Below are 72,089 nucleotides of genomic sequence, written 5' to 3'. Positions count from 1 at the left end.
ATCTTTATGGTGACATTGATGTACTTTCAGATCACTTTTATATAGGATTAGGATGTAACACTGTAGATTCCTAAATATATGCAAGGAATTAATTTATATCAAATAATTTAGTGAGAAGCACCAATCCCCCTAGGGGTGTGTAATGGTCAAGATTTTCGGATATGATACAAAATTCACAGCTGCAATATGCAATATATTGGATTCACAAATTATTTTAAACATTTTCTAAAATAAGATGATACACAATAATTCATTTTAAAACTTGTTTGAATCCATGAAAATACAGAGCAGAAAACAAACATTTTAGAAACTAATTCTTCACACAGTCCCCCATTGCTAACACTGCAAGTCAATTTGTTTATTAGATACTTCCAATACAGCAGTTGTAATTTTGTCAGATTTTGCTTTCCCACCACTTGCCTAAATACATGGCTTTAATTCTATTAATGCAAATATCAATCAATTATAATACAAATGAAACTAGGCATTTCCATTTTTATTAAGTATACATAGTTCAACCCATGGGAACTTGGCTTTTTGTCACCACCAGCTAACATAGTTTGTGGTTTGACACCATCATAGTTATTTTAGGTTTACTGTCCATTGTTCATAGTTATGCTGTGATGTCAGCTTACATGCACAATAAAATTAGTTGTGCCTCTTGATGTTGCATCAGTCTCTGAACATAGATTGTTTTCTTTTCAATCATACTATGCCCATATTTGACTATTACTGCCTGACATCTTTAATAATAGATTAATTGGACTTCAATCCCTATTATTGAAAAGATCAGTTCATATCATCATAACACTCTACTGTTAGATAGTTGTATACCGGTACAAATTGATGTAGTGATTCACCCCTACTCGCTAAATAAAATTACTCCCATTATTTTTATATTGCCGAGATACAGATCAAATTGACCACTCATGAATTCTTGTCTTGTGATTTGATGTCTACTAGTATCAAGTAGCAGGGCTTGAAGCTAACTTTTTATTTCACCAGTCCAGATGGACTGATGGGATATAATTTCAACCAGTCAGCAGAAAAATTTACCAGTCTAACAGTTTTCCAGAAATAATTAAACATATTTCGTTAATGTTATTAAAATGAAATTTAACTCAATATGCCTCAGACAAGTGTGATTTATATTTACGAATCAGATTCATCTGATATCTACAGATCGAAGCATGCCAAATGTGTGTATAAAATTCATAAGTATATTTTCCAAAATGATGCTTTAAATAGAAAATTAACCAGTTCCATCGGACTGACTAAAACAAATGTCAGTCAGTCCACCAGACTTTTAACCAGTCACAGACTGACGGGCATATGTTAATTTCGAGCCCTGAGTAGTCGCAAAAATAAGGAATCTACAGCAAAGCACCTCAAACATTTGAATATTACCTTGATAATGCAAGTTTTGATGGTCATATAGTTTGCTGGGGTCATCCCAATAGAATTGCAGAGCTACAATGGAAATAAAACTTATAAACTCCAATGTTATGATATTTTGTATCAGTAGACTAATATCTTACAGACCAGTAAATGTTATGTTTTAAATCAGTTGACTAATATCTTACAGACCAGTAAATGTTATGTTTTAAATCAGTAGAAGTCTATGCGACAGACATCGGACCGTCGGACCTGACCGATGTGCAGTGCTTCAGGTCCGATACATCATTTTTACACCAGACCGGAATGTCCGATGTCTCAGTGTCCGGTTTTGAGCTTTACTATTTTGAAGCGGAGTCATTTAAATGTTTGTTATAAGTAAATAATATCACACAAATCCAAATACGTAAATGAATGTGATTAAAACAGCATGGACCATCTAAAGTATTATACGGGAGGGATCCCTGGTATAGTATTACTAGTATAATAAATAAGATTTCCTAGGTTTTGCATTTTCACGTGTTTCACTTTTTTACATTAGGTTTTTCGGTATGACAAAATCTGGTTCGGTTCGGTGTGTTCATTGATTACACAGGACCGAATGTCCTGTGTGGTCCAAAAACTTTTGCATAGACTGCAGTAGACTAACATCTTATAGACCAGTAAATGTTATGATGTTTTGAATCAGTAGATTAATATCTTACAGACCAGTAAATGTTATGTTTTAAATCAGTAGGCTAATATCTTACAGACCAGTAAATGTTATGTTTTAAATCAGTAGGCCAATATCTTACAGACCAGTAAATGTTATTTATGATGTTTCACATCAGTTGACTAATATCTAACACAAACAGTAAATGTTATGATGTTTTAAATCAGTAGATTAATATCTTACAGACCAGTAAATGTTATGTTTTAAATCGGTTGACTAATATCTTACAGACAAGTAAATGTTATGATGTTTCACATCAGCTGATTAATATCTAACACAACAGTAAATGTTATGATGCTTTGTATCAGCTGCTTACCTTCTTCTCTCGCTCTGACAACATTCCATAACTTGGGAGTATGGACAAATCCTTCATTTCATTCTCATCCCCTTCATCTTTTAACCCTGACAAAAAAATTACACATTTAAGATATTAACTTGCAAGACAGCAGAAATTGCAGCATGTCAATGTCATTTCAAAATAAATGTTCTTACCTTCGTCGTCGATGAGTATATCTAATTTTTCTCTGCAATAAGAAAAGGATGGTAATTAACATTCATTTTGACTACCTACTCTTCCACTGTGGGCAAACTAGCAGATATATTGTCATTAAATATGGAAATTCAAAAATTAGAAAACAACCACTCAGAGTTTACACAGAATCTTGGAACTCTTAAAATAAAGTAACCGAACATAATACACCCCTGAGGAGAAAATAAGGTCCTCACTTGAAAATTGTGGGAGGAGTAAGCCAGATAAATGATATACCCTCCAAATAACATTAATTTTCTAAGGGGCAAAACTTCTGCAAGAAAGGCCAAAATGGATCAAACTAGAACTGTCCTAATGGGACTAATACCCCCCACGGGGCATATAAAATGATGGGAAATATTTAACGCAAGCACATTGGATATTTTCACATTATCTACAGGGCAATCAATGTGAATGCAGAAGTGTATATTCTACAGTACAGCAGTACATGAAATATTAAAAATATGCTTAATATAAACAATGAATACTATTTGGCACATTTTAGGATGTTTGATTGCAAATCCCTGGTCAACTTTTCTAGTCTTTAGTTTATATTCACTTTGTTAAAGATCATTATGTTATGCCAACTTTATTTTGTCATTTGAAATAAACTCTGGACAAATTGTGTCTATTACTACAAGTACAACCAAACCAGAAAATGTCCGTAACTTCCATAACTGTTAAAATATTTCAATGAAAATAGAAGATGCACAACTACATTATATATATAAGATGAGAATAAAGTTTGAATCAAATCTGTTCAACGGTATTAGAATTAAACTCTGGACAAAGTGCGCAACCCCTAAAATGAAAAGAAAATGTGCGTAACTTCTAAAACTGTTAAAATATTTCAATGAAAATAGGAGATGCACAACTACATAATATATAGAAGATGTGCATAAAGTTTGAATGAAATATGTCCAGCGGTATTAGAAATAAACTTCGGACAAATTGCGTCTACGGACAAACGGACGGACGGATGGACAGATGGACAAAGTGATTCTAGTATACCCCCCCAAACTTCATTTGCGGGGGTATAAATAGCAACATGGTCTAGAGTGGCCCACAAAGAAGCTACATAGCAAGTTTCGACTTAATATGTGACAGAGAAATGAAAATAGAAACAGAAAACCTCCAACAGACAGACGTACAAACATTGCTGTACCATAATACATCCCTGTCCATCTAAAGACATACAATGGACAGGGTTTGTCATACAAACCATTTATCAGTTTGTCCTACTGTTCAGAAAAATGTTGAATTTAACTACAGAGATCATGATTGATAAAACTGGACTGATGCAAGATTTCAAATGGTCATACTTACTCGATACCGCCGGCGGCCTTTTTGGAGACCATTGACACCCGCTTTACTGGGGAGGAGCTGCCCTAGGGGAAGAGCAATCACATTTTTCACACATAGAACAAATAGTCATATCATTTCATGTTATTACATTAAAGCCAAACAGTTATATCATTTCACGTTATTATAATAAAGCCAAATAGTCATATCATTTCATGTTATATCAACATTAAAGCCACTTCACATGTGGAACATTTAGTGATATCGTTTCATGCTTAATAGTAGCATCTCAGAATAATGCCAAATAGGAAAGAGAATTACAAGCATACTGTATACAGGGGAAACTTCAATCCATTTTATCATAAAAGGCAAACTTGAAATCGATTGAATTTAATATTTACTTATTACTTTGAACTAACAAAATACATCTTTTGGCAAATTTAAAGTGGTACAAAACTGGGGGTGGGGTGGGAGTTGTTGTTATGCCTTAAAACAAAACAATACCAAGGAGAGAAAATTTTCCTCTTTAAAATATTGGCAACACTATATCATTAAGGAATAAAAATGATTAAAGAAAATAGAACTCACCAATTTCTTTTTATTTTCCTTCTTTTTCTCTCGTTTATAGAGTTCATCTTCAAAATCATCCACTTCTGAAATTGACAATAATAAAATAACATATATCATTGCCTACATACATTGTACATGGTTAAATTGTCACTTCTGGAAAGAGACCAACAATCCCTTTTGCACACCAAGCAGTCCATGCACTTTTCACTCTGACAGCTGAGCATTATCATTTTCATGAAGATTTATATACATCTACACAGAATCAATACTACCTCAAAATTTTGCATATCAATGAAGCCTTATGGTTCATTTCTTTCATTTTCCCCAATATATTCTTAAGTAAAACTTTTCACTCCTATTTGTAGCCTTAGCTTGGAGCTATGTATGCTTTAAACAAACTTGATTCTATGGTGAATGAGGATATTTGCATATCAATCGAACAGATTTTGTGTTTCTGATGAGAAAACAAATAAGAGACAATATCAGTTTAACATTAAGAAAAAAAAATCAACCCAATTTAATACCAGAGATTGTTTTTATGAAAAACAAATGTCTCCTAAGCTCCCCAAATTGGAAGTGCTAAACCTCCTCCCCTTACTTTTCAGCATGGTATAGAGAAGAAAGCATGAGCAGGAACACAGACATTATGAACTCTGATAAGCCATATAAGAGGAGAAGTGTTCACAAAGTATTTTACACCCTCCACCCCTCAGATTCACTATAACTTTAAGGATAACAATCGATCCTCCTGTCCCTACAATATACACTTATGCAAATGGCATTGAAGTATTGTACAAAGTTTAAAATTTATCAGATAAGCCATATAGGAGGAGGAGCATTCACAAGCTATTTTACATCCTCCACACCTTTTAGATCCATTATGACTTTTAAAAAAATAATTGGATCCACCCATCACAACAATATGCACATCTACAAATGTTAATGAAGCATTATACAAAGTTTCAAGTCCATCTGATAAGCCATATAGAAGAAGCATTCACAAAATTTTGTGACAGACAGACGGACGGACCCACTGACAGAAAGTACAAAAACAATATGTCTCCCCCTGAAAGAGGGGAAACTTAATCAATGTAACTTTACACATCTGTAAATAACTCTTTTTATGTAGGTACCATCCATTTTGGTGATTCCATTCTCCCTGTACTTCCAGAGTTCTGTGATTCTGGCCTTAATTTCTTTCTCTTCTGGTAAAAAAAAAAAGGATCAAATCATCATTCCATACCACATAAAAAGTTCTGAAAGTCATACAATAGTATGAAATCTAAATTTGTAGGTTTATTTTCATTTACTTTAGCCAAGCAATTATCATATGCACAGCAGGTAAAAACAGGAAGTTTAAATAGCTTCTACAGCTGAACAGTGTAACCTTCAGCCTGCCAAAGGTACATAATTCTCACCTTGACATTTCTCTAGAAACTGATCATGTTCCGATGAGGACTGGAACTGAGCAAAGACCTTCATTTTCTCCTGGAATTCCCTGAGAATAAATACATAAATACTGTATAAAGTGACACTAGCAGTTCAAAAAGCTGTTCTTAAACATTTTACATGAAATAAATAGTCAAGCTTCAATTACTACAACTTCTACACAACTTGTCATTGAAAAAACTGATTTGTCATTCAATATTATATTGGTGGCAATTCCAAAAATAATAGAAACAGCCAATAAGAGTACATGTAATTGTAGTTTAGAATTCATCCCTTACTTTTCTTCTTTAGATGTGCGTTTTTTGGGGGTTTGTGATTTGGGTTTGATGAGTGATGTAGCAGCTTGAATTAAGTTGTATTCTCTAGCGATTCTTTTTCGCCGTTCACGCTCTTTTAATCTGGTTCGATATCTGTCGACTTGTACGAGCTTTACAGCTGAAAAGAACAAAAGAAAAAAATATAAAATGTGAAATGCTTAATCCAGACTCTAATTAGCAGTAATGATGATAAAATATGTTTTATCACCTTTACAAACTCAGATAGATATTAACAATAGCATTACCATTATCAAATCCTGAAGACATTAGTACATGTAATATTTTCCATCAAAAACATGGTCCAAGTTATCTGTTGGTACTATCAAAATTTCTCAGATTATTGGTCAAGAAAAAATGCAGGAATTTAATGTGTTTCATTAAAATTACCTGCCCTCAATGCATCAATAAAGTCCCTTATCATGTCATGTTCCATCAATCCAGTCCCTTATCATGTCACATTCCTATTGAAATTTCCTATTCCTGGTTCATATACTGGATGTTATTTTAAATATTAGCAAGGTTTAAATTTAGCACTCACCAAATGTGAGCTAGAATTTAATTGATAATTCCCTTCACATGTGCCAAATGAATTCTGCCTAGAATACATGTATTTTTGCTTACAATTTGATTAATAACACTTTTTTAAAAATCTACATCAATTTTGAATAGAAATTGATTTTTCATATCATTGTATAGCACCAAAACAACTTCAAGAAGAAATGAATTGGTGTGCACCTGCAAATGGTGATTGACAAAAGAATTCTACATTGATAAGACCCACTATTTGATAGTAAAATATGCTCTGAAAATGTTTGCATTTGATGGTATAATACCGCAATGCTGGTCATTAGGTATCACAGTGCTTACTTGTATACCTGCAGCACATGTGTGACTATTTTAGACAAAAAAATAATGTACTGTTAAGTGTATATATATATATATAGCAATTTGTTAAATAACAGCAAAATTACAATGATCAGGTAAAGTATCCCCCCTTTTCAGAACATTTCCTATAAATTTCATAACATTTCCTGTGAATTGTCACATATATGAAAATCAATGTGAACGATTTAAACAGCAAAATGTTTGGTTTGTAGGTATCCATATTAATGATCTTAAAATTTTCCTAAGTTGAGATATGTTGACATTTTTGCTGGACAATGTGTTAGGGATTTATCAGCCTTAATTTGGGAAATACCATGTTTCTTGAATTGGGAAAATTTCATAAACAATTTGATGACACTGAGAAGAAAATTATTAATAAAGTTATGCATAATGTTTTGAATTCAAATTAATTTTTATAGTATTGCCATAAAGCCATAGTATCATAAGCCTGAAATTGAAAAAAAAAAACCCAAAAAACAACCCAACTGGTTTCACATATTATAACTATTTTTGTGAGTTTTCACAAACACATTGGGGGGAAAATAAGCCTATTTTATATTGGGAATGGGGCCTTATATCGACCCCGAGAAGGTACTGATAATCTCTGTACATGTATGTCCAGCTACTAGAGAACTTTTGTTTACTGGCAAATCTGACAGCATCAGCTGAAAAGTTTGACATGAACTGTGGGCTACCAAGTTTATTCAATAACAGAATAATCAGAAAACTTTGATAGTTGTCAACAGAACTCAAGATGATATCTTTACCTATATCTAGTTCGTCGTCATCATAATTATTGGCCAGACTACTTATCACAGTTTCTGCTTCATTATCATGCTCCTGATAAAAATAAAAAAAAATCTGTAAAGAAGTAGTAAAACCATATTACAAACAATACAAATTCAATCAGAGCCAGGTATTAGCACTTGTCATTTCTTTGGTTTTATAACATGAAAACATACAGTGTACATGATCAACACACAACACACTTTCTCAACATCATACGCAAAATATTCAACCCTATGTTCTACAATTAATCAAATTGAAATGATGACATGTCCTTATTAGCAATAGGCTGACAATTCTGAAACAGCATGAAACATAATTCAGTGTTGTTCCACATGTCAACAAACAGGTACACTAAGCCACACCAACAATCTTTAACAAACTTAACCTCTATTTATAGACTGGCTGATAATAACATACAGCACATGTATGACTGTGCATATCAATGAACCTTCTCAACTAGACTCAGCATAAACGTTGAACAGCTATGCCTTTAATTTGGTCTGATTCTACAACAATTTTTATGCGTGATTATTTTTCTCACTTGTAAACTACATGTATACACCATATAGGGTGAAATCATCTTTAGACAAGGAGAAGTTGTACACTATTCCTGTTAAATTCAGGACATGGTCCTGGTCCTATGGAATTATAAGAAAAGCTGACTTTGTATGCACATGTCTTCTTTAACCCTTTATCTTAGTAAGACAATTTGTTAAAATTTCTATACCTTAATTTCTAACCTAAACAAAGTGTTCCATTTGTGCGACTCTGTAACAGACTTACTCCATCTTGTTTGTGCAGTTTACAAGGAGAATTTTTTTAAGAAACTCAATGAATATCCCGCCAAGGACACTGCTGTAGAAACTTACCCTTTCAAAGTCATCTCTGAATGGCATGTAGCCGAGGTCATGTTGTTCTTGGACGCTGAGTTCAATGGGGCTGATAGGTGTGGTGATACTGGGTGATAGGGGACCTGAAATACCCAAAGCCTAGCTTTTATTTTCTATTGTGAACAGTTGATCATTTTTCAAGAGATCTAAAATTATCTACTCTACAGGAGGGAAGATACAAATTTACTGGTCAACTCTACTGAACACTACATTTATATTCATCAAACATGACCACAGAATACAATATAAAGGAAATTTTGTGACCTTTACGAATTTATGCTTTAATTAACATCTTCATCTGCCCTGTCTGAAAATTATATTTAGGCATAACATCTCACCTGAACTTACTAATAACAATTTAAAAACAAGTTCTGCAACTCTTGTTAGCTTGGATTTTGATGCAAAGCGAACATTTTTGAGAGAAAACTAATGTGTTCAAGTGGGCAACCACAATACCCTTTCACATACAACCAATGCCAATCATGAAGATTGAAATTGGTTTGCAGCTGTGAGAAGTGTGTATTTTATCCACTACACTGACATCTGTATCACTGAACAGATTCGTTTATAATTTTAGTACTAAAACAGGTAAATCATGAGTGTACAGTGTACAAATTAACAGTAGATCAATTTTGATGGGTGGATATTCAAAACAGTTTAGTTTAGTTTGCAATGTGTTCCTACTAATTAATAAAAACATTGCAGTGTACAAGTACATGTTAACCAGTCAAATTGTACCTGCTGTTTCCCACAGTAGTTCCTTCCAACATTCTGGTTAGCTTGTACTCCAATACTAGGATAAAAGTTGACTTTTGCATATAGGGCACAACTTGAGTTGGGTACAAGTCAGTCAGAGCACAAGCTGACAGTAGTTCTTACAAAGTACAGTGCTCCCTCGATATATTGCCAACTTTTTGTTCAAGACAAATTTGGATAACACAGGGGTGGCAATATACCGAATTCACAATTACGAACAATTCATGGAGAAATCAAAAGAAATTCAATACCATAAAGTTATTTGGACTCCATTCTGTATAAACATTTAAATCATCTTGAGTTTAATTCCGCAATTATTAGTAATGAACCTGGTCACCTGAAAACCTTGTCCAAACTGTTACACATCACTGCACCGCTATCGAAGTACAGGTGTGATTACCAAGGAATGTTAGGTAATTGGCATTATTATCGAGGGTAAACCCTATAAAATTTGACCATTTGTTTGTGAAAATCAGTGGCATATGGCATTATGCGGGAATGACATTATAATGGGGGTGTTAACATGAGAGGAAATCTGTCCTTTAGGATTTTCAGGCAATAAGCGGGGGTGGCATTATAATGGGGACAATATATCGAGGGAGCACTGTATAGAGGAATTGTCGATTTACACCTATTACCGAGCACAATGGATCACATGGTATAGAATTACTAAGGACATCTAAACTATGTCCTTGGTAAAATTTAGTGTAGTATCAACTATTAGCAGTATCAATTTCAAAAAACATTAAAATAGCCAAGAACTCAGTTTGCCTACTGATATTATTTTGACTGTTGATAATCAAAGTTTCTCAGTGTACTATGTTCTGCATATAAATTTATAAAAGTTCCCATGTTTTGAAAGAATTGTTCCTCTTATTCTAAACTACAACTTAAGAGTAATTTTCAACTGTAATACAAATGTCTCTTCTTACCTCCTTCAGGACAGGAATGATCTTTGACAGGACTCTTGGTAAGAACAATGGTTTCTGTAAAAATTTAAGGAAATTTAATAAAATGTACATACACTATTGATTTTCTTTCAAGATATTGCAAATTATCTAGTAGCCAAAATATTGTGACTAAAAATGGAATGGTTTAAGATTTAAGAGTAACACACTTCTTGAACATGAAATTTAAATCCTTATGATACAGTACCTTTTCCAATACTTCCATTGACATAGAAAGTAACATAATGATCTTGGCACTCTGAAATAGACAACACAACTATCAGATCATGCTACACATAATTCCCTGTTTCCATATAATACATAGCATTCGATTGTATAATTACAATAAAATTGAATTTAGCAGCATTACCTTCTGCAGATCGAGACTCCACATGATTTGCTACATCATCCCTACAACATAAAAAAAACATTCAAGTTTCTAATCATCAATCGTAAGTACCAGATACTGCAAGGCTGTGTTGTTTTATTTGTGCATCTTTTTGTTTTGTTTTTTAAATTGACTAATTTAACACCAATGCACTTTGGCTATGTCTGATAGATTGTTAAAGGAATAAATCTCTGGACTAATTGTAGTAAAATATGGGGGTATATAAAAATTTGAATAATCGGCAAAGACTTTTACCCTGTAAACATACAAAAATATCTTGACTGATTAACTCTCCAAACAAAGCAAACCTCTTTGTGGCATAAGCATGAGTTCCTAGATGAGAAATTATATATAGAGGATCATTACTGACAAAACATTGGTGAATTATAATATTGAAATTTAAAATTTACCAATTCCCAAAGCCATACTGTTCCACAGCATCTAGGAGCATAGTTTCCTCTGCTAGACTCCATGTCCTTGTGATATCAAATGCACCTACAGAGCTATCATTCTGCAATATATTAATTACATTATAATCTACAGGGTTGAAACTTAACTAAAATTTCCAGAAAATATTATTTTTGAGTGCCCACAACAAAACATGCTAGCCCACATCTGATGAAATATAATGCAAGAAATCCATGAGACATGTGAATGGATCATTTATTTTGTGTGTGTTTGTTTCATTATATTGTTTAAATGCATGTTTGTTTCGTTATATATCATTTAAATGCATAGGTATAGTTAAAGAGGTTGAAAATAGATTCCATACTTACTTTTATTTTTTATAACATGTTTAGATATGGTTAGTTGTATTCCATGCACCCGTGCGGTATATTTTTTCTACAGAAAATTTATCTCTTAAGTTTTAACCATACGTTTCAGACTCAATATGGTTCACGCAACGCCCCCCCCCCCCCCCCCCCCCCCCCCTAGCTTTTATACACCTTATTTACTTATGCATTGTAAAAAATACATTGATCATCTAAAAATGTAATAAACCACATTTTCAGCGATTACAAGTTTAAATTCACACAACATTAAAGTATAAAAAGAAAAGAAATGTGTTGATCAAGCTCATTTTAGTGTTTTATACCACAGCAAATTCTACTGGAAAACATTGACCATGATTGGTGCCCGAATACAACTAGCCTTATATATATACTCTGCCACAAAAACAATCATAAAATCAATTCTATTCCAACTCCAATATTTTATTCAATTGATGCTGCTTTCTATGTAAGTATTAACAGTAGCTTTCTATTTTTTCAAATCCCTATGTCATAATCATAAGGAAGAATGCAATCATGCTCATTTTTCTGCAAGGTTAAAAACTTTGAGCTGTTTTGACAGTGATCTTGCCAGTAGACTTAGGTAAAAATTGTACATGGTTTACTTTCGTTTTAGAAGAGTTGAATTCTCCAAAACACTTTAAATTAAGCTTGTAAATACTCTCCAAAAAGTGTATGGTCACTAAAGATACACTGATTACCGAGCCTGATACAATTATGACCGATTCCTGTTCACAAAAAACACTTGCCATATGGGCAAGCTATACAGCGAATATAGGCGCATACACAAAATTTTACTCGCATTTGGTGAGTGGGCAAGTGCTAAGTTTAAACCTGATCTACATAATACTGAACATACTTCAGTCTCAGACTACAGTTGTTGCAACTTACTAACATGTATTGAAATAAATGCAGTATGTTTGGAGCACTATTAACACATGATTAAAATAATCTTTTGTTTTGTTTTATATAAATATATTGATATAAACTACAAAATTTGAAACTGGTTGAAAGTCATCAATTAGCATTATCTTTATATGTGCTATATATATACCATCTGAATTGACTAAAACTAACTGTAGAAGCTACATTGACAGGCTTCTGGCGCTCGCAGCTTATTTGCCGAGGTTGCACTTACCAGGATTTTATAGCTATGGTCCCTTTTGTGTGAACCAAGTTCAGCACCGTGAGAAAAACACTGTAAAGAAAGATTAATACCATAATTAAAGGTTTAAGGCATAAAACATGTAGCATTACTTATGCAGTTTTGAAAATTCCGCGAATTCTAAATAAAGCTGTGACGTCACCATACCTGTAAACAAAGGTCAATGTCGACGCATTCAGCACACTGCGCTCTATACCCCGAAATATCACTCTGGCAATAACTACATCGATATTTAGCCATCTCGATGTGGTCTTCGATATTTAAATATATTCCATAAGTAAATATTTCGGGGAAAAGCAACAAAAACAAACATAAATTCGGCCTGCTTTACTGCCTACTCCCCATCTTTCTCAGACAGCGCTGTGACGTCAAATTTCCCATAATGCCACACCAACTTCCTTACGTTACGATCTCTGCTTATGCTGAGACTCTCCTGCTTATTCACGGTACTTCTTCTTCAAAGATGAAACAATCAACGATACAAGTACATATTAATGAACATTATTGAAGTATTGGCCCACTTTCATCAAATTTATTTTAATGTTTTTGGGCACGGATCCAACATTTTCATCGTGACATAAACTAAATGTCAACCAGTTCGGCCCTTGAACAATTCGGCTGTCGGTGAATATTCGGCCAATTGATAACTCGGTACAAATAGAAAAGGTGAGCAGCATTGAGGCCGAGAGACCCTCCCCAGTTTTCTCTACATTACTGCTCAACACTGAATTAGTGCAATTAAGTGTTAAAACATCAGAATGGAATTATGATATTTGTGTATCAAAACACCTCACAAATACATATAAAAACTAGAGATTGTTTTTTATGAAAAACACATGTCTCCCCAGATCCCCAAATTGGAAGTACTCCAAATGAAACCTCCTCCCTTTAATGCACTGCTTGATATGGAAGAGAAACATGAGCAATTCGAACATAATCATCATGAACTCCGATCTAAGCCATACAGGGGAAGTGTTCACAAACTATTTTACATCCTCCACCCCTCAGATCCACTATTAATTTAAGGGCAACAATTGGACCCTCCTGTCCCTATAATATGCAAATGGCATTGGAGTAATGTACAAAATGTCAAGTCTATCGGATAAGCCATATAGGAGGAGAAGCGTTCACAAGCTATTCTAAATCCTATACCGTCCCCTTTTTGATCCACTATAACTTCAAGTTTAGGAAAATAATGGGATCCTCCTGTCCTGACAATATGCACATCTAACAATGGCAATGAAGCATTGTGCAAAGTCTCAAATCTATCTGATAAGCCATGTAGGAGAAGTGTTGACAAGCTATTTTACATCCTCCACCCTTCTTAGATCCACTATAACTTTTAGGAAAATAATTGGGTCCTCCTGTCCTGACAATATATGCACATCTACAAATGGCAATGAAACATTGTACAAAGTTTCAAAAGGATCAAATATGCCATGTTATACTAAGGAGCTAGGAGAAGTGTTGACAAGCTATTTTACATCCTCCACCCACCCCTTAGATCCACCATAACTTTTAGGAAAATAATTGGATCCTCCCGTACCGCCAATGTGCACATCTACAAATGGCAATAAAGTATTGTACGAAGTTTCAAGTCTATCTGACAAGTCATATACGAGGAGAAGCATTCACAAGATTTTGTGACAGCGACGGACAGAAAGTACAAAATAATATGTCTCCCCCTGAAAGAGGGGAGACATAATTCCTTTTTGTACACAGATGTACACCTAGCTTTGGAATTTTAAATAATCTAGCTTTAAAAAGTGGAAAAACTATTAATTCCATTCAATATAGTTTAATTTGATTAATAACCCAAGAATATATATATATATATATATATATATATATATATATATATATCTCCACCTTTTTTACCAGTTCGAAAATTCACCGGGGCAACGGTATTGTATATGGCCATTCCTCATTTCTTTCTCTGTAAATAACTATAAGTTTCTTTGAGAAATCTGCCGTTCGGATAGAAAAGCCATCAACACCACGTTTCCTATTAGAAAATTTGCACAAAATATACAGTTCTTGTCGAAGTGAAAAGTAGGTGTTGTTGAGCGAAGATCGTGACTTGATTCAAGATCGCGACTTGTAGATTTCTAAGACACCAAATCTTTTTTTTTTTTTTTTTTTTTTTGGTGTTGGGATTTGTGTAGTCATGGCAAAATTTTTGATACACTCTTTTGCCAGGCATTGTTACTGTAAGTCGGTAATTTGTTATATAGTGACAAGTGTTATACACACACCATTTCGTATGCGAATTCAAAACACCCTATTCATTGGACCTATACGTCACAAGGAATACACATGTAGTATATGAAAGTACTGGCATTTACCATTCAAAGGTAATATGGCCAAAGTTAAACATTTTTGCGGACTGACAAACAAACGAACAGAGGAAACACGATTACGGGATCACACTCATGATCGTAAAATCTCGAACTGTTAAATTATTTTTTGTGAATTTATATGAATAAAGTAGTTTGATCATTATTGTAATCGTGTTCCTTTTATTTGTCATGTGTTAAGATAATTGTCGGTTTTCGGCGATTTTTTTTTTTATATTATAAACATGTACGTTTTTGCCCCTAAAATACACGTTTCCCCTTTGTTTTGTGCTCTCAAGTTTTAATATAGCTAGAGCATCCCTTAATTCACCGGTTGAAAGCAAAAACAGTTCTGTTGCAATACGTTTGAGGTTACACTGTATTTTTGGCTAGAATGACTGGACTATATGTGGCCCCACTCTACCCTTGGGGGCCATGATCTGAACAAATTTGAATCTATTCTATACCAAGAAGCTTTCACTTAAATATCCACTCTTATAGCCAGGTGGTTCTTGAGAACAAGATTTTCTCTATATATTCATTTATAAAACTTTGATCCCCTATTTTGGCCCCATCCTACCCCGGGGGTCACGAATTAACAAACTTAAATTTCTACTATGTCAGCAAGCTTTCATGCAAATTTCAGCATTTCTGGCCCAGTGGTTCTTGAAAAAAAGATATTTAAATTACCCAATCCTATTTTTGTGATTATCTCCCCTTTCAACACCGCCGTGGTGGTCCGGAGCGTTCGCCCCGCATGCGGAAGGCCGGGGTTCCAATCCCGGCCGCAACAGACCTAAGTCGTTAAAACAGACAGGTAGTGACATTCCATCGCCAAACGCTGAAGGTGAATGTCACGGGTCCTAGGAGATGACCCTAAAAACGGATGTCCCGTGTCACAGTAGGTGTGGCACGCTAAAGAACCCTCACTGCTCAATGGCCGTAAGCGCCGAGCATAGGCCTAAATTTGAAGCCCTTCGACGGCCTTGGTGACGTCTCCATATGAGTGAAAAATGTTTGAGTGAGACGTTAAACAAGATAAAATCAATCAATCTCCCAATTTAAGGGGGCATGGCCCTTCATTTGAACAAACTTGAATCCCCTTTACCCAAGGATGCTTTGTATCAAGTTTGGTTGAAATTGGCCCAGTGGTTCTGGAGAAGATGAAAATGTGAAAAGTTTACGACGACGAGAAAGGAAAGTTTTGATCAGAATAGCTCATTTGAGCCTTAGTCTCAGCGGAGCAAAAAAAATTCTTATTTTACAATATATCCAGAATTTAATTTTATATGTTCATGAGACATCTGTTATAATACGTTGTTTGTAAACATTAATATCAACTCATTTCTTCGCCTTTACGCACGGCATTTAAAAAGTGAGAATCCTGTGAATTTTTGCAAGTTCAACTGATATTCATCATCTCAAATCACGGTCCGGGTGGGAGGGGATCGTACATATTGGCCGTGGTTTGCGACGATGATTTGACTGCCGATAATTATTTCAGATTTGCTTCTATATTTATTTCCCCACAGTGGCCTAGATGGACGTTTACACACACGAAACACAACAGCTCGTGTTTCAGGAAATCTTTCGCGCATTTATTAACGCTGGATTCATCGGATGATTTGGGAGGAATGGTTGATGTTTTAATTAAAGACCCAAGACCCCCCCCCCCCCAAAATACCATACGGTTTCTATATGTGGGCAGAGCTCATCTATGGTCATTGTTATTTACCTGGCCAAGAGATCAGGATGTTGTGTATACTTTTGATATACACAGGGTCTCAGGGCCGTCTGCAGAGTTTCTGTTGTACAATGGTTGTATCCCTAACGGTAGCTGACACAGTCTACACCCCCCTTCTTTCTCTCAGTCATTGGCTCAATGAATAATTTCTTTTATAAATATAGAGCTATCATAAATCAATAACATAAATTATTTCAATAAGTTACAAATTCTAGAAATTAAAGTGCAAATTTGATTTCTGATATTGTAATTTATAATATATAAGAGAAAAATACAATTATGTCAGAATTGCATTCTTCAGGGGTCTTTTTTAAAAATTTGAATTACGAGAATATAGCAGTTGCGAACAGGTCAATGCTATCAAAACTCGGGTATACTGGACTTCCTCAAGATCTAAAGAATGATGGTAATTATTGCAGGCTGTCCAGCACCCTTGGACAAAAAATAAGGGCAAATTTTAGGGGTAAAATTTTAAAAAAAATTAGGAATTTTTAACCAAATTGCGGAAGTTTTAATTATTTAAAAGGACTTACCTTGTCAAATTTGACAATAAAGAAACTCACATGACACACAAATGAGATGCAAGTACAGGAATTTTTTAAAATTTTGCCTTTCACTGCATCAGCATTATCTGAATAAGAACTGCAATCTACGTTAATAACACACATTTTGTATGAATGCATTTTGATTTTTCAAGACTGATAAAAAAGTAGGAATTGACATGAAAAATAAGGGCTTTTTTAGGATTTCCCCTTGAATTTTACATTTTTTTTAAGGAATTTTAGTAAAACTGAAAAAAATTGGGAATTTTTGGGCCGCTGGACAGCCTGTTATTGTTATCAAAATACCTCTCTGAGATCCCTACAGACCTGTCTCTGCAGATGTCACTCCAATCGAGATCTATTGTCAAAAGTTTGATTGAAAGGCTGCCTACCATTGATCACAATACAGGTAAAATTTAGGGGTGTTAACTTAACTTTAAAGAAGTGGCATTTTTAATCGAACAGTGATGTGATGATACAATATCGTAATCCGAGTTATAATTTTATTTCTTGAATACAGTAGCTACCATTTTGTTTCTGATTACTTTTCTTATCAACAGATTTTATTACGCAAATTACCAGATTTAGAAAATCGATTTTACCAGGTACTTTTTAAAATCCTGTATATTCCAATATAAATCACCGATTTCACATTGTGGCACCTTCCTACCTCCAGGGTCATTATTTCATTTTGAGGTACCTCCCTACCCCTGGGGCCATGATTTCATTTTGTGGCACCTCCTCCCACCATGATTTCATTTTGTGGCACCTCCTCCCACCATGATTTCATTTTGTGGCACCTCCTCCCACCATGATTTCATTTTGTGGCACCTCTCTACCCCCGGGTTCCTGATTTCATTTTGTGGCACCTCCATACCCCCAGGGCCATGATTTCACAATTGTGAAACTGCATTCTTTAAGGAAGCTTTAACATTTTTGTCTGTTTTTGTCACGTAATTTGTTTGAGAAGAGATTTTTAAATATTCCATCTCATTAAAAGGGTGTGATTCTTCATTTGAACACCTTGAACCCCCTTTACCCAATGATGCTATATGACAAGTTTGGTTGAAATTGGCTCAGTGATTCTGGAAAAGTAACAAAAAGAAAAATGTGTAAAGTGGCAGGCAGAGGGATGGATAGACACGGACAACAGGTTATCAGAAAAGCTCAATTGAGCATATAGCTTAGGTGAGCATCTTTTACACCTAGTATTTTCCAAGACAACAGCAGTAGAAGTATTGATTTTGCTTGGAAGCCCTCTTCATTAAACTGTTGCAATATGTAATTACACACTTCATGTTGTTCAGTTAGCCAGCATCCAGCTGTGTTAGGCAATCCTTTAAACAAGTTCTCTGTATGTCTCTCTGAAAGAGTTATGATCTTTATTGTGAACCTAAGGAAGAAATATTTATCATAATTATTTTTGAAAAAGAACTAGTGCATTTAGCAAAGAACAACACCATAAAATCAGAGATAAATTTTGTTAAACTATATATATATATACATCCGACTGAATCTGAGAGATGCTCAACATTCTCGTCACGATACAGAGAGCTGAACCTGAGAGATGCTCAACATTCAAGTCACCATACATCCGACTGAATCTGAGAGATGCTCAACATTCAAGTCACCATACATCCGACTGAATCTGAGAGATGCTCAACATTCAAGTCACCATACAGAGAGCTGAACCGGTTGATGCACTGTCAACTCATTCTAAACCTCTTTACAGATTTATTTTCGTACATGGAACTGTTTCACAAATACCATATTTACAAACATGATACCACACAATGCAACATAAATAGTTTTAAATATGAATGAAATGAAAATAAGTACATGTATCACATTCACATTCAAAGGAATTTTTTTTAAAAAGTGCTTGAAATAATTTATTGATTTCTACAATCACAATTCTAACAAAGATAAATAAAGTTCATCAACGGATGAAACCGTCAATGTTTACAATCAAATAACTATAATTAATGTTTACGTTGACGTTTACTGGGTGGCGGTTCGCAAAAGTCTCTTTCCAAATGTGCATCCTTAATTTTCTTCTCAAATATTTTGGACAGCATTGCCCCAGCCTTGTATTCAGTGGTGGTTTTTTTGTTGTACTCGGAGCAGTTAGAGAATATTTGTCTAACGTCACTGATAAGTTCTGACACCTCAACATATTCATAACTATTCAGCTTGTTACGAATGGTGGAGAAATCCATGGGAATGGCAATGATGTCATAGTAATCTGGTACCTGTATAAACAGAATAAAAAGTGTCATTCCTGAAGCCAATGTTGGGAGTTTATGCACCTGCAGATGAAGCTACCTCTTTACAGTTTAACCTAACAAGTGTACTCATTTCACCATGAATTCTAACATTTTCATTCCCAATGATGTTAATGTTCTTTACACTGTTTAATCAGACATCCTTTCTAACCTGACAGAGGTTCCTTGGGGATCCGGATTAGAATAGGTATTCAGTACCCCTTGCTTGTCGCACAAGGCGATTAAATGAGGCGGTCCTTCAGATGAGACCGCAAAAACAGAGCTCCTGTATCACAGCAGTGTGGCACGATAAAGATCCCTCCCTGCTCAAAGGCCATAAGCCCCGAGCATAGGCCTAAACTTTGCAGCCCTTCACCGGCATTGGTGACGTCTCCATATGAGTGAATGATTCTCAAAGGGACGTTAAACAATAATTATATCAATCAATAATCTGACACAATATTTATCTCCTGGAGTAAGCCAGACTAAACAAGCTTCACTGTATGTGCATTACATTATACAAGTTTCACTGTATGTGCATTACACACTATACTAAATTGAATTGTGAGTCACCAAAGTATTCAGGAATTTTGTGTGTATTTGATCAGAAACCATTAGTGCTATTGTGAACCATACACAGCTAGGAATGAAACCCTAACATATACTGTATGTAACACCATTTCCAAAATATGAATTTAAAATTACCAGTTTCTTGTTGACTGGCTTTAGGAATGGCCAGCTGTCTTCATGCTTCACCAAATCATTGACAATATCCTGTAAAACCTTTAAACTCTGAACTTTGCTGTTGCCACGGGAACTGCTGACATAATGCTTGACTTCCTCTGTTCAAAAGAATAAAAAAAAAAAATCCTCTCTTAAAACATGACAGCATTATATGTGTTACTCTGTGGAGGTTTCTTATTTACTTTGATGGCTTGAAACTATAAATTAGTGAATTTAAAGTTATTTATCTTATTTAGTCTCCTCTCTATTTTATAATCAAGAAATAAGTCAAGAAGTTGTCAACCTCAAACAAATGAAGACCTAAACATCTGGCTTTATTGAACAATTCAAAATAGTGTAACTTTTCAACATCATAAAATCGAATTCATAATTCAAAGAATTTGTAAACTAAAAATCACAAAAAATTGGAACGTCTTTATCTAGTTTTTCCTTTTACAATCCTTGCATATCCTACTGTACAATCCACCACACACTAATGAAAAACTGAGAATTCAGTTTCTAATTAATAATTCTATTTTATGACTTGCGTTAGGCCTTTGATACAGTCAACCATAAGTTCTTTTGCAAAAATTTGTGTCTTTTGGAATTTGTCACCATACTTTTAAATAGTTTCAATCTTATCTTGCAAATCGTAAGCAATGTGTCAGTTGGAGAAGTGTGTTATCTAGAGAAAAAAGTATATCCTTAGGAGTTCCTCAGGGGTCAATTTTAGGACCATTTTTATTTTAATTTTTGTACATTAACGATTATCCAAAATATCTTAAACATTCTTCAGTTACAATGTATGCAGACTAGTGTCGAATAATCGGGAAAATTTCATAATCAATAATCGGTCAAAATCGAAGAACTAGATCGATCAATGATCGATATAATTGGTATTTACTTATAGTTAATAAATGTTTATTATTTTGGGGTTATTTCCTTTTAGTTTTATGGATATGTGCAACATACACACATCTATTAGCTTATTTACGAGGAATGAAATGGGTTTTTTTTTAAGCCATGACATCCAGATTGGCTTTAGTTTAAAGAAACCTTAAAGTTTTCAGACGTCCGACTTTGGTTTCCATGGGTAGGGATATATATCAAGTAATCAACTAATCCGAGATTCCTCCGACTCTTACCCCCGCTTTTATATCATGACATGTGCGGGAGAGAGTCAGAGCGGACTCTATAATGAACAAGAGGCCCAGGGGCCTTATAGGTCACCTGAGTATCATGTAACAACCTTCCAATGTTTGAATTAGGTTTGTGTTTAAATATAAGAATTTTACTTTTGGATGGAAGAAACATTGAATAGCTATGTGGTCATGAAGTACATGTGTCATTTTTATGTTCAATCAATAATCCTTTTTAAAAAACCTAGGTCTGAGACATCATAAAGAAAAGGGTTATTTACTCCTTAGATAAAACCAATATAAGAAGATTTTCAAAGAATTTCTACATTTTCACTATATGACCAATAGAGCCCCACCCTAACACAAGAACCCCTGCCCCAGGGGCCATGAATTTCACAATTTTGGTAGAGGGCTCAACGCTCATTATAATTATGCCCACAGTTTGGCTTCTTGATGTCCAGGGGTAAAGAAGAAGATTTTTTAAAACAAGAGGCCCAGGGGCCTTATAGGTCACCTGAGTATCATGTAACAACCTTCCAATGTTTGAATTAGGTTTGTGTTTAAATATAAGAATTTTACTTTTGGATGGAAGAAACATTGAATAGCTATGTGGTCAGCTCCGCCTTTGCACCAGAACCCCTGACCCAGGGGCCATAAATTTCAGTTTTGAAAGAAGCATCCTTGATCATCATTATCATACTATTAGTTTCTCTACTTAATACCCAGCAGCAGAGGAGAAGATTTTCAAAGAAATAAAATGCATTTTCACTATATGATCAATAGGGCCCCACCCTAATACCAGAACCCCTGACCCAGGGGCCATGAATTTCACAATTTTGAAAGAGGCATCCTTGCTCATCATAACCATGCTATTGGTTTGTCTACTTAATACCCAAGGACAGAGAAGAAGATTTTCAAAGAATAATGCATTTTCACTATATGACTTATAGAGCCCCACCCTAGCACCAGAACCCCTGATCCAGGGGCCATGAATTTCACAATTTTTAACAAGATGTACTGTGAGCAATGCTCACTAAGAATACCCCCCGCTTACCCCAATCTCCCAAAGGGTGTTGGTAATAGGTATAAACTACCTCTTTTCTGAGTGTTGCTACTTCGATGTCCAGTGCGCATGATCTTTGACCTTTTGACCCCAAAATCGATAGGGAACATCTTCATCCCATGGGTAGTCCATATGTATAATATGGTGACTGTAGGTGGATAGGATAACGCTTTAGAGCCCGGAAACCATATTGCTACTTCAATGTCCAGTGCGCGTGACCTTTGACCCCAAAATCGATAGGGAACATCTTCATCCTATGGGTAGTCCATATGTATGATATGGTGACTGTAGGTGGAAAGGATAACACTTTAGAGCCCGGAAACCATATTGCTACTTCGATGTCCAGTGTGTTTGACCTTTTGACCCCAAAATCGATAGGGAACATCTTCATCCCATGGGTAGTCCATATATATGATATGGTGATGGTAGGTGGAAAGGATAATGCTTTAGAGCCCGGAAACCATTGCGTCTACAGACGGACAACCCGATTCCAGTATACCTCCCCACAACTTGTTGCGGGGGGTATAAAGAGGCATCCTTGCTCATCATTACCATGCTATTAGTTTGTCTACTTAATACCCAGAGACAGAGAAGAAGATTTTCAAAGAATTTCTACATTTTCACTATATGACCAATAGAGCCCCACCCTAACACAAGAACCCCTGCCCCAGTGGCCATGAATTTCACAATTTTGGTAGAGGGCTCAACGCTCATTATAATTATGCCCAGTTTGGCTTCTTGATGTCCAGGAGTAAAGAAGAAGATTTTTTAAAATTTCACTCATTTTGATGGTTTTTGCCCCACCCCTCAGGCCCCAGGGGGGCAGGGACCACGAATTTCATAATTTTTGTTCCCCTCCACCCACAGATGCTATATGCCAAAATTGGTTGAAATTGGTTCAGGGGTTTCAGAGAAGAAGCTGAAAATGTTCAAATGTTAACGCACGACGACGGACAAAAACAGATAGCAATAGGTCACCTGAATGATTCAGGTGACCTAAAAATGGGAATTCAGCGACACCAGCTAGTGTCGCTGCATTACCTACGTAATATAAAAGCGGGGATAAGAGTCGGGGGAATCTCGGATTAGTTATCAACTTCATTATTATTGAGTTGATTTCAATATCCATGACGACGATAATGATATCTAAAGCCTTCTTCCTTTTCAAATGTGTTGATTGATATATTAATACATAGTTGATTTGTTTATAATGAGCTTGTGTTTGGGCGACAATCGATTATAAAAATGGAATCGATAATCGGAATCGACAAGCCAAAAATGATCGACAATCGATTGTCGGCGACAATCGTTTCATCATTTATGAAGACGACACTTTACAGGAAGTGGGTGATAATTCTGTTGATATAATTGAATAAAAATTGCAAGAGGACCTAAGTTGGATGCAGAATGGATGCTTAGAAATAAACTCAGTATCAATCTTCAACAGGAGTACCGCAAACGGTACATAATACGCCAGTGAAATGCTTGCATAGGGTGTTTTTCTTGTGCTATAATTTGTATAACTTTGCTTCAGGTATTATCAGCCATCATGAGGCTGTGACAAACTTTCATATGAACAAAGGGTCTTAGCTTAAAAATCGAGATTTCCTCAAAATGGACAAGTTCAACAACCTGTAATTTTTTCAAAAATAGAAGAAAATCAAAATCCTTCCCCAGATGCACATCTTCAATACCCATACAAATACTCCACAAAATAAGATGGTCCTCACTTGAAAACTGTGGGAGGAGTTGGGCGGACAAATTATGTACCCTCCATAGAATATTAATTTCAAATAGACAAGTTCAACAACCTGTAATTTTCTCAAAAATTGTAGAAAATCAAAATCCATCCCACATGCACATCTTCAATACCCATACAAACACTCCACAAAATAAGAAGGTCCTCACTTGAAAACTGTGGGAGGAGTAGGGCGGACAAATTATGTACTCTCCATAGAATATTAATTTCCAAATAGACTAAGTTTAACAACCTGTAATTTTCTCAAAAATTGTAGAAAACCAAAATCCATCCCACATGCACATCTTCAATACCCATACAAACACTCCACAAAACAAGAGATGTTTGTAAAACACATATCCCCCCCCCCCCCCCCCCCCCATGGTGCAAAATTGAAAAGGGTTATACACACACATCATTTAATTCAATTCAAAATATTGAGCAGACAATATCTTCCTATGTCAAGAGTGAATTGACCATGTGACCTAAAAATCAATAGGGGTCATCTACTCCTTATGCTGTACCAGTGTACCAAGTTTGGTGTCAATCAAGCAAATAATTCTTAAAATATAGGAGACAATACATTACTATGTCCAGTTCAACAATTGACTTTTGACCTAAAAATCAATATGGGTCATCTTCTCCTGAAGATGTATCAGTGTACTAAGTTTGATGTCTGTCAAGCAAAAGGGTTATCAAGATATTGAGTGGACATTATATTACTATGTCCAGTTTGACTTTTGACCATGTGACCTCAAAAATCAATAGGAGTCATCTCCTGAATATACACCACTGTACTAAGTTTGATGTCTGTCAAGCAAAGGGTTCTCAAGATAATGAGCGGACAGTATATTCCAATGTCCAGGTTGACCCTTGACCTTTACACATGTGACCTCAAAATCAATAGGGATCATCTTCTCCTGAAGATGTACCAGCGTACCAAGTTTGATGTCTGTCAAGCAAAGGGTTCTCCAGATATTGAACGGACAGTATATTCCTATGTCCAGTTTGATCCTTGACCTTTGACCATGTGATCTCAAAATCAATAGGTGTTATCTTCTCATGAAGATGTACCAGTGTACCAAGTTTGATGTCTGTCAAGCAAAGGGTTCTCAAGATATTGAACGGACAGTATATTCCTATGTCCAGTTTGACCCTTGACCATGTGACCTAAAAATCAATAGGAGTCATCTTCTGAAGATGTACTGGTGTACCAAGTTTGATGTCTGTCAAGCAAAGGGTTCTCTAGACATTGAATGGTCAGTATATTCCTATCCCCAGTTTGACCCTTGACCTTTGACCATATGACCTCAAAATCAATTGAGGTTATCTACTCCTTAGGATGTACCAGTGTGCTAAGTTCGATGTTTTTCAAGCAAAGGGTTCTCAAGATATTGAGCGGACATTATATTCCTATGTCCAGAGTAGATTGACCCTTGACCTGAAAAACAATAGGGGTCCTCTTCTACTCATAACCAACCCACATATGAAATATCATTATCATCAAGTGAATGGTTCTCAAGATATTGAGTGGACAACATGTGGTCTACCGACTGACCGACAGGTGCAAACCAATATGCCCCTCTTCTTTGAAGGGGGGCATAATAATAAGGCTCTCAATTGAAAACTGTGGGAGGAGTAGGGCAGACAAATTATGTACCCTCCATATAATTATTTCCAAATAAAGGGGCAAAACTCCTGGAAAAAAGGTTGAAATGGATCAAAATTGCAGTATGATCTAGAGTGACCCACAAAGAAGCTACACAGCAAGTTTCAGCATGATATGTGAAAGGGAAATGAAATTATAAAGAGAAAACCCTGAACAGACGGACGGACGGGAAAATTGTAAGAAAACTTGCTGTACTACAGAAAGTAAGTTACTTTATGCCACCAAATGCACTTATAAAGGTTTTTAAAAGCATTGATTTTCCACATTTTACTTACTGCTGTACGGTTTGGTGTAACATACAAAATCAACTACATGTATATCTAGAAAAAACAAGAGATGTTTGTAAAACACATATGTCCCCCATGGTGCAAAATTGAAAAGGGTTATACACACACACACATCATTTGATTGAGAGTAGTATTATCAATTCAAAATATTGAGCAGACAATATCTTTCTATGTCAAGAGTGGATTGACCATGTGACCTAAAAATCAATAGGGGTAATCAACTCCTGAAGATGTACCAGTGTACCAAGTTTGATGTCTGTCAAGCAAAGGGTTTTCAAGATATTGAACGGACAGTATATTCCTATGTCCAATTTGACCCTTGACTTTTGACCATGTGACCTTAAAATAATTAGTAGTCATCTTTTCCTGAAGATGTACCAGTGTACCAAGTTTGATGTCTGTCAAGCAAAGGGTTCTCAAGATATTGAGCTGACAGTATATTCCTATGTACAGTTTAACCCTTGACCTTTGACCACGCAACCTCAAAATCAATAGGTGTCATCTTCTCCTGAAGATGTACCAGTGTACCAAGTTTAATGTCTGTCAAGCAAAGGGTTCTCAAGATATGGAGCAGACAGTATATTACAATGTCCAGTTTGACCCTTGACCTTTAAACACGTGACCTCAAAATAAATAGGAATAATTTTCTCCTGAAGATGTACAGTGGACCAAGTTTGATGTCTGCCAAGCGAAGGGTTCTCAAAATATTGAACGGACAGTACATTCCTGTCTGGTGTGACCCTTGACCTTTGACCTCAGAATCAATAGTGGTCATCTTCTCCTGAAGTCGTATCAGTGTACCAAGTTTGATGTTTGTCAAGAAAAGGGTTCTCAAGATACTGAGCAGACAGTATATTCCCATGTCAAGTTTGACCTTTGACCATGTGACCTCAAAATCAATAGGGGTCATCTTCTCTTGAAGATGTACCAGTGTATGAAGTTTGATGTCTGTCAAGCAAAGGGTTCTCGAGATATTTAACGGACAGTATATTCCTATGCCCAGTTTGACCCTTGACCTTTGACCATATGACCTCAAAATCAATAGGGGTCATCTACTCCTTGGGATGTACCAGTGTGCCAAGTTTATATTCCTATGTCCAGAGTAGATTGACCCTTGACCTTTGACCTGAAAAACAATAGGGATCCTCTTCTACTCATAACTAACCCACATATGAAATATCATTATCATCAAGTGAATGGTTCTCAAGATATTGAGCGGACAACACATGGTCTACAGACCGACCGACAGGTGCAAAACAATATGCTCCCTCTTTTTCAAAGGGGGGCATAAAAATTCAAGCTGCAAAAGAGGGCAGCAAGAATACTTTTAAATATCTGAGATATCAGAATCTCTACTGGCTTTTTATTTTCTGGTCTGAACTGGATGCCAATTAAGGATTATTTTATGTTTAGAAAGGTTGTCTTTCTGTTCAAAGTTTTAAACAATCAAATGCCAAATTACCTAAACATGTTTCAATATACAGGAGAAGTGAGTTGCCGCCAAACCAGGTCGAATCATTATGTGTCTAATTTGTTATATTTACCAAGAGCTAAAACTGAAAATTATAAACGTTCATACAGCTACTCTTTTGCATTTCTTTGGAACAAACTGTCTCAAAATGTTTGAAACTCAGGTTCCACTGGCATTTTTAAAGCAGTGTATCTAGTGGTTCTAAAGAAGATTTATACGCCCGTCTTTAGACGGGCTGTGATCTGTCCGTCCTTCTGGGGTTTTCTGTTTCTAATTTCATGTCTCTTTTACATATCAAGCTGAAACTTGCTATCTAGCTTCTTTGTGGATCACTATAGATCTTGTTGCAATTTTGATCCATTTCAACCTCTCTTGCAGGAGTTTTGCCCCTTTATTTGAAAATTATTCTTATATGGAGGGTACATAATTTGTCTGGCTAACTCCTTCCACAATTTTCAAGTGAGGACCATCCTGTTTTACAGAGTGTTTGTGTGGATATTGAAGATGTGCATGTGACAAGGATTTTGATTTTCTTCGATTTTTGAGAAAATTACAGGTTACAATTTTGAGGAATTATTACATAGACTAGTACATGATTTGTCTGTTTTTCCGTCCATAGTTTTCAAGTGAAGACCTTATTTTACCGAGTATTTATATGGGTATGGAAGATGTGCATGTGGCAAGGACTTTATTTTCTTCAATTTTTGAGAAAATTACAGGTTGTTGAACTTCGTCCATTTTTAGGAAATATTCATATTATGCAAAGAAAATATGTCACAGCCTGATGATGGCTGATAAGCAAAGTTCTACAAATTATGGCTTTAAAAAAAACAACACCCTATGTAAACATTTTCACTGGCGTATTATGTACCGTTTGTGGTTCTCTTGTTAAAATCTGGTTTAAACATTTTCCCTATACATAAATTTGCATGTAAAACTTTGATCCTGATTGTGACCCAATCCTACTCCAGGGTCTGTGATGTTAACAAACTTGAATCTGTACCATGTCAGGAAGCTTTTATGCAAATGTAAACTTTTCTGGTCCAGTGGTTCTTGAGATAAAGTTTTAAAAAAAAGAATTTTGTATGTAAAACTTTGATCCCCTATTATATGCACAATATATGGAATATGCACATTTACACAGTGTGTCCTTATTAACTACCAGTACAAAGTTTCACAAAATTCTGATTGAGCGGTCTCAGAGGAGTTGCACTGACAAGAACAGGACAGACTGGCTCAAAATGCATGTTTCTCTTACCTCCATTAACAATGTCTGACAGTTTTGACTTGGGTCGTCCTTTGTTGCGTGATTTAGGTACGGGATCATCATCAGTGTCATCCAGGTCTCGTTTCTTTCCAGGCCTGACGGTGACTGGGCTGTCACGTGGACTTCCTTTCCTGGACGACGCTCGACTAGAATTTGGTGTACTTTTGATCAGGTTCTTCTTTTTGCCAGCCTTAGCTAAAACACAGAAACAAATATCCAACTTATATTTTACATCCAAATTTTCCTTGTCATGTTCTTATACATATTTGTAAAATTTGTGTAGAGGGAGACAGGAAGCACTTCCAAAGTTCACTTTCATTTATAAGTGGTCCATGTGCCACAATGCTCACCTGAGTCACTATGGCCCTGCTATACTCCAGAAGATTTTCAATAAAAAAAATTTCCCCCTTCATTTCCACAAAAAATATTGAATAAACAACTTGGGAAGGATATGATATAGTTACTACTTCATTTTGAAAAATCTCATTTAAAATTTTAAAACTATGAATCCTTATTTTAGCCCCACGAATTGAATCTGCACTACATAAGAATGCTTGCATGTTAATACACCAATATGACTAATCATAGTAAGACTTTTCAATGCATATTCCTATGTTATGCACTGCTTAAGGAAGCTTCCACAATTTTTTTTTTCATTTCTGGCCCATTGGTTTTCGTGATACCACTATAATTTCACTATTTGTTAATTACCTCCCATTTGAAAGGGATGTGACCTTTCAGTTGAACAATTAGACATCATGTACACAAACTCCATCAAAGTACAAAACTGGAATTAAACACTAGTTGGACTGATATACAAGTATTTCATTATGTTTATGTGTTGTCAGTGATTTTCACTTATGAAAATTCCAATCATTTCATTACTAATAGGTTTAGAATTGATCAATGTACACTCGAGACTGGGGAGAGGATGTGTATTAATGCTAATAAATATTCTGTTTTCATGATCACTTGGGGAAAGAGTATAGATATTGATCACTTACACTTGGGCAGTTTGATTTTTCCTTTGGTGGTGACCCCAGTACACAACTGGCATTGCCATTTCCCCCGAGGAACCTTTTTCAGTGGAGGGATGGCACAGTCCAAGTGGTAGACCAGGGGACAGGTGTCGCAGCAGACCAGCATCCCGCCTGTACTACACACAGCACAGACATTGTCCTCCTCTTCCTCCGACTCCTCTACCTCTTCTTCCTCACTGAAAACAGAACATTGCTGTCAGTCATGTAATTCATTTCCACTAGCAGTACAAGAGCACTATCACTTGACAACTGTCAATAATTAAGAAGAGGACTACAAACGGTACAAAATACGCTCGCTGGACCTTTAAAGGAACATTTGCATTTTGATATGATTTAGTGTGGCTCTGCTTGACCCATCCCATTTTTTGCCTTATCTTGATTATCTTCCCTTTGAAGGGCCCTTCATTTGAGGTTGAACAAATTTGAATGCCTTTCACCAAAAGCTGATTTGTGCCATTTTGACTGAAATTGGTCTAGTGGTTCTGGAACAAGATTAAAATGTGAAAAGTTAACAATGATGCAGACAACAGGCACAGAACAAATTCTGTAACACATTTGTTGCTATGTTAGTTTCACCACCTTTCCTCATCCTCTTACAAAGTATTCATTGTAACCAGGGTAACAATAGCCCGACATTTAACAGGGTTATCACTAGCACAAGAATCTGCGTTCTAGAAGCAGAAAATTCATTTGGGATGCAAGTTTGTCTGATATGGCGAGTCCCACGAACGCGTCACAGACTCCGAGTAAAAATCATAATTTTACTTAGAAGCCCTAATATTGTGTATTAATTAAAACTCATAGTAGGAAAAAATAGAGTTCACAGTCCCAATCCTACTTGTTTGTTTAGCATCAGTCAATTAGGGGCGAATTAGAATATAATATTCAAAAGATAATTAGATAACATGCAAAATGAAGAACATTTTGCCACTGGCAGTTATTTATTCTTCTTTCTTTCATTATTTGTTTGTTTTATAAATCTGGATCTATATTTATATATAAATGTTTGTCTTCTGGTAGCCATTTTTATTGGAATCGAAAGTACCATACTTTGTAAACTTTTGTAGGTTTTACAGATCGTTTGCAAACAACACTAGTATGCATCTATTTTATCACAATAATAATTTGATTAAAATGCTGTTTAATACTGAATAGGGTTGTTGTGATGATAGGAGATTCGGGGAAGTAATTCTGTTGGCGTGGACAATTGGTCGTCCGAGTCCAAGTTGTGGATGATTAAAAATAAATCTTAAAATTGAAATGTTTTGTACTGCTTCCATTTTATTTGTCTTATATAAAACAGTCTCATTAAATATTCATGGGACTCATCAAATTATCATGGGAATCAAGCTGTTTGTAAACCAAGAGTCCGGGACTCATCTTCAATAATTTCTAGTGACAACCCTGCATTTAAGTTGTTTTTTTTTACCTTAGTGGACATTCTCAAATTCTGAACTAGTATCAAAATACATGCTGCACTTCATGGAAATCCATGACGTCTGATATCTCCCGACACCTTTTTTTTTCAGCCTCATATCCCCCCCCCCCCCCATCACTTGTATAGCTTTTATTTTTACTTGGAAATGGCATTGTTGTAGGCTTAACCAACTTTGTAATGTATTAAGAAATGAAAGAAAGCAAACGTGAGCAAGCTCACATACCCCACGCACCGACATTGCTTGACAATCCTCACATACTGAATGGTAATGCTAAGCATTACTGCAAGAACAGGTTCAAAAGGGGCATAACTCCCCGAAAAATTACTGAATATTAAGAATTTCCGGGGAATATGCACATCTACAGTGTGTCCTTATTAACTAATATGTTGTATGGTGTGACCGTTGAGACGAGCGAAGCCCATTAACATCTTGCAACACGACCTATAGACATTTTATCCGCCTTTCCATTTAACGCGGGAAATATAACACGGTTGATGTAAACAGTGTATTGTGACATCATCACTAGCTGCGATTGTTTTTCTTTCAAATCAAGTAATTATCCACAACAAAATATACGAAGGTATGGGAAAGCTTGTCTGTAATTTAAAATCATTTGTGGTACTTCCCAAACTATTTATTTGTTTTATCTACGGGGTTGTCAATGAAGTATTCCGCAGAGACGGTGACATTTTTCCTGAAGCATTATGGATAGTCCCCATCATTTTTCAGCTGATGAAGAGCAAATCACGTGACTCAATTGCGTAATCATTGGAGCGAGCTTTGCTCGCTACAAAGTTTCACGAACTTCTGTTGAGCAGTCTCAGAGGAGTTGCGCTGACAAGAACAGGACAGACGGGCTCGAAATTTTAAGTTCAAAAGGGGCATAACTCCCAGAAAAATTATTGAACCAGTATCTCCTAGGGATAGAAGTTGCGCTGACAGACTGAAAGACGGGTCAAAAACATTATACCCTCCGCAACTTTGTTGCATGGGGTATAATAAAATTTGTGCTTTTATGGATTTTGCAGGATAACCTCTGAAGTTGAAATGTTGTTTTGAAATAAAAGCTGAGGGTTTTTTTATATTTCAAACATTTAGACACGGATTATCCTACTTCATCCACGAAAACAGAAATATACAGCCGATCATTTACCTATACAGCTACGAATTCGGTCACTTCGTGATGTCACGGCAGTTTCCAAAACTGACTATGCCTACATTAGTTATAATTGTGTCTATACTGACTATGCCTACAATAGTTATAATTGTGTCTATACTGACTATGCCTACATTAGTTATAATTGTGTCTATACTGACTATGCCTACAATAGTTATAATTGTGTCTATACTGACTATGCCTACATTAGTTATAATTGTGTCTATACTGACTATGCCTACATTAGTTATAATTGTGTCTATACTAGTCTGTTTTCTGCTAACAGAAAAGGTCAGATGGAAGAGTATACTAGATCTACTTTGAAAAATATTTCAAGTATTTAGTTTGATGTTGACAGGTTATATCAAATGCTTTGAATACAGTCCAAGAAAACTATACACATGTGGAAAAGGGTTATCTTGTCTGGGCATTGCCGTGTTTGTTTACATGTTTATTGATCTTCGAATACAGACGATCGATGTATATTGATTGAGAAATATTTTTCAGTCAATTATAAATTTGTTTTGCAACATATATTGATTAATTTTTCTTCTCGTGAAATTGCATTATTACGTATGAAGTTATATCGCAGAATAATGACTGCGTCATTCCTTTGATCTTTGCAATAACTGTTTAAGTGGACTAATGGTCCAACAAGAACAGAACATTGGGTGGGCCTTCCTATTTCTTTGGAGGGCTAGTATCAAAACCCCGATATCCCTTATTCAATGGTGACATCATTATTGCTATGGTAATTTCTTAATCTCACGTCCTCTTATATAAAGCATCCTTTGTAAAAATGTTAATATACATGTACCTGTTATGTTTGATTAGCCTCTTACTTATAGCATGCTTGTTACTAGAGCGATTCCCTCACCTCTCCTCCTCCTCTTCTTCTTCCATCTCCTCCTCCTCCTCCTCAGATTCATTCTCAGTAAATGTCCTCCGCCGCTGTTTAAGGGGACTCCTCTTAGTCTCTTTGGGTTTACAGTCTGGACAGAACCAGTCACCTTTGGGGACATGCTGAATAAAGACAATCAGTTATTGAAGTTACCTAGATACAACATAAAGGGGGAAAGTAAACTGTCAATCTGAACAACCTAAACTTCCATTTTCAAATCATTCTTATTTGTTTGGTTGGTTTTGGGGGGGGATTTGATAGTACACCTAAATCATATGTTCTGTATACATGGAAGTTTTTGCTCCATTTTATTTTGTTCATTTAACCCTAACAATGCTAGGGTGAATTTAAAACTATTTATTCAAGAGTTCTGAAGTAGCAAAAAACAACTTTGGACAGTCAAAAAGGGATGAAATTGTTTTGGGATGCATTTTTGTTTCAATGTGCCAGGAAGAAAAGTTCCCTGTATACAGTCTGTTCTTAGCAAAACACAGAAAAGACTAGAAAACTTAGTGCTGTACTAGTGACTTCATGTATTTGGTTGGTTAGTTGAATAGGCATGGTTGGTAAAGCCATCCTTAATTTTCTTTTCTGGACTCGAATATATCCCATGTAATAGAAAGTGCTGTCATCTACTTAATATATATAAAAAATCTAAATCCCATAACTTCATAACAACAAAATCGATAAACCTGAAAATCAAAAAGAGGCCCTCCTCTTCCTAATCTGAACATTACGTTATAGGAAGTGAACATGAAAATGTGACAAAGGGTTTAGATTTGTCATTTTGATGTATATAATGAATTCTGAAAATCACAAAGATGTAGCTTTCTTTAGTAGGGAGATATTTCATAAAGATTAACTAATGTTTTCAATCCTTGGGAGCTGTCATATTGAAAAAATAATTACCTCCCTGCTGGGTTATCTCTTAGCATCCACTAGAGGGCAACACTGATGCTGATGTCAGTAGGACACATTGTGTATTTTTGGCACATTGTAGATAAGCATCAACGTCAAAATGTCATCAGTAGAAAGTGAATTAAATATGGGATATCAGTTTGAACCAGATGTTACAGCAGGAAGAAATTGTTTCTTAGAATAATTCTTCTTTACCAGCAATTGATTTTAATGAGAGGGGAATTTTCCTTGATTAGTGTGCTTGTGGAAATTGTAGCTATGTACATTCAAGGGGTGCCTTTGTTGTCATGAGTTTGATCATTTTGTTTCAGATTACATAGATATGCACATAAAGTACGGTTCTCTACACCCATATTTTGACATGGGGTGTCTAAGTCCTGTTATAATTGATACATCTTACATTTATCTATGGATTTATGTATCCAGAGAGGAAGAGTCTCAGAGGACTTGAATAACAACTTGTTAAACAAGTAAGAAAAACAAGAAAATGAAAAATACCTTCTGTATTCACATTTATTACACAACATGGCATTTGTGTGTAAACATTTCCAATTACACACACACACACGTGATGGAATACAGTAACAATTCTGTTGCAGGCATGCCATCAAGATTTATGGCCTACACACAGTTTATCAACTAGGTCAGATGCGGTCAGTTTCTTGGGGGGGATCAGAGAAGTTTTACCCTCATTTGTTCATTTGCTGTGACATAAATTAAGGGAGCATTTCCTAAAGAGCAATGCAATTATAAAGGATTTCTTGAAACCTCTGACTTCGATACAGATTCTGAATAAGTCATTTTTATTAGTGTAAATAAATAATACAGCTGTAAATTGCATCTCCGAAATTTATCTGTGGTCCATGTACATCAATTATTATAAAATATATAAATGACATGCCTATATTGCAGCACTTTTATGACACAGTCACCTTAATTATCTCCAAATATTTTAAAATCTAATAAAAGTAATTGATTTGGAATCTTGAAATATAACAGTGCTTCTGAGTAAGTTCAGAAGTTGGAGAAGCTGGAGATATTTTGTGGGAGTGTTTTCTTCTTTTTCTTAATGAATTGTAATTAGATTTGATTTCAGTTCTTTTTCCTCCAAAACCTTGTCCATCAATTCTAATATGAATCTAAACTTCTTCTGCTGTACAACAGTGACCCAGTTAACTACAGCAATGTGTCTCATCTACGTCAGAGCACAGATGCATGCTGGGAAATAATGGATGACCTCCATAAACCTTAACTTAGAGTGTTTAATTGATCAAATCTCGTAATAGAAACAAGCAAATTAAAATCAGGTCACATTATTTAGTTTCAGGAGGTCTTTTATGTTTATTATGCAGCAATTATTTTTTTCATGTTCACTTCCTTTAATTTCTGTGAAAATCTACTCAAGCAATCTCAAGTTATTGCATGCCATAGAAAGTGCCATTATCTTACTGATATTAAAAAGTTCCAAGTCCCATAACTCCTTAAAGACACTGCCAATAAATCTGAAAATAAGAAAGGGGTCTTCCTCTGCCTCGTCCAAGTATTATGTAACAAAAATTTGAAAATCTTCTCAAGGAAACTTAGTTATCGTGTGCCATAGAAAGTGCTGTTGGATGGACAGAATATTAGACAGACAGCGAATACTTTGGGGCATTTGCCATACGGTGGGACCCTAAATCTATTAATCATTTGAACAACACCTAACTAAAATGTTCCACCCACCTTGAGTCTGGGTTTAAGACAGTACATGTGATGTCCACGGTCACACTTGTCGCACAGAAGCATTTGTTCAGCATCACCTTTACGTCGACAGATCCTACATCGAGCATGCAGCGCAGACTTGGCCCAGATGATGCTCTTTTCCAGCGTTGAGAGATGGAGGAAGACCTGGGCCAGACTAGAACAGTATAAAACTGAGTCCTCCCAGCGCTCTCTCGTTGTCTTCTCTGGTACAAGGCCCTCCTGCTTGCTGTCCTCTTCTGTGAATGATTAAAATGACCCAGAATGAACAAGAGGTACTGTGAGCAATGCTCACTAAGAATACTCCCCGCTTACCCCAATCTCCCAAAGGGTGTTGTTAATAGGTATAAATTACCTCTTCCCTGAGTGTAAAAATATGGTATGCCTTTGTAGAAGAAAATGGAAGATATAGTCCGAACACAAATCCATGGTATAAACCTATAATTTTGACCTTGAGATCAAAGGTCAAGGTCATAAAGAGGACATGAATGTACATGACACATAGTCTCATGGTGATACACCCATGTCTTATGGTATGACTATGTCAAAACCCTATAATCATTTTTGACCTTGAGGTCAAAGTTCAAGGTCATATAGAGGTCATAAAGGTACCCGACACATCGTCTCATGGTGATACATCCATGTGTAAAATATGGTATGCCTATGTCAAAGAACGAAGAAGTCATGGCCCTGACACGAATCCATTGTAAAAACCTTTAATTTTGACCTTGAGGTCAAGGTCATGAAGGTACCTGACACATCATCTCATGGTGATACACTTATGTGTCAAATATGGTACGCCTATGTCAAAGAACAAAGAAGTTATGGCCCTGACACGAATCTGCACAGACAGTGATTCCTATATACCCCCCCCCCCCCACCCACCCCCTGAACTTCGTTCGCAGGGGGTATAACAAGATGTGTACCATCTCTATTTAACTTTCTAAACTCTTACAAAAAAGAACAATTCTAACCCCCCTCCTCCTTTAATGATTGGGTTACATAAATTCATGAAATGTGAAATGAAAGTGTGGAATCTGCCAAAAAGTCAAATACAAAAAACAAACAAGAGGCCCATGGGCCACATTGCTCACCTGAGACAATTTGGCCCATATTTAAAGACTTTCCCTATATAAAGGCATGCAAAACTTTGATCCCAATTATGGGCCCCATCCTACCCCCGAGGGCCATGACTTTAACAAACTTGAATCTGCACTATGTCAGGAAGCTTTCCTGTAAATTTCAGCTCCTCTGGCCCAGTGGTTCTTGAGAAGATTTTTAAATGACTCAACCCTATTTCTGCATTTTTATGATTATCTCCCCTTTGAAGGGGGCATGGCCATATACAAACATGACAGCCCCTCACCCAATGATGTTTTGTGCCATGTTTGGTTGAAATTGACCCTGTGGTTCTGGAGAAGATGAAAATGTGAAAAGTTTATGCCAATGCCGACGACAGACAAATTTTGATCAGAAAAGCTCACTTGAGTCTTCGGCTCAGGTGAGTTAAATAAGAGTGAATTGATTACCATGAATGTTTCATTACTTAACTAGATGTGTCGGCACGGCACGAATGCCCCTGCCTGCAATAAAGTTAAATGTAAGAAATCCATTAAAGTATAGCATTGAATATGGTGGTATTCAGATTGTGTGTCACATGCATTTAGTACAATGAAGAACTCAACAACAATCCTTTATATGTTTTAACAGCCATAAAATTAATAAATTTTTCTACATTAAAGGAGCAAAAATCAACAAACCGGAACAAAACTCAAACTCATTCATATTCATTAATATACACCTGCATACAAAAAAATCAATTCCATATCTCAAGGCAATTAGAAAACAAGAGGCCCACAGGTCTTGTCGGTCACCTGAATATTAATGAAAAAATATCACTATTTCCATGGGCTATGAAATCTAGAAAAAAATTCCTGTTCTAAATATCTAAGCTAAATTCTAATGTTCAGCAACAGTGTACAACAAGATGTGTTCTTAAAACTTCACTGCCCTCAAAAATGCATACACTGATGAAAGGCTTTAAATAACAGGTGTATTTTACATTAAAACATCAAAAGATATAACGAATTTGGACTCATCCCTGGGTTGTGAAATTCACCATTTTTTGTACATCCTTTTCTGCTATACCTAGGTATGCATTTAGATTTTATACAGTATCAGCAAACTTACACATAAATACTATATACAGTATAATTTGTCCAAACCGGCCTCTGAGTACTCCGGAGCTCTGTCAATTCCGGCCACAAAATATAGTCCCTAACATTTCTTTAACAAATCCTTTATTAATAATTTCCTGTACTCCGGATACTGCGTATTCTGTATATCGGCCGGCTTACACAGTCCCAACTGCTATCAATTAACTTTAAATATCCTGTGTAAACCGGCCCCTCGATGATACACCACCCTAATTGTTGCGGTCAATGGTATTCGGTGTACACAAGGTCCCAACTGCTCGTAATTAGCTCTAATTATCGCATTTAAACCAGCCACCCCACGATGACCAACCTGTCGGTATTCGGTCGATCACACGCGGTGTACACAAAGGGTGTCTCAAGGGAAGCCACAGGTAAGTAAAAGAGTGCAACTGGCGATGAGTCGCGATCAGTTTAAAATAAAACCTGATTTTTAGGGGTGCACTTTTCAATTATGACAGCACCACACACGAGGCAATGGCGCCCTCCCCCTAACGACAGAGACGAGAACTGACATTAAAAGACAAAGTTCAATTAATCGATGAATTCGATACATTCTTGGAATAAAACAAAATCGGCAACAATCCCGTTATGTTTTCCAAAAGCAGGGTTTCCCCTCGTGGACTTCTCGGAGCTCTACGGTGAGTCAGACAGTGATGATATGCAGTTAGTTAGCACAACTCGCCATGTCCGGTCGATCACTCGGCATTACATTAGTTTCCGTTTCAGAAATTGAGACAGTTGAAAGCGATACATTTACAATGAAAGCTGGGAAAGATCAATTTTAAACAAACACAACACAAACTTGACGAACGTACATAATGTAGCACTTGATAACGGCGATGATGTAGACGAAATCGACAATTTACCAACAGAAAATTGCGCAAATAATTCGCAGATTTTAAACTGTTTAATAAAAATTGAAATTTTTTCAAATGAGCACGACAATAAAACACTGACATTTATATTTTTACATTTTGAATTCTTTTGTGATATAATAATTATAATTAGCAATCATTACACACGTATGCAAAGATAGTGAATACAAGGGAAACAACTCTCATTCTTGTCAACATTCTGCACTCTGGACTCTGTGCAAACCGGCCAATTTCTTTGGAACCACACATAGCCGGTTTAGACAGATTATACTGTACTAAGTTTGGTCCCAACCTGGGGTCAAAACCCTTTCTCTGGGGAAAATCAAATTTACACTTTTGGTAAAAGACTACCTGCTCTATCCATTTAGTTTCAATTTAGTATCAAAAGCACTAAAGAAAATGTTATTTAAGTGTTTTACACATAAACACTATATAACAAGTTTGGCCCCGCCCTGGGGTCAGAACCCCTACCCCGGGGATCATGAAATTTACAATTTTGGTTGAGGCTTCCTGCTCTACATTACTATGCATTTAGTTTTTCTTACACGTGTGCGGTTCTTGAGATTTTTGAAAAATTGTCATTTTTGCCCTGCCCCTAAGGACCCAGGAATCCTGAAATTTACAATTTATGTTTCCCTTGCTCCAAATATGTTTCATACCAAATTTGAAAAGAATTGGAATGATAGTTATCAAGAAGAAGTTAAAAATGTTAACTGACCATTTTGGCCCCACCCCGATACCAAAACCCCTACCTTTGGAATAATCAAATTTACAATTTTGATAAAGGACTATCGGTTCTTTCTAAATATCTATTTACTTTCAATTTAGTATCAATAACATTAAAGAAGATGTAATTTAAGTGTTTTACACATAAACACTATATACCAAGTTTGGCCCCGCCCTGGGGTCAGAACCCCCACCCCGGGGATCATGAAATTTACAATTTTGGTAGAGGCTTTCCTGCTCTATACCACTATGCATTTAGTTTTTCTTACATGTGTATGGTTCTTGAGACGAAGATTTTTGAAAATAGGTCAATTTTGGGCAGTTTTTGCCCCATACCTAGGGCCCCAGGGGTGCTGGAGTCCTGAAATTTACAACTGATGTCCCCCTTGTCCAAATAATGCTTCATACCAAATTTGAAAAGAATTGGACAGGTATTTATTAAGAAAAAGTTAAAAATGTTCACAATTTTTAACGTGTGACGCACGACGACGGACGAAAACCAATTGCAATACACTTAGGTCACCTGAGTTTTACTCACACGAGTTTAACTCAAGTGACCTAAAAAGTCCAGAAAACTGGTCGTAACAGTAATTTTTCTAAGTTAAAGGGGCACAACTCCATCAAAAATCAACGAACTGGAACAAAACTTAAACTCGATCTGTAACTCATCAATATACACCAGCATACAAAAAAAATCAATTCAATATCTCAAGGCGTATAGATAAAAAAGTCTGGAAAACTGGGTGTTGCAGAAGACAAGGGTAAAACTAAATGCCCCAACCACTTTGTGGCGGGGGCATTTAAATTGTCATTTTTTAAACAATATGAATTTCCAATATTTGGTCAAATATCGTAAATTTCCCAATCCAATAGGCCTGTGACCCACTCCCAAATTGCTGTGGAAAATCCCTGCTGTTTAAATATATGTATCTGTCAGATCATTTTAAATAGAAATCAGACTCACTGTACATATCTAAACCACAGGTTTTTCTGCATTCCTATACATGAATGAGTGAAACCTTGTTTACTTTTATCTTACTTCTATATTTACATACATATAGACTTTATAAAACATGGAGAACATGCTGTTTTTTGCTGGTATACCTGTAAACAACATCTACCATCACCGTCTCACCCCTCCAATTTCTGAGAAATTGTATAAGTTAATATTTACCTTCGCTCTCACCATCCTCTAATTTCTTGACATCCTTCTTCTTCGCTCCAGCTTTAGACTTGACAGTGTTTCCTAGAATTCATAATGCAAACAACCAGTCAATTACTACGGTAAGCCTGGTTATCAGTCAATTATTATGAGCCTGGTTATCAGTCAGTTAATGTAAGCCTGGTTATCAGTCAATTATTGTGAGCCTGGTTATCCGTCAGTTATTGTAAGCCTGGTTATCAGTCAATTATTGTAAGCCTGGTTATCAGTCAGTTGTTGTAAGCCTGGTTATCAGTCAATTACTGTAAGCCTGGTTATCAGTCAGTTAATGTAAGCCTGGTTATCAGTCAATTACTGTAAGCCTGGTTATCAGTCAGTTATTGTAAGCCTGGTTATCAGTCAATGTAAGCCTGGTTATTAGTCAGTCAATGTAAGCCTGGTTATCAGTCAGTTATTGTAAGCCTGGTTATCAGTCAATTATTGTAAGCCTGGTTATCCGTCAGCTATTGTAAGCCTGGTTATCCGTCAGTTATTGTAAGCCTGGTTATCCGTCAGTTAATGTAAGCCTGGTTATCCGTCAGTTATTGTAAGCCTGGTTATCCGTCAGTTGTTGTAAGCCTGGTTGTCAGTCAGTTATTGTAAACCTGGTTATCAGTCAATTATTGTGAGCCTGGTTATCCGTCAGTTATTGTAAGCCTGGTTATCAGTCAATTATTGTAAGCCTGGTTATCCGTGAGCTATTGTAAGCCTGGTTATCAGTCAGTTATTGTAAGCCTGGTTATCAGTCACTTAATGTAAGCCTGGTTATCAGTCAGTTATTGTAAGCCTGGTTATCCGTCAGTTATTGTAAGCCTGGTTATCAGTCAATTATTGTAAGCCTGGTTATCCGTCAGCTATTGTAAGCCTGGTTATCAGTCAGTTATTGTAAGCCTGGTTATCTGTCAGTTATTGTAAGCCTGGTTATCAGTCAGTTAATGTAAGCCTGGTTATCAGTCACTTAATGTAAGCCTGGTTATCAGTCAATGTAAGCCTGGTTATCAGTCAATTACTGTAAACCTGGTTATCAGTCAATGTAAGCCTGGTTATCAGTCAGTTATTGTAAGCCTGGTTATCAGTCAGTTAATGTAAGCCTGGTTATCAGTCAGTTAATGTAAGCCTGGTTATCAGTCAATTACTGTAAGCCTGGTTATCAGTCAGTTATTGTAAGCCTGGTTATCAGTCAGTTAATGTAAGCCTGGTTATCCGTCAATTATTGTAAGCCTGGTTATCAGTCAATTACTGTAAGCCTGGTTATCCGTCAGCTATTGTAAGCCTGGTTATCAGTCAGTTATTGTAAGCCTGGTTATCAGTCAGTTATTGTAAGCCTGGTTATCAGTCAGTTACTGTAAGCCTGGTTATCAGTCAGTTATTGTAAACCTGGTTATTAGTCAGTTACTGTAAGCCTGGTTATCAGTCAATTATTGTAAACCTGGTTATTAGTCAGTTATTGTAAGCCTGGTTATCAGTCAGTTATTGTAAGCCTGGTTATCAGTCAGTTATTGTAAGCCTGGTTATCAGTCAGTTACTGTAAGCCTGGTTATCAGTCAGTTATTGTAAACCTGGTTATTAGTCAGTTACTGTGAGCCTGGTTATTAGTCAGTTAATGTAAGCCTGGTTATCAGTCAATTACTGTAAGCCTGGTTACCCGTCAGCTATTGTAAGCCTGGTTATCAGTCAGTTATTGTAAGCCTGGTTATCAGTCAGTTATTGTAAACCTGGTTATTAGTCAGTTACTGTAAGCCTGGTTATCAGTCAATTATTGTAAACCTGGTTATTAGTCAGTTATTGTAAGCCTGGTTATCAGTCAGTTATTGTAAGCCTGGTTATCAGTCAGTTATTGTAAGCCTGGTTATCAGTCAGTTACTGTAAGCCTGGTTATCAGTCAGTTATTGTAAACCTGGTTATTAGTCAGTTACTGTGGGCCTGGTTATTAGTCAGTTAATGTAAGCCTGGTTATCAGTCAATTACTGTAAGCCTGGTTATCAGTCAGTTATTGTAAGCCTGGTTATTAGTCAGTTAATGTAAGCCTGGTTATCAGTCAATTACTGTAAGCCTGATTATTAGTCAGTTAATGTAAGCCTGGTTATCAGTCAGTTATTGTAAGCCTGGTTATCAGTCTGTTATTGTAAGCCTGGTTATTAGTAAGTTACTGTAAACCCACTTATAACAGTCGATTATTACAAGCCAATTTATTGCAGTACATCCCACAGTTTGGTTGGCGGAAATATCAACTTATAATTCAAGTTCTGAATTAAGGTTTCAACAACTGAATTCAAAACTTGATACCTAATGGGGGCCCCATGAATCTGAGTTCGACTCCCGCAGCGACCTGTAAGAGGGCCTTTGAGAGGTCCTTTACCACTGATTCCCTGGTGTCTTCAGATGAAATGGACTTCTCTTCATCTCTGAAATCGAGAACACAGGGTGATAAAGGTAGTGGTATATATCTGATCATCAAATGCACTTACACAGAAAACAAGGCTTGGTTTTCCTGTGAAACAGAATTTTACCAGACTAAGCTCTTTCATGCACATGTGAAGGACATCACAATGATATTGTATGATAATCCAAGTAAGAAAAAAAAAACCATCCATGTGCTACCATTTTTTTTTTTGACTTTGCAACTTTGAAGCATGATATCTGTAAAAAAAATTTAACATTAAACCTTATCTCCATGAGATACTTGAATTAATTCTTATAAAATGAGGAGAGATTTTGACTTTATCATCATATTTACAATATCTGTGTGCACGGACTGTGATATTTACAGATTATAACATTACTGATCCAGAGAGTATACAGATTGTACAAAAATCAGCTAACCTAAATTCATGCTTACTGACACAATAAAAGTTTGTAAAATAACTCAGGTATTACCCTTCACTAAAGCTGATGTCTTGCCTCTGGAAGACCGGGTCATCAGTCTGGGGATCATAGCTTCCCTTCTCAATAGCACTTCTCCACATCTGGCGATCAGCCACCTGTGACAGACAAGGTATTATCATTCTAATTATGAGACAAAGCAAAACTTTCTATTCAGAAAGTCAACAAATGAGGAGAAATTTAACTCCACGATCACAAACAACTTTTGTAACATAAACATGTCAATTTGGTTGACTGGTTTCATGTGTCTACAGCAAATACCAGCCTCATTCTGAAATTTCCACACCTACCTTCATTTTCCCTAGGCCTCCAACATGGACTCTCTCTTCCAAGTCAATTAACAATTCCCGGAGGTTGATTTCCAGAATCTCCTGAGCACTATCATTCTTAATCAGTCCCCTGGATGTTCGCTTTGGTCCTGATCGTGTTGATTTAAATGTTAACTCTGATGGGGACTCTGACCTAGTTTCCTCCATTGCCAGCCCTATGGAGACAGACAGAGCTAGTGTGTTTGTGGGGCAGCTCTCTATATTCTCCAGAATCACATTCTTTCTTTCTAACAAAGCTGACTTCAGAGCACTTTCCCTAAATCCTCTTTCATTGAGGGAGTTTAATAATTCATGAAACTGTTCGGTACTTTTTAAATACATCCAGGTGTTTTTCTTGTGATTTTTTATTTGTATTAGAACCTTACTCTCCTCTCCTACCTCCTTAACAGAAGAAGGTTTGGAGTTTTCATCATCGCTTATTGTAATCATTTCATCGCCATTCAAAATCTTGTCCTGAGTATTTTGAGGTAATTCTGATGGATTTGCCAGGTTGTTTGGATTTCCTGCTGATGGATTTAGACTGGTGTTAATACTGTTATTGGCAGTGGAGGAATTGAATGACTCGTTCTCCTTATCACTTCCATTACAGTGCTCTTCAGGTTTCTTTGACATGGCCTTCTCTGCAGGTTTTACTACGGGTACGGCAACTTTTTGTGGGGCAATCTCCCAGCCCCTTTCATCCACAAATTCCTCCTGATCCTCCACAAATACCCCAGGGATGGACTGAAAGACCCAGTACCTGCGAAACATGCGGTCTCTCCCAAGGGGGGCCAGGGAGCAGGAGTGCTGGAGGCTGAGAACCTTGTCAATCATCTGTCGCTCTTGTAATGCAAACTCTGCCTTCTTATTGGCATCTTCCTCCTCCTCCCTCTGTCTCTGAGCTTCTTTCTCTTCCTCTGTCATGTGAGTGTCTTCATCATCATCTTCCTCTTCTTCTATGATCTTTACATCATCATCAACACTTTCCCTATGATAAAATTCAAAACATGATTTACATACAGCAGAATATCTTCTTTCCTATAAATTACATACTCAAAACAGTCATTAATGATCAAAATACATAGAAATGTAGACCATACTGAATAAGAAACTTGTGTTCTGACCCCATCAATTTTACTACTTCATCTACACATGAAGTTACATAATAGTAATATTGTTAGATTAGCCCTGCTAACATTTTCCAAATGTTATATAACAGTCCTTTGGGACTTACCCTGTCTCCTCTCTCTTCATCTTCTCCTCGATCTCCTTCAACCGTTTCTGCCGTTTCTGTTCTGCCTTCTCTCTTTCACGCTGCCTTTCTTCCATTCTCCTTTTGTACCTGATTAAATGGAATGTATAACTGATTAAATAGAACATACCAGATTAAATGGAACATATACCTGATAAAATGGAACATGTCCGATTAAACAGAACGTTTACTCGATTAAATGGAACATATACCAAATTAATGGAACTTATTCCTGGTTAAATGGAATGTATCAAGACAAATATAGCTAGACCTGTCCTAACTTGGGGTTAATATTCATTGCATGTAGGTTCAGTGATAAACACTAGTCCCACTTAAAATTGACAGGATTTTCTCTCTCAAAGAACAGCATTTCCTTTACCTACAAAGTATTTCCTCTGCACATGTAACTTTAACATGATCCCACAATGCATTGCAGTTATTTGTTGTTGCTGTTAACGATTTTATAACACAATTCTGTTGGTGTAGCAGTAGCTACATGTTGCAGACATATTGGTGTAACATGGTTGATACCTAGTGAATTACATATTACAGCAGCAAACAGATTACTTCCTGATAAACAACGTAACCACCATGATTTACACCGATGTAACCACCATGATTTACACCGATGTAACCACCATGATTTACACCGATGTAACCACCATGATTTACACCGATGTAACCACCATGATTTACACTGACTTATCGAGTAGTACCAAGGGAAATTTCAAAAAATAAAATACATGGTTGAAATGGGGTGCAAGATTTTAGTAGACACCCAGTAGGAGGGGGTAAAAATAGTAGACTCTTGATAAAACTGGCAAAGTTGACAGGCCTGATAACAGACATGCATGTAAGTGCCCCTCCCCCTCCTTACTTTATTATGGAATCTGCCCCTCCTCCTTACTTTATTGAGGAAACTGCCCCTCTCCCACCTTACTTTATTGTGGAAACTGCCCCTCCCCCTCCTTACTCTATTATGGAAACTGCCCCTCCTCCTTACTTTATTGAGGAAACTGCCCCTCCCCCTCCTTACTTTATTATGGAAACTGCCCCTCCCCCTCCTTACTTTATTGTGGAAACTGCCCCTCCTCCTCCTTACTTTATTGTGGAAATTGTCCCCCCCCCCTCCCCCTCCTTACTTTATTGAGGAAACTGCCCCCCCCCCCCTCCTTACTTACTTTATTGTGGAAACTGCCCCCCCCCCCCTCCTTACTTTATTGTGGAAACTGCCCCTCCCCCTCCTTACTTTATTGTGGAAGCAAGACAATGCAGTGGGTTAATAGAACACATGAGTTTTAGAAGCTCTGAAATTGCAATATTTTCCTCAGAGCACATTTTTACTTCATATGCACTGAAAGGAATATATGGAATTTAGAACAGTGAACTTAATGTACTATGCATGTATAATAGGGCTGTACACTTCTTCATGGAATTTCGCACCTGAACACCAACGCGAAAGTCATAATGATGACTACAAAGAAATAATCATGTTAAAAGCATCTATTCAATCATTGATCTTGCAGGCATAATAAAGAATTTGTAAGCCCACAAACATTTACAGGCATAATAAAGAATTTGTTAGCCATTCCACAAACATTTACATGGAAATCGAACTCAACAGCAATACACTCAGTAGAAATTGAGATGTACACAAATGGACTCTGAGGAAATTGAGATGCACATTAATGGACTCTGAGGAAATTGAGATGTACACTAATGGACTCAGAGGAAATTGAGATGTACACTAATAGACTCTGAGGAAATTGAGATGTACACTAATGAACGCTGTGGAAATTGAGATGTACACTAACAAACTCAGCGGAAATTGAGATGTACACTAATGAACTCTGTGGAAATTGAGATGTACACTAACGAACTCGGCGGAAATTGAGATGTACACCAACGAACTCTGTGGAAATTCAGTGGTGGTACAAATGTCCTCTATGGAAATCGAGCCATATAAAAAAGAGTACTACCTCATGGCCAACTCCTCCTTTTCCCGTCTCTGCTCCGCCCACTGTAAATGCCGTAGGTCGTATTTGAGTTGCCTCAGTTTATCATAGTTGTCCTCTAGTGTGTCCCTGGTGGCAGCATATGTCAAAAACTGTTGGATCAGCAGATTGAGGACTTTGAGTTTATCAGCTGTAATACATGTATAATCATGGTAAACTACAAAGTCATCAATGTAACTTGTTTTCTTATTACTGCAAGCACATTTTACAAGTTCACGTAAATGTTTGTCAATGCATGGCCCTTTTATGATGTCAGACAGATACACTGTAGGAGAAGAGGTAATTCTGAATATTTCAGAAACCACAAGAAAAACCATGCATTTACAAAGTCAAATGCGGTAGCATTCAAATGTAGAACAAAGCCCAATTTTAATTCAATTTGTATATTTCAGTGCCTTTTTTATTTTATCTACCCAACCTAAGAATATGTATGATGATTTTACTTACTTGGCTGTAAATCAAACAGACTGTCAGTTGCTAGAAGTTTCATGAGTACAGGTTCCTGTTTTCTGAACTGTAGTCCCGGATCGTCCAATGAGGTGTATCCCCCCCGCTGCTGATACCGGTACTTGACATTCTTGTCACTGACTTTGGCTCCAGAAGCCAGGATGTGTAGGCGAACTATCTCCGATAAAGTGAAAGAATCCAAGGGAAGTTTTCTCAGAGTTGTCCCTACAAATACCACACGATCTAACATTAATTTTACTTATTCTAAATTCACAAGTCCAGTTATCATCTTCCAAATTCATGCAAAATCTTTAACATATCAAGATTAACAGAACTCATTAGTGGTCAATGTTAATATTATCTGGACAAGAATACAATTTTATATCACACTCTCCTCTGACACCATCAGCAAGCTTCACCTGAAATTGACCGCATTTTACCTGTGGGATCTGTCAATAATTCATCGAGTTAGATGTGGGATCTGTCAATAACTGTCAGCTGTGGGATCTATCATTAACTCACCATGTGTCAGCTGTGGGATCTGTCATTAATTCACCATGTGTCAGCTGTGGGATCTGTCAGTAAATCATTGTATGTCAGCTGTGGGATCTGTCATTAATTCACCATGTGTCAGCTGTGGGATCTGTCAGTAAATCATTGTATGTCACCTGTGGGGTCTGTCATTAATTCACCATGTGTCAGCTGTGGGATCTGTCAGTAAATCATTGTATGTCAGCTGTGGGGTCTGTCATTAATTCACCATGTGTCAGCTGTGGGATCTGTCAGTAAATCATTGTATGTCACCTGTGGGGTCTGTCATTAACTCACCATGTGTCAGCTGTGGGATCTGGGCACACACTGTAGCAGTGTCCATCATGTCTTCCATATCCATCGTTTCATCCAAGTCCTCCATCCCTGTTACTGTAAACATAAAATTACACTATTTTTACCTCTATTGCATCATTTTCTGTGACAGTATTAAACAAAAAGTACCACCAACGGTGCATAATACGCCCATGAAAAGCTAATATAGGGTGTATTTCTTACACTATGATTTGTAGATCTTGACTTCAGGTAGTATCAGTAATCATCTGGGTGTGACATACTTCTTTGCATTGTAAAAACAGATAAATAATTACACTCTCTTCGTAATATTTTCACTTGGCATAAGGTGTATGTGTACCAAGTTTGATGGTCCTAGCCCCATTTGTTTGGTCTGTATCCTGCTACTATGACCTTGAGAAACAATAGGCATCCTCCACTTGGCATAAGGTGTATATGTACCAAGTTTGACTGTCCTTGTCCCAACAGTTCGGTCTGTAAACTGCCTACAAGGTTTTCATACTAAGTGAAACTGCGACCTTGACTTTTAACCTCGAAAAATAATGGGTCTCTTCCTTTCATCATGGTGATCAAATGTACCAAGTTGCAATATTCTCAAACTAATCGTTTGGTCTGTATCAAGCCTACAATGTTTTCCTATTAAGTGATATCACAACCTTGACCTTTTTACCTTGAAATTTTTTTGGGCATCTTCCTCTTATTATAGTGATCATATGTACCAAGTTGCAATATCCTGGAGCTTACGGTTCGGTTTGTATCCTGCCCACAAAGTTTTCCTATTATGTTGTACTACTACCTTGACCTTTAACCTTGAAAAACAATAGGCATCTTCCTCACATCATAGTGATCAAATGTACCAAATTGTAATATCCTGAAGCTTATGATTCGGTTTGTATCCTGCCCACAAGGTTTTCCTACTAAGTAATACTACGACCTTGACCTTTGACTTCTGACCTTGAAAAAGAATAGGCATCTTCCTCTCATCGCGGTGATCAAATGCATTGAGTTGTAAAATCCTGGAGCTTATGGTTCAGTCTGTCACCTGCCCACATGGTCCAGAGAGACAGACGATGCCATACCATAATACGCCCCGTCTTCGACTTGTTATTCCCACCATTCACTGTCTATCTCGTGGTGTCTTGCTGTTTTTCTATCAATCTCTCCCACTATAACCATCAGTGTTTACCAATGACCTTTCTTCTTGCTCTCTCATTCTTGACCTTAAGTGTCTCTCTTTTAAACCAGACTTAAAATAATCTGTTTTGGGTTCCTGGCCAACCATACTTGATGACCAACAACTAAAATTGTTCATAGCATCTATCTGCAGACCTTGACTAAGATTAAAGAAATACAATTTTTCAGAAATGTCAGTTCAAACTGAATTCCTATATTCTACACCATAATTTCTCTGTATTGTACCTAAATTAGCCTTCCCTTATCCTGGTATTTCCCTCATAACATGCCTATACTTAGATATTAGCTTTGTCCTATTCCAGTATTTCCCTGTATTGTACCTTGATTAGCCTCCCCCATCCCAATATTTTGTACATGAACAGTGAACTCCTCTAAACCAGCTAGCTCTCAGACCGAAAACAACAAAAACCGGCCGTTTTAGAGGGACAGCTGTTTTACTGAAAACTTGCATCTGGAGACCTTTTATCTCAATTTTCAAGGACTATTATTTCACTCTTGGAAATAAAACAAAATAAATGACTAACATGTTTATTTTCAACCCAAGCCATATGATTGCTGCAATTAATACACAAAGTAAGTACTGTTCACTTTGAGCTGGTGATCTACTTACTTATAAGTGGACATCAAATTAATCCACTTGTACCAGAATTACACTAGCTGAAATCATCTAATTTTTAATTAAAAATTCCTCTAATACCTATAAAACCTCTGTTTATGTCCATCGCTTATGTCTTTATCAAATTTGTTTTGACGTTTGTGAAAAGTACAGTAGTAAATATAAAATTGTAATTTGAATATTTCTTAGGAATTTTAAGTCTATGGAAGCCAAGAAAATCATTAAAAGTCATGGGTTTGTTCTTAATTCACTTCCACTTATATTCGTATGATAGTATGGTGCAACAATATGGCATTTGATGTGTTCAATATCTGTTACATTATGTACTGAATTTGGAGGGTCAATTGGACTTGCCAAGGTAAACCATAGAAATGATAGAGGCCACTAGTATTTTTCACACCTTCAGCAGATAGTTTCTCACCTTGCCATCGTTTAATTTTTTATTGCCTGGTCAATCTTGAGTACCCCTCAGTCCAAAATTTTCTGGTCATAAAAAGTGACTGGTATCATGATGGGATATTACACATTTGTTAACAAATGTTCTATAAAAAGTGACTGGTATCCTGATGGGAAATTACACATTTGTTAACAAATGTTCTATAAAAAGTGGGGATGTCCAGTTTTCAGGGGTGGATGGTTTTGTAAGAATTTCTTTGTAAGGAAATGTTAAGATTTCTGCCGGGATTTTAAAAATCAGCCGGTATGCAGGGAGGACCGGTATTCTGAGGGGCCGGTTTGGAGAAGCCTCTAACTATTCCAGTATTTCCCTCTATTATACCTTGATTAGCCTCCACCTATTCCAGTATTTTCCTGTATTATACCTTGATTAGCCTCCACCTATTCCAGTATTTTCCTGTATTATACCTTGATTAGCCTCCACCTATTCCAGTATTTCCCTGTATTATACCTTGATTAGCCTCCACCTATTCCAGTATTTCCCTGTATTATACCTTGATTAGCCTCCAACTACTCCAGTATTTTCCTGTATTATACCTTGATTAGCCTCCACCTATTCCAGTATTTCCCTGTATTATACCTTGATTAGCCTCCACCTATTCCAGTATTTCCCTGTATTATACCTTGATTAGCCTCCAACTACTCCAGTATTTTCCTGTATTATACCTTGATTAGCCTCCACCTATTCCAGTATTTCCCTGTATTATACCTTGATTAGCCTCCACCTATTCCAGTATTTCCCTGTATTATACCTTGATTAGCCTCCAACTACTCCAGTATTTTCCTGTATTATACCTTGATTAGCCTCCACCTATTCCAGTATTTCCCTGTATTATACCTTGATTAGCCTCCAACTATTCCAGTATTTCCCTGTATTATACCTTGATTAGCCTCCAACTACTCCAGCGTTTCCCTGTATTATACTTTTAGTCAGCCTCATCCTCTCCTGGAATTTCCCATATTTTACCTTGATTAGCCTTGTCCTCCTTAGACAGTTCCTCCTCCTCAGCCTCTTCTTCTTCTTGTAGGGTGAAGACAGCTGACATCATCATCAGCAGGATGTCTGTCAACAAGCCATTGTGGTCTGTCTCCAAGAGTGCCTTCTCCAAAATTTCTACAAGCAACAAATCAACATCTCTTCTGATTAAACTATAATCAATAAATGAAAACAATGTCAATGAAAGAAATAAAACAAAGAATCATCGCAATGATGTGACAGTGACTGTTGCCCCCTAAATCCACATCAGGCCTCGAAACATATTAACATATGCCCGTTAGTCCATGACTGGTTAAAAGTCTGGCAGACTAACTGACATTAGTTTTAGTCAGTCCGATGGGACTGGTCATTTTCTAAAATGTCATTTTGGAAAATCTACTTAGGGCTGTTCCAGAAATGATCAAATGGGAGGGTCGGGCGGCAAACGATATTTTTTTGTGTGGGTGGCAGGGCTTGCGCTGCCCATCGCATTTGTCGCATTTTGCGATTTTTCAGGGGAAAATGCGACACGGACATTTCATATTTTAGAAATCGCGACGCCATCTTGGATTTCAGCTGTTGGCATCCAAACAGCCCCAGGGCTGTTTTACCTGTGCAGAATGTGGATACCCTGCCGCATGGGAACAATAGACATAGTGGTGTCTTGTTTATTTAGCAGTTTACACAAGACAAAAGGTTGATCCTCTGTGTGCAGGTAGGTGTGAATGAAATGAACTTTACACGTGCGAGTTGCCTACATATCGTAATGAAAATAGAAATAAAGTATTCTGTGTAGCTTACTGGGGAGGTACCTGTTTTAGACTGGGAGGAATAAAAAGTGTGTGACTATGCACACAAGCTAGTTAATGGAAGATACTTATCAATAATTTGTTTTTATTTGTCAATAAAAACATATAAAATTTAATTTGTCGGTACGAAAACAATTTCATCTAGAAAATTAAATTATTGAATGTTCAGCTACATTTTCTAATCCATTTGACGGTAGAATAGTTTAAAAATGGGGGAATGTTGGGGAAATTGTATCATTCTTTAGATCTTTGGTTTGATCTATATGGAAAATGGCCATGAGGAAACGCAAAATTGTAGGTTTTTCTGACACTGCTATGCTGTCATCTTTTGACTTCACATCATCTTAAGCCATTTAAAAATTTATTTCAGACTTCCCGAGTTCCCTTCTCTACAACATGATGATATTTACTAAAGGACTGCCTTGCCATTCAAGATTTCAAGATGAAAACAGGATTCTTCAGTGAATTCTTTGAAGAATGTGATGTTGTGAAACTATGATGATGTGTTATGTATTACAGTAATTAATCTTCAGTAACTTTGTCATCAGTGACTTTTTATAGACTGCAAATTTAATGTTAATGATGAGTATTATATGTCATTTGCACTACTAACATGATTAATAAACATATAGAAACTCTTTATTGTCTTTATTCAATGTAGCCAGTTATAGGCTATGGAATACCCCCTATTTTTCCCCCCAGTTGGTATGAAATAGAATTGAATCAACTTAGCCAACAACAATATTTAAAATTAAAACCATGATTGTGCTGCAATGTCATCTAGACTGACTGATAAGCAATCTGTTGAAATACAATATTATATAGTGATTTATGATAAAAGCTGAACAAAGGTATGTTCTAAGAATAATCAGAGACATATATATGATATGTAGTATATGCCCTCTTGAATAATATACATGAAATATTGATAAACAGTATGAGTCGATGCACGCGCGCCAGGTTGCGACACAAAAGTTTGGTCCAGTGTGAGCCCTGGGTGGTCGTATTTTTTCATATTTTATTTGGTCAGTGGTTGGACTGTTAAATTTTTTTTTATTATGGGTAGTGGGTAGTTTCTATTTTTTTTTTTTTTTTAATTTTGTGCCACGTGGGTGTTGAGTTTTCAGAATATTTTTATTGTCGCTCTTGTCGTGTTGGTTACAAAATGTCGGAGGGAAAATTGAAAACGTGCTTTCGAAATCAGAAGTAACATAGAACTATTCGAGTTGTCGCTCTTTGTAGCGCATAACTTTCTATTTCCATTACGGCACTCTTCAAATTAGAGGCGCGTTTAGTAGGGTCCCTTGGGACGTGATGGCAACGAACTCTGTAGATTATTACAGTTTACAGTGCATCGATCTTGGGAATATTTTGAAATCAATAGGTATTCCGTTTTCTAATAAAAATAGGCACACCTTGGTTGATTTATGCGAGGGTACCGATGCGTTATATTTATCAGTCAGTGTGATGGTGATATAGAGGCCTCCATTAGAAGACGAACGATTCGTGGAAAAACATATCCATAGCCATTTCATAATAGCATCGTTTGGACTCCCAATCTTTCCAACATTCCCGCCATAGATGCCTTTGATTGTTGATGTGACATCGTTTCTTCAGAACTACTGTGATACAATGTCGCACAGGCATTACCGCGTCATTGACTACTAGAATGTTTGTCCCGAAAACCTCGCGAGATTTGTACCATTTTCATTTTTAAAAATATTTTTGTGGTGGGTCTGGTTAGGTTTTTTTTTAATTAGATGGGTCATTGTAAAATGAGTTTATCAATTTGATGGGTCATGGGGTAATTTTTTTTTTTTTTTTATGGGTGCTTGGTATATACAAAAGGTGCCTCCTGACCCCCCCCCCCCCCCCCCCCCCCCCCCCCATGTATTTATTTCTGGAATAGCCCTTATCGAATCCGACACGCATTTGGCATTCCTCTGTAGATATCAGATAAAACCCAATTAGTAAATAAAAATCTCATATAAGTGTTACAATATTGTCTGAGGAATATACCAAAAGTTTTGAACATATAGTTTGAATTGGCGAAAACAGTCTTCAAGATTTCAAACCACATGATGTTGTAAATAGGTAGTAGATCTCTGGACAGCGAGTACACCGCACAAGTGTACCCTATGATCCTCACCATGTATGTTGTCTGATAATTCATTAAATTTTAAATAAAAAAATTCTCAATCTTATTTTTATTATTGCACTTTAAAGTAATTCCACCCTCCTGTGATGTCATCAGATTTTGCAAAATCAATGATTTATTTAGATTTATGCATGATAGGAACATAAATTTTGTTGGAGTCTTTTCCTATAGTTATTGTAAAAAATCTTGTTAAAAAAATATATTTCAAAAGTCTAAGTTATAGATGAATAATCATGATACGTTTCAAAATATTGAATCCAAGGGCAATAACTCTGTTTCTATTGATTTCTTTATCAAGTCTATTATGCAATGATTTCCTTTATATTTTACATACATTTTGTATATTTTTGTGAAGATACAGTTTCATGAAATTGTTATGAATACTACTATATCGTCATAACCAGTTTTTATGAGATTTTGATAACGCTGTTTAATGAAAATTGCAATTTTCTGACGGTGATATATGATTCTGATTATGTACGTCTCACATCTTAAAAAGTGTGATGACCTATGTATTTTATTTGATAATTTGTTAGTTTTAACTCTAATGAATGGAAATAAATACACAATTTAAACTTGTATCAGATAAAACTGTGAGTATGGAGTTACCTTAAAGAAGATTTTCCTATATTTTGATATAGAGACAAGCTTGTTTTCTTAAATTCCTGTAAAACAGCAATCGATTGAAAAATGCTAGTAAAAGGTCAATTCTGCTAGTTGGAAAATAATCCACTAGCTAAAATTTGCTAGTAGTGAAAAAAGTTAATTTTGATCCCTGGACAATGTAATTTCCACATTTCAAACAAATTAATTTCTTTAAGAACATAATTAATGAACATAACCTAGTCTCTGTTTAAGTTTTATTCAATACTTTTGTTTAAGTTTTATATATCATCATTAAGTATGTAGGGCTAAAAAAAATACACCTTTGGTCAATCTTGGACACCACGGCATCATATTGGAATTCTACTGATGTATCAAAAAGGGAGATAACTTGAAATTTCAATTTATAAAATATTAGGTTTTAGGATATTGACAGTGTTTATCTTTTTAATCAAATACAAGGGACATTAGCTGTCACTCACCAAAAAATTGAATTCAATGAAAATTGCTCTGTATTATACATGTATATTTCAGTTAAAACACCAGTATTTAATTATTTCAAACCCTTTTTAACCTGAAAGCAGGCACATGAATATGTAATTTTGGTGATTAAATAATTATTGTCTTCTTCCTGATATATTTCTTTACACTAAAAGCGGTTATCTAACGTAGTTTTATTAGGTTTCTCTTGTTTTTGTACAAAATAAATGTTTTCATTAATATGCATTCCTATTTCATTGAGAGATTTTAGGAAAAAACAAAAAACAATTGCTATCATTTTCACAGCCAAAAACCCCTTTAATAAAAACACGTATATGTGTAACATCTTCAAGGCTAGAAATAATTACTTTTATTCACTGGTAACTTGGGTTATCAATTTAAAATTTTTATTGGTTAATTAATAACTTTTACTGTCCCTTTGGACCAGTGGATATGAAAACAACTGGCCCAAATTCCATATTCAATAATGAAACATGATTAGGCCCAATATCTTGTTTATTCAAACTAGCAGAGGGTTAAAAAAAGTCATGATCTTAATCTTATCCATGGTCAAGTCCTTGTCTTAAGGAACATTTGTGATCGATTATATCAAATTCGGATGAAAGGTTTAGTAGATATGAGCTCTGAAATTAGGACTGTAAATTGAGAAAAGGTGAGAAAGAGAATACATAAATTCTAAATACCATATGTAAATCCTTTAGGAAAATATTCCCTCAGATCAAATAGAGACTTGAAACAGTTGATGAACTCGATAACCATGATTGCGTCTCCAAAACATCCACTCGGGAGACGCGTCTGTATAGCATTCAACTCTGGCAGGGGCTAAACAAACAAGAAAAACTGTTAACGAAAATCTCTCTGAGAGTAAGCTTTGGTTACCTGTTCTGTATCATGTAAATTCCCTCATACCTTGAGATCATCACATTCCAGGTCATCTCTCTGTCGACTCCACTCCTTATAAATCTCCGCCTGGATTCTCCTTTCTTCCATTAGCTTAGCTTTTTCCTGTAAAAGTGTACATAATTAAATACATACCAAAACATTTGGTATAAATTGTGTGTGTGTGTGTGTGTGTGTGTGTGTGTGAGTGCGTGTGAGCCCTCAACATATATTATGTCGGATTTACAAGAGCCCTCAACACATATCATTACCTCTCAACACATTATTATGCCTGTTTCAGAAGAGCCCTCAACACAAATCAAAATTTCAGATTTACAAGAGCCCTCAACATATCTTTATGTCAGATTTACAAGAGCCCTAAACACTTATCAATATATCAAATTTACAAGGGCTCTCAAGACATATTATGTCAGATTTACAAAAGCCCTCATTATGTCAAATTCACATTCTCTGCAATCAACACACGTCAATATGTCAGATTTTACCAGAACTTCACAGTTACTGGAGGCATGAAATGCAAGCAAACGTGCAAGATTTACAAGGACTTTGATCTGTATTGAAATGTCAACTTGTTACATCACTTCAGATATACCAGAGCCTTGGTTAGAATCAAGTAATTCATGTTAAGAAGTCAGATTAACCAGAACCATATATTGCATGTCAGAATATCAAGATTTTCAAGAGAGCATTGAAATGTCTGTACATGTATGTTAACACATCAGAATCAAGAAATGCAAGTCAGATTTACTTTAACCTTGTAATGCATGTCAGAATATCTAGAATCACTAGAACCTTGTAATGCATGTCATAATATCTAGATTTACCAGAACCTTGTAATGCATGTCAGAATATCTACATGTAGATTTACCAGAACCTTGTAATGCATGTCAGCATGACATATATTCCATAACTTTGTGACACATTCTAGATATTAGTTTACCAGAGCCCTTTCCTCCTTTTTTTTCTGCATCTCCTCTTGTCGTTTCTTCTTGATTTCTTCCTTTAGTGCCATTTTTTCAGCTAGTTTCTGTTGCTTAAACTGCTCCTTAATGGCTGCCTTCTCCTCACTGGTCAGCCGAGGCATCTCAGGCTCTTCAGATTTCCGTGATGCTGAAAATAATAACAGGTAAATTTTAAAATTATATAAACTGGTACATTCTACAATCAAACATAAGTTCTTTAGACTTAGGTGGTGCTGCAAATAATAATAGGTTCTTGCCTCCACAGATGAAAACTAAACTTAAATCTTTCAACAGTAATCACAAACATACTGCTTAAAAAAAAACTTCAAAACAATAAACTTTTATCAACAACAAATCAAGATGTTTTTGCACTGAACCTTTTTCTGTATTTTCTTTGTCTTTCTTTTTCTCCTCCCGTTTTTTCTTTGGTGATTTGGATGAGATCAGTCCTGACACATCTGAGCTATTAACAGCGTCATCTTCCTCCTTCCGTCCTGCCGATTTCCTCTTGCTCTCAGAGAAACCAAATGCAGGCAGGGGACCAGCAAAGAAGTCGGAGAATGAACAGTCCTTCAGTCCTTTTTTCCGTATTGCAGAAGCCTACAGAATAATTTATGATAGAAAGTTGCTAAACTTTATGCCTCAGATAATGAATATATGATTCTTCTCAAACCAAACTTTGTGACTATACATGGAGATGATAAAAGAGAATTTTCTGGATTTTGAATAACAAATCAGGAATCAGTTTGATCAGTCTCTAAATGGTGTATTACTCTAACAAATTCTAAACTGTTACTACTCAGTTGAAATGTAGAAACAAATTCGGGTAATCAGACAGTTCATCACTCACCTTATCAATCCAGATTCCATGCACACTCACCTTGACAGTCCAGATTCCATGCACTCACCTTGACAGTCCTGATTCCATGCACTCACCTTGACAGTCCTGATTCCATGCACACTCACCTTGACAGTCCAGATTCCATGCACTCACCTTGACAGTCCTGATTCCATGCACTCACCTTGACAGTCCTGATTCCATGCACTCACCTTGACAGTCCAGATTCCGTGCACACTCACCTTGACAGTCCAGATTCCATGCACACTCACCTTGACAGTCCTGATTCCATGCACTCACCTTGACAGTCCAGATTCCGTGCACAGACTCGCAGTACTGCTTGAGATACAGCTTACTCTTATCTCGTGTATACACTCCTTTCTTGCGACTACAAAATTTTAATGAACAATATTCCACACAAATTTAGAAGCATTAACACTAACCAACTCTGTTTTATATTCTCATTACTCTCTCTCCTCCAACTAAGGGAATGCACTGTATTATTTGAGATTATGTAGAGTACTTGAACTTTTACACATAGTAGCACCTGTACTTTCCCAATCTCTTAGTTACCTGACATGTTTGGCTGGCACTGTGATGGTGATGTTACTTTTTCCTCTCTCCTGTACAACATATTTGTACTGGTCAGCCTTCAGGGTAACAGCTTTAGATTTGGAGCTGAAAGTATAACTAAGGATAAATACCAGGACCAACTAATTCACTTTGAGTATCACAATGTATACAACATTTTCCATTCAATGCACTCTCAGTGGTGTGTATCATTATGGATGATCAATATTTTGTTCTTCATTCACAACATTTACTGAATTAATACCTCGCTTCCTCCTCTTCATCTGAGTCAATGATGATGCAGTCATTCACTTCAGGGACTACAGCTGCAGGAGACACTACTCTCAATACTTTGCAGGTTTTCCTAATCAAATTAAAATGCAATACCAATAACAAATAATATTATTTAAACATTCATACAAAATATCCATGACATCAACATAATGGCACAGGATTCATCCTACAATTTCCACCAGTAAAATTCTTTACGGCTTAAACCATTGCTAATGCAATATGAGATGATGATACAACACACACATATATAATACAGAAACATAATAACGTTTAGTAAAGATTTAGTGTTTTCATTTCAAATTTTCCAGCGCTTCTGAAGACCTGAAATGAAAGCTTTACTATATTCATCCTGTACACCAGGCCTGGATTTCTAGTCAAAACTTGGTCTTCAGCATGGGATTTCACTCAAATTTAAGAAAATTCAAAACTTAGTACTCCAACTTTTGGTCTCTCGATCTTTTGTGTGTGTGTGTGTGTACCAGTGATCGCGAAATGTTGAAAACGAAATGTTGAAAAGTTTTACAGGACATTCGGTCTGGTAAACACAGGAACATTACCAGACCGAAAAAAAGTAGTCATTGGATTTCCTTTTAAAGGTTTACCGGGGACTGCATTACTGTTCCATTTTAATTGGAACATGTTGCCGTTTTCGTATGTATTTTTTTTTTATAAACAAAACTGGAAGTCAAAACGTAGTTTCCGAAACCCTTGCTGGAAAGTCACCGGACATTCGGATCGGAAATTTAACGAAGTTTACTGGACCGAGTCAGATTACCAGACATGTCTGTCGGTCCGACGACATTTCGTGATCACTGGTGTACATACGTCTGGATAGGTTATTTAGTCTACCTGCAGGTTGTAAACTTAAATTGTTCAACAGCAAGTAGTCAACTTGTTCTACAAAAATTATTACTAGGTAGAAAATGGAGCTACTTCAATCATGGCGACAAACTTAATTGATCATTGCCTTCACTGATTCAATTGTCCTTCCTGAAATTCTGATTTTCTTTGATGTACTACTAGTAAAATGTTTACTTTCATTTTCACCTTTCATTGCCAAGCATCACTTCAACCATCTCGTTGATGAAGTATCTGTCTTTGGCAAAGACAAAGATGTCATCATTCATGTCATTGAGGCGACTTCTGTGGGTCAAACTGGCCAGGTATAATATGGGTCTTTGTAGATAACTGGGGAAAGTGGCTAGATTCTTGAGAGCTTTCTCCTCGCATTCTACTGCCTCTTGAAATGTGAGGCCTGCTCTCCCAGTGATTGAACATGACCATACTAGACTATTGCATAGAATTATTCTCTCGAAAAATTCTCTGAAAACATGAACGAATACATTACTGATGAATAAATGTAAAATGGCGGACTAAACTGAGAAAATCTGAACCGCGACAGCAGACGAACGTGTTTTTACACATTGTGTAAGCATGATCACTTGTACACGTGGGTAGACAAACAAACACTTACTCATAATCACGGAATATCTCATTTGTTAATTTACAGTGAAACACTTCTTCATCTGGACTGATATCGGGTGGTGGTTTGATTCTGTGAAATGGCTGTCGCCGAAGAAGCGGCATCTTGAAAATTTTGGAGGGAAACACAAAGAATTCGATCTGTATACACTACAAAAATAGCGTTAAAATAAATTATCTGATGTGTTGCTTTACTAAAGTTAAAGAACATTGATGAAAAACAGAAAATTAACACGGAAACAGAAAATATAGCGACACGCTAAACTCTTACCAGTAACAAACAATGAGGTCAAATAGTCTCACGCGTGAGGTAGGCCTATAATAAAAGGCAAGGAACACCGGTTTGGTAGTAGGGGTAAATAAATACGAAAATAAACAATTTATCGGTGCTTATATTAAAAAGTTACTTATTGGTGTGAAAGGTAACATATCTAATTTTATTAACAGCAACATAGTTAAATTGGAAATATAATATTAAGCTGAAAATTATTGAAATTATTTTCATCAATATCTCAAATTGTGGGAAAGATCTCTCCAAGGCGTGTCGAGAATTTTGATTGGGTAAAATTCTCTGAAGATTGACATTTATTCAAATGAATATAGCTAATATACCTCCGTTCACAAAAGATGACAAAAAGGGAAATAACTTTAGATTCTCAAGTTCACCAAACATTGAATATTTCTGCAATGATTATTCGAGAAATTATCCCAAGATCATTAGACATTGGCAAAATTTCTGGGGTTATTAGTTTTCATTTCATTAAAATTGAATGAAAAATAATTTCATTTTTTAAAAGAAATTGAAATAGCAGTTTCACATAATTAAATATATTTTTATATGATATATATATATATATATATATATATATTATATATATATATATATATATATATATATATATATATATATATATATGTATAATTTCTGATTGATTTGTTTTGGAGAGAGAGAGAGAGAGAGAGAGAGAGAGAGAGAGAGAGAGAGCGCGCACGATCTAGAGAGAGAGAGAGAGAGAGAGAGAGAGAGAGAGAGAGAGCACAGTACTTTCTTTTCAAATCAATAAATTTAAGTTTCTTTTATTCGGTGGATGTTTGAAATAAAGAATATGTGTAGGGGACCTTTAGAAAACTGTATTTCCTCTTGACTCCAATTTTATCTTACACAGAACTTAGCAAATCATGCTGATTTATTCTGAAATCTTTAAAAACTCGAAATTTACCTGGTTCTGAGCCTCGTTCCATACCGGCGTCAAGATCATTTTAAAAAGAAAAAAAGGGTTCTTTGCCCCTCAAACCGGAAAGGGTACTAATCTGACCCCGGGCTGGGGCGAAAATTTTCAGTACCTAGTTGTGATTATTTAGTGCTTTATATATATATTATATATATATATTGGATTTTCCCGGATTTCTGGCCGTGAATTGGGTTTCCTCTGGATTTCTGGCGATGCATATTGGATTTCTTCGGGATTTCCCTCTGATATTATATTATGACTTGACAATCGGCCTCTATCAATATTTCTTAAACCGTTTAATACGTTTCGTCCTCACCTTATTGGACATCTTCTGATTCAACTTGAATCTGAACATCATTAGTTACACATGCATGCATTTTATCATATGTCATACACAAAAATAGTGATTTTTGCTCGATTTATATTCACTAAATACATATGTTCTTTTGATTTTGATTTTAACAAGAGAGTGCGAAAGAGAGGAATATCAGAGTATTTATATATTTCCGGGAACATCATTTTTGCATTGATTGTAGGAAAAAATCTATAAATTCAAGCAGTCGGGCCGGGAGAGCTAAAGCGGCCGTAAGTTTACTAGCATATTATCCGACATCGATTTTAACACACTGATTATTATTTTCAACATTCATCAATTTTTTAAGGGGGTGTTGATGTGAAAACTATGCCGTGAATTTATCTCCTTTTTTTTTTTTTTAGTCAGACATTGAACTTTTAATCACACCTCTTAGCAATAAATGTTGCCAATTCGTTTGTCATTTAAAATTCTTTTTGAAAGAGTGTTTTTATTTGGTTCTTAGCATAAAAAACCCAATGCAGACGATAAAAAAATACAAAATACATATCACAATGTCAACAATTTAATTCTCTTTTTCACCCTAGCTCCCCAACATTTTCTAGATCCGCGGCTGGACAATGTTAATTACATGTATATTGAATCCGTATCTTATGTAATCTTTCTGTTGAAACCTGGGTTGGTTTTCGGTGGGGTTTTTTCCCGTGCGATTCAGTGTTTGATTCAGTGCGATTCAACCTGCATATTGGTTGTGGTTTTTTTTACTTAAATCAACTTTTAATGTATTAAACATGAAGATCGACCTGCATTGAGTTACGTAGCATTAGCAGTCTGATTAAAATCAGACCCCATACTCATCATACGATATGATGAGTATGGGGTGTGATTTTAATCAGACTGGTAGCATTAGGGGGTGGAGGTGGGGACTAACCCCACACTTTTTTTTCGACACCCCCCCCCCCTCTCATTACAGGGGAAGTTGGCCATTTTTAAAGTTCAATCTGCTGGCTGGTTCCTGGCCTTTTTCTCTTTTTTAAATAGTAGTATAATCACCAGATTAACCGATGAATTGAAATAAAGTATCAACCTTTGTCCCCTTACCCCAAAAACTTAGGATTTAAAGGTTTGATTTCATTTCTAAATTTTGCATGGTATGAATTGTTTGAGTTCACGGAATTTCCGGTCGGATCAGTTCACGCGCTTATAGCCTTTCCCATGAATTTTCAGACAATTGTGTAACCACTTCTTCTCCGGCTGCCACCCCCCCCCCCCTTACAAAAAACGATACCAATGCAATGTGCCTGATTACATTTATATCATCACATGATCTTTCCAGGTGTCTGTTGTTTTTCATAGATTACTTCTAAAATTCTCGGGATTCATTGTATTACAATTTGGACAGAAATAATCATTAAATACGGCTGTAACCCCCTCCCCCTTTCCCCAACCCTACCATATGACGAAATTTTTGGCAAACTTTTACGATACTCAATGTAATGATCAAGCTTGACATCAGTTCTCGTACAATCCGTGTACGTACAGCTTGATGGCGTGGCACACACCGCATTTTCTGTCTTCTAATCATAGAATGCCTCACAATGCGAAATGTATAGTGCAAAGGTCTCAACATTTAAAATCATAGTCGGAAGTATTACATAAACCATGGTTTTGTTTTTTCGTGGTCATAAAAATATAATTTATAAACTCTTGTCGGAAATAAATATATATCAATAAATAAAAGACATGATTCTTTATTAGAACACTACATGGAGAAATTCTAATCACTTTATTCATGAGCTTGATGTCAGGTGATCTTAAGGTTATGAATATTCATTAAGCGCGTAACTTTATCAGAAGTTATTTTACCGAGTACATTTAATTGCAATCATGGTATAAAAATTAATTTTTAGAAATTGAAAAGTTTTGACAACACAATATTTGAAACACGAGCTGAATTTAAAAACAAAATATACTCCCCGGCACGTACATATTTGTCCACATAATATTACACAAAGAGGATCCTGTTCGGTAAGTCAATGTTTATAGCATTAATGCAATTAATGAGAGTAATAATAGATTTGATGCGCGCATTAATTCAATTATTGCTCTCTTCAATTCATTTGATGAGAGCATCAATTTAGTAGAAATATTGCTCGCAATAATTAATTTAGTTTAAACAATATTTATTCGTAAATAATTCGATAATGTTTACAAACAATGTCTTATACATGAAATAAATTGAGAAACAAGCCAAAAGGCTTATATTAATCTCGCTCTAAATATCTTACAAGTAAGAGGTGAATGAAAATTCTAAGTATAATAAGTCGTATACTAATTATTACAATACATGCAAAAAGAAATAGGAATAAGAGAGAAAAGTAATTAATTTAGAGCTCGGTATAAATAATTTGATGATCTCTTTAATTCAATTGAAGATATCTTTAAATCATTTACAATGCTTTTATATAAGGAATTAATGCGCGCATCAATTCTTTTAAAGAGAGCAACAATTCAATTAAATCATTAATTCAATTGTGGATATGTTGAATTAAAGATATCATTAATTCAATTGAAGAGAGCAATAATTGAATTAATGCGCGCATTAAATCAATTATTGCTCTCATCAAATGAATTAATGCGCGCATCAATTAAATTATTGCTTTCATCATTGCTCTCTTCAATTGAATTGTAGCGCGCATCAATTCAATTGTTGATATCATTAATTCATTTGAAGAGATCATTTAATTCAATTAAAGCGCGCATCAATTCAGTTGAAGAATTAATGCCATCATCAATTCAATTAATGCGCGCAATAATTCAGAATTGAAGATATCATTAATTATTTGAAGAGATCTTTAATTCAATTGTTGCGCGCATCAAATGAATTGATGATATCTTCAAATAATTGAGTTTATGTTAATTTGTCGCTCCATAAACATTTTGTAGGTATCCCTTAAGAGGGCCTCATGACGTCAGTACAAGTGTCAAGGACAGAAAAAATCATGACATTTCTATTCATCAAATGGATACATGGGAATGACTGCATTTTCTAAACTTGATTTTCCCCGTAGATGTCTCTTTGCCGAATGCTAAAAATGCCGAAAACGGTGGTTTTGATTCAAAAACGAACTTTTTTGAAAAATAATTCAATAAATCTGTGAACAGATTCCGGAAAAATACATGTCAATTTGTCGTTTCCGATGCTGGAATTAGTGATCGTTATTTTGTATCCGTTGCTTTTTGAAGTGAAAAAGTGGACTTTTTCAATCTCTACCCAGAGTTATCGTTCCTGCTACGCTCCACTAATACTGTTGTAGCGCAGCGTAATACGCCCTCTGGTGAGAGATTGGGACTTTTTGTGATTTTCAAAGATTCTTGAATTGCTTATAATGGATTAAATGGGGCTCTTCGATTCAAAACTTTAACTATAAATGGAACTCCGAATTTTGTATCAGTTACATTGAAAGTTGTTTCATTGAAAATCTACGAACGTGAAGAATGGGGTATGATGCTGGAAACGTGTGTTTTAATATGCAGAGGTTAGATTACAATCGTGATTTTACATATTTTTCTCTATTAATTGCTTTACGTAATGACTGATAGTTCGATTCCAAGATGGCGGCATGCAAATTAGCCAAATGGTAAGAATTTCTCAATGAGACACCTGTCCCGCAGAAACGCACGAATGCTCGTGCCGGCCCGTAATCAATTTACACCACACACACACACACACACACACACCATATGTCATACGCAAAAATAGCGATATTTGCTCATTTTATATTCATTAAATACTTGGAAGGTTTTGTTTTGTGCACGCCTCGGGTACACCCTAAGAGGGTGTGCTGACGTCATAATGCTTCACAGTATCTAGAGTGAGAATGAAGACAACCAAGATGTAAGAGTTAGAAAACAAATTTAATCTACATCAGAACACCATCAACATACGTAATTTACGTTTATTTAATCTACATTAGAACACCGTGGACATACGTAATACGTTTGTAAAGTACCAACAAATCCTTTATAATCACGTTTCTATCTTCATAATTTTCAGAATGTCTATCTTTTAAATCCAAAAAATCTGAGAATGCGATTCCTCCATGTTCTCCGCGATCTCACCACACGGGGTTCCTCCACAAGAGAAAGTCCCGTGTTGCAGGGGAAACTATATTGTAAACGTCTTGGTTTCACGGGCTTGGTCATCTCTTTGTTCTTGGTGGAATCTTGGGTATCTGGTGCAAGTTTAAAGGTCTCTATACTCGATAGAAACAGTTTTCGTGGAATAAACTTTTGTAGTTTCCCTGTTTCTAATGCAGTAAGCTCCCCAGGTTTGTCCAGTCCACTTTTGACTGGCTTGGTTTTCTGTTTTAACTCTTGTAATTTAACGGGTTTCTGTAGACACTCATTTTCCATTTCCTGACATGCGTCTGAAGAGTTCACATGTTTTGTTTCTACCACAACACTGCCGTCATCCTGATCTAGTTTCTGGACTGTTATATCTTGGAGAACTATTGTACATGCCTTTTCGACAATGCTCAGGGTATATGCTGCAACATCCTCTGTTTTTATATCAAGTTCTTCGCCACTGATCTCAGGAACAGAGTGTGTGATTTGTCCGTTCTCTGCATTCGGTATTGCCCGTCCGCTCTCAGTGATTGCCTTGTCTTCCGACTCTTTCTCCAGCACTGCCTCTCCAGTTTCCATGCTTGTCTGAAACACATTCCTCTTCTTTATTTTCTTTGGTTTGTGTAACTGCATGAAATATTCATCATCCGCCCATGACGGCAGGAATGAAGAAATATTTGCATTCTCAGCTTTTAAAACTTCAATTTTCGAGATGGTGTCCTTAACCTGTTCATAAGGTACAAAGTCATTTTTCAAATCCTCGTCTGCCATAGAACGGAAATAATTTCCAGAGATCGTCTTCTTTTGATTTTCTATTTGCATTACTCTTTTAAAAAAGCGCACAGTGTGTTTATGTTTAGTCGCAATAGTGAATGTGTTACGTCGTACACATTATGACGTGCTATACATTGTAACGTTATAATTCGGTGAACGTATGAGAAATCAGATATTCTCTGAAAGATGAGCATACACTCGAAATAACCATTCTAATTTTTCATTTCATGCATGAAAATGAATCAAATTAATGACCATTGGGATAAAAAGAAAAGAAAAGAGACACTATAAATACTAAAGCAGCATCTGTGTTCGTATATCTATGAAAACGCTAAAGGATCTCTTCATCCCAAAGATTCAATAGGATGATTAGAAATTATTCAAACTGCAAAAAATTAAGTCAATAAAATTTCTGGCTTCTAGACGATTATTTTACGATGACTATTAAGACTGTTAGTTATCGTGAAGAAGACGAGAAAATGTTCATTTCATACGTCAAACAAATGAATAAGTAATGACATATTTTCTTGAATTCAACCAAAAAAAAAAAAAAAAAAAAAAAAAAAAAAAAAAAAAAAGATGAAAAACAAAAATGTCCGTTCTCAAAAATTAACGTGACTTTTATTTATCGTTTTATTATACATGTATGTAGATAGTCTATATGTATGCATGTAGCTAGTCTAATTGTAAAACAATATTTTTTCAAAATTTCATAGCTAAGTCGGTATAAAAACTGAGCGAAAAGATCGGTCAGACTAGCTACAAGCTGGACAAGACATAGAAGTTTCCTATTAAAGTTGACGAAGAACAAAGCTAAGAGGGGTGACGTAGTGAAATCTAAAGCTGAGTAGTGGTTGGAGCTTTAGCTTCGTCATGCCAAGAAATCTTAACAAAATCTCCGGTGTCGAGAAACCGTTATAAACCGGTAACCGCAATTACACCGTGGTCAAACGTCATTTGGATGTAACCATTCCTACGCAGGACACAACCGTGCTTTTAACGCAGAGTACAACCAACCCTACGGCAATTTACTATGGAGAGTGTAGTGTCCGTGAGGAGGGGTTAAAAAGTGGCCCATACTTTTCTTTAGCCTACCAGGTAACACAATGAATTCTGGTTTGAATGATATATAGCATCCGGTCAGATTGCCTATACCACTTGCTCAAACACTTTAGTACAGTTGGAAAACTTCATGTAAATTGGTCTCAGTCGTTCGCATTCTTCAATTATTTTTTAGAAAACAGAAAAACCCACCTAAAATTCAATTACATGTTCATCAGTGAAGAGACAACATCATTACAAATATAAACCATAAACGTCAGAAAGAAAACTTTGCAGTTAAGACGATTAATAATGATAATTAAAATGTAACGCTAGATACAACCATTCCATGAAAGTATAACGTAGGATATAATATCCCTAACTATTAGCAATGATGCATGGTTTTAACATCTTTTGTGATGCCACCTGGCATTTTCATTTTCGTTGTGTATTTTTTTAATTTGAATATTGAAATTCGTTATCTATTACAAGATATACGATGTAAATTATAACTGTTCCAAATTAAGGGAATAAACATTTTAAGAGGGTTTTAGGACTGCATTCCATATCACCATCTTCATGTAAACCACGGGCCAATTTTAGCTCGTTGTTATTACCACAAAAATGAATTAATTCTTCAAATAGTAGAAATTCCCAACGAGCATTGAATATATATGTAAAATATAATTTAAATATTCACTAAGGTCTATGTCATATATGGCAAATTCGTAGTGTATCAAGTTATATAGAGGTCATTTAAACCAGTAAGCCATTCCCACCAATGCGAAAATCCTCGACAAAGTCAGAGAAGGCAGCGTTGTTGGATTGTATTTAAGGAACTACAAATAATCCCCAAACATCTCAGCTGAAAACTGCTACAAAGATGTCAGTACAGTGTCTGAAATTACAATAGTTTTATGTTTTGAAGTGTAGGAAGCAATCTAATTAGAATTAAATGTTAGATCCGCTCACACACTCGCTACTGGTGAGCGGATCTAACATCTAATTTTGATTAGATTGTGTAGGAAGATGCCAGAGGACATATTATGTGAACAAGAACTACTAATACTACTAATGTTCAAGCAATTTCCCCCGACAAACTACGTATTTGGCATATAATGTATTCTACACCCGAAAAAGTAAAAATTGATGGCTATGAAGCAAATCGGCTGCAATGGTTTCCCGTATTTGAGTCAAAGAAACAATCAAAACCCCTCTTTTTAAAGAGCAACGATTGTTTGCACAATTTTACTTTATTATTTTCAATTATTACCGAAGTTGATGTCATTTGGCAAAATTCGCAGTCTTGTGTAATTTCATGTTCAATATAAGGGTTAATTAATCTGGTAATCTGGATAGTGAGATGACCACAAAAAGTTGGTTCCGAGCGCTTATCGTTTGTGGATGTTTTTCATATGTACATGTACGTATATACCGGTATCTGTATTTTGAATTTCATAGACCCCCCCCCCCCAACCCGCCACTGCGTTCAATAAGATATCCGAATATAAATAGATATTGAAGACGCTGTGGTGTCTTTTATTCCGAGTTCACTGGGATATAAATTTGAAGACAATGTACAGCAAGATATTTATGTAGAAGACTTTGAATAAATCTATAATTCATAAGAATACAAAACATGTCTGCTGATAAAGGAGCACAATGCGTGCCCATGGACATTCCAACAGACTGTTGAAAGACCTGATTACCAAAGAGTACATAGATATTGTCAATGAGGAACTCCAGCTTCTTTTTAATTTCAACTTCAGTTGTGCATAGAATCAGAGTGGCGTTCGACAGAGTAATTTTTTGAATGATTGATCACAATTTATGGTAGAAGCAGCTGCCATGTATCCTAATACAAAGTTATGAAATTTCTCTACATCCCCTTGCCCTGGAACTCGCGGGTAAATATTATGTGGGGGCTTCGGTTAAAACATTGTCGTGCAATATAAATATTGATAAGATATGTTATCATCATTTATATACTGGACGACAAGTTGTTGGGCTCGACATGCTGTGAAGGGACATGTTGTTTTGTTCGAGCCGAGAATGTTAATACAGCTTTGTTGTATGTATGAGTTGTTTCAAAACGATACCATCGATCAAACTGCCTTTTGTTAATGCGCAATACGACATTGCTTTTGTGTCCTTAGTCACGTTTTGTTTCTCGAGTTGTTTACGCAGATCGAACTACCCCGGTCGAATCATTGAACGGAACAGTCCTTGATAACAATAAAAAAAAAATAAAAAAAATAAAGATAAAGGCTTCTTCATTAGATCTATTCCAAAGTCACACATTGCAAATCCCACATCTGTAGAGAAAAAAAATATGAATTCGTGAAATTTTCTTTCCTTCTTTTATTCCGGAATATCAAACTACGATCATACCGGTTTCATAAATAATCCTGACCTTGAACTCTCATCCTCTGTCGTGGGCTACGAAGAAAGGATACCGGTAAAGACAGACTATGGTAAGTAGCGGCTTCTGTCGAGTTGTAGTCAGCGGTTAGGCGCTTCATTGCTTTAGACGATGATATTGATGACTGTCATCGTTAATTTTAGTGTTAATATAGATAGCGTGGAAACAAACTGTCAGCCTGTTACTGCGTGCATTTCTCATTTTGTGACCTCAAGATGTTCTTTGGCGTATATCAGTTTTACAGATTCACGCACCGATTACAGTAACTAACATCGCTATAATTATTTGATGAATACAAAAATGTACATCATACTGAAGCATTGGATATCTTATCACCTTCAAATAACGCTGATTTACACTGATACGAGGATCTAGGCTAATTAAAGATTACAAAACAAAACATTCAGATTCAAGATTGAAAGGAATTTATGTTTTAATTGACCTAAACTAAATGCCCCAATGAGCCCTCTTGATTGTGGCTTGTCTGGCTGAAAGCTTGAAAATCTGTTCATCAGTCTGCATTAAAAAAAAAAAAAATTCTTCATGACTGTAATACATAATTAGGGCTGAAACAATTCACCGAAGTATCGATACTGTTCAATATAAAAGCCGGATTCAATGTTCGATTCATTGCCTCGATCTTCAGTTTGATATGTTGATCAGTAAAATACATCAGGGTCGGCCTCAGCCCTGTACTTATTATTACAAAGGTTATGTAAATGTAAATATAGG

General features: G+C 36.1%; 3 protein-coding genes and 1 long non-coding RNA gene across 5 annotated transcripts in view; 2 read left to right on the top strand and 2 right to left on the bottom strand.

Moving 5' to 3' along the window:
- The window catches only part of LOC125651548 (transcriptional adapter 2-beta-like), a 14,675-nt gene extending 1,227 nt beyond the window's left edge, over positions 1-13,448 (bottom strand). The window contains exons 1-16 of the mRNA XM_048880197.2: positions 13,033-13,448; positions 12,859-12,918; positions 11,340-11,440; positions 10,912-10,952; positions 10,750-10,800; positions 10,527-10,580; positions 8,818-8,921; positions 7,927-7,999; positions 6,236-6,392; positions 5,927-6,006; positions 5,642-5,713; positions 4,527-4,591; positions 3,963-4,024; positions 2,600-2,631; positions 2,424-2,509; positions 1,408-1,470 (exon numbers count right to left, since the gene is read on the bottom strand). Coding sequence (XP_048736154.1) covers positions 1,408-1,470; positions 2,424-2,509; positions 2,600-2,631; positions 3,963-4,024; positions 4,527-4,591; positions 5,642-5,713; positions 5,927-6,006; positions 6,236-6,392; positions 7,927-7,999; positions 8,818-8,921; positions 10,527-10,580; positions 10,750-10,800; positions 10,912-10,952; positions 11,340-11,440; positions 12,859-12,918; positions 13,033-13,125 — 1,194 coding nt within the window. The 5' untranslated portion in view covers positions 13,126-13,448. The remainder of the gene's footprint in view (positions 1-1,407; positions 1,471-2,423; positions 2,510-2,599; positions 2,632-3,962; positions 4,025-4,526; positions 4,592-5,641; positions 5,714-5,926; positions 6,007-6,235; positions 6,393-7,926; positions 8,000-8,817; positions 8,922-10,526; positions 10,581-10,749; positions 10,801-10,911; positions 10,953-11,339; positions 11,441-12,858; positions 12,919-13,032) is intronic.
- A 5,776-nt stretch (positions 13,449-19,224) lies between these two features.
- LOC125652735 (bromodomain adjacent to zinc finger domain protein 1A-like) lies at positions 19,225-62,006 on the bottom strand. 2 transcript variants are annotated; one of them, XM_048882120.2, is made up of 25 exons: positions 61,719-62,006; positions 61,440-61,597; positions 61,013-61,288; positions 59,937-60,035; positions 59,675-59,779; positions 59,402-59,489; positions 58,641-58,863; positions 58,242-58,411; positions 57,311-57,406; positions 57,085-57,223; positions 52,322-52,468; positions 49,074-49,166; positions 48,246-48,470; positions 47,763-47,928; positions 45,766-45,873; positions 44,514-45,519; positions 44,218-44,321; positions 43,627-43,745; positions 41,314-41,385; positions 36,305-36,561; positions 33,641-33,786; positions 30,133-30,344; positions 29,120-29,323; positions 20,477-20,613; positions 19,225-19,759 (listed from the first exon to the last, which is right to left on the bottom strand). In XM_048882120.2, exons 2-25 carry the CDS (start codon positions 61,550-61,552, stop codon positions 19,490-19,492), a joined length of 4,575 nt encoding a protein of 1,524 aa, XP_048738077.1. In that variant the 5' UTR covers positions 61,553-61,597; positions 61,719-62,006; the 3' UTR covers positions 19,225-19,489. The 2 variants fall into 2 exon arrangements, with proteins under 2 accessions (XP_048738077.1, XP_048738078.1); XM_048882121.2 differs by lacking the exons at positions 19,225-19,759; positions 20,477-20,613; positions 29,120-29,323 and adding an exon at positions 37,874-37,905 and having other exon boundaries at positions 30,148-30,344.
- On the top strand, positions 52,804-53,777 carry LOC130055121 (uncharacterized). Its single transcript, XR_008803362.1, has 2 exons — positions 52,804-53,045; positions 53,510-53,777. It is a non-coding gene; the product is annotated as an uncharacterized LOC130055121 (long non-coding RNA).
- A 9,088-nt stretch (positions 62,007-71,094) lies between the features above and the next one.
- Positions 71,095-72,089, top strand: part of LOC125652736 (malate dehydrogenase, cytoplasmic-like) — a 14,828-nt gene continuing 13,833 nt past the window's right edge. Inside the window, exon 1 of the mRNA XM_048882123.2 lies at positions 71,095-71,409. Within this exon, the coding sequence (XP_048738080.2) occupies positions 71,407-71,409 (3 nt within the window). The 5' untranslated portion in view covers positions 71,095-71,406. The remainder of the gene's footprint in view (positions 71,410-72,089) is intronic.

Source organism: Ostrea edulis, chromosome 5, assembly GCF_947568905.1.
Source record: "Ostrea edulis chromosome 5, xbOstEdul1.1, whole genome shotgun sequence".
Lineage (NCBI taxonomy): Eukaryota > Metazoa > Mollusca > Bivalvia > Ostreida > Ostreidae > Ostrea > Ostrea edulis.
Note: the sequence above shows the minus strand (reverse complement) of the source record. Positions and strands in the feature narration are given on the sequence as shown.

What these genes read in the sequence shown, in the direction of transcription:
- LOC125652735 (XM_048882120.2), bottom strand. Translation starts at nt 61,552, where the DNA reads ATGCCGCTTCTTCGGCGACAGCCATTTCACAGAATCAAACCACCACCC. An exon ending in AAGGAGGAGTTGGCCATGAG is followed by an intron (nt 45,874 to 47,762) that starts GTAGTACTCTTT and finishes CCATTTAATCAG; the next exon opens with GTACAAAAGGAGAATGGAAG. An exon ending in AGCCAGTCAACAAGAAACTG is followed by an intron (nt 19,760 to 20,476) that starts GTAATTTTAAAT and finishes CTGTTTATACAG; the next exon opens with GTACCAGATTACTATGACAT.